The sequence below is a fragment of the Amblyomma maculatum genome, chromosome 6 (genome assembly GCF_055883805.1).
Source record: "Amblyomma maculatum isolate TAMU_Amacu chromosome 6, ASM5588380v1, whole genome shotgun sequence".
NCBI lineage: Eukaryota > Metazoa > Arthropoda > Arachnida > Ixodida > Ixodidae > Amblyomma > Amblyomma maculatum.
Window position 1 is genome coordinate 151652026 of NC_139349.1, and position 72089 is coordinate 151724114.

The 72089-nt window shown below is 44.1% G+C and overlaps 1 pseudogene; it reads right to left on the minus strand.

Moving 5' to 3' along the window:
* Window positions 1-21655: 21655 nt before the first annotated feature.
* Window positions 21656-27629, minus strand: LOC146187063 (uncharacterized; annotated as a pseudogene).
* Window positions 27630-72089: the final 44460 nt, after the last annotated feature.

A 72089-nucleotide genomic window follows, 5' to 3' on the forward strand; every position in this document is an offset into this window, starting at 1 on the left:
GCAGATTTTATATGAATCAGTGTAGAATACATAACTTTCGTTTGTGTAAGTTTGTACTGATTCTTATTTTTTTGCACTCATCGGTACTGATTGATTGGAACATTACCTAAATACCTATCGATGCAACTAATACTTGACTATCAGAAATAAAGAGCGAGCGCCCCCCCCCCCCCCCCCTCGCTCACAGTGGTGGCATCAAATCGAGTTTTTTAGATGAATGATTCGTTGCAGATACCGGTGTTGCCCACGTCGAATAATAATTAGATAAAATACAAGCATACGGCCGTGCTAGTCGTGTGAAGTCGTAAAGCGGTGTCTAAACGCGACGGCAGGTATTTGTTTCTTAGATATGTTTCATTGCTTCACCTTCGCAGACAGTGCATTATGTTTTGTGAATCAAAAGTGCCAGAAAAGTACCACATATGCTCGCTGTACCTAGCACTCACAGTAAGCGGGAAATCCGCCTGGATACTGAAATCACAAGACGACGTTTCATTTCGGCGTAAAATTACGACCAAAAGCCATCATGCAACGCCAAGATGCCGCTAGGAGCAACGGTAGGGCCATCTGTTGTTTGCAAAGAAATGTACCAGGACGAAAAAAGCGCCGTGGCAGCATTGCATGACTTGCAAGTCCCATGAAAAAAGAGATGGCTCTCAACCACCATCGTTTGGTGGTGATCAACCCAGGCTCCAGCGTTTGAAGTTTTCGGCTCCTGGATCTCGGCACAGGCGATTACGTGTTTGCATGTCGCAGCGCAACCGAAAAAAAAATGCACCACGACACTAAATAATCCACCAAGGCAATAGAAAATAATTCCCTCTCAAATGATGGCACTAAAATTCCAGTACGAGGCACACAATTACCGAAGTTAAATGACGGCGTTGTTTCATGCTACTGACTAAAGATCGATGATTGCGCATTAGCACAAAAACAACGCATTCCCAATTATGAAAACGGAGCTCTCCACATGCGATATCTGGCTTATCGATTAATTTCCTGCATGATAACGGTATATTTTTTCACGTGGCACTTGCATGCGTTTTTTTTTTTTGGCACCACACACTTTATAGCTGCTAGAAGATTTTTTGCTGTCCAACAACGTCTGCCTCCTGAATACAGGTAAACAAACATATTGCTCCCCAAACTCAGGAAAAATGAGCTGCTTAGATTTATCATTTTGTTCACCATCAATTTTCACCGATTTTAAATGGGACGTTCTCGACAACCCATATGGAAGTGATCATTTACCTGTCATAATAAGTCTAACATCCTCACCATCCATCACTCTAACCAAACCACGGCGATGGAAACTTCACCTGGCAGATTGGACACTTTTCCAGTCCAAAGCTGACCTCATAAAAGTATTTTCAGAAAATCTCAGCATAGATGAGCTGAATGAAGAGATTACGGCTTCTATTATTGCTGCAGCACACCTAGCTATTCCACAGTCCTCGGGAAATGTACAGCAAAACCATAAAGTGTGGTATACACAAGAGTGCAAACAGGCAAAAAGAAAACAAAATAAAGCTTGGGGAATATTCCGGAGATATCCCACACATGAGCACCTTATAACTTTTAAAAAGGCCAGGGCTAAAGCACGGTGCATTCGCCGCGAAGCTGAAAAAGCCTCGTGGCAAAATTATGTGTCATCTATAAATAGCTCAACCACATCTAAAAAAATGTGGGAGCAGGTTAATAAACTAGACGGCAAATACTATCCTTTCACGATTCCACTTTTAACAACTCCTGGTACACAAACGAGTGTAGAAGAACAAGCAAACATATTGGGGGAACATTTCGCTACAATCTCTAGTTCGGCACACTATACACATTCCTTTATAAAGTATAAAACAGCAGCTGAAAAACAAAGACTCCCAATAGCTGGAGGCACAAATGAACCATTTAACTGTTTAATTACACTTGAAGAAATAACTAGAGTATTAAATGCCGGCAAACAAACTGCACCAGGACCAGATGAAATACATTATGAAATGCTTGCTCATTTGACTCCATTGTCAGTAGATGTATTATTGAAATTTTTTAATAAAATATGGATATCTGGAACAATACCAGAAGCCTGGAAGACAGCCGTTATAGTACCTCCCTTAAAGCCTGGGAAGCCCCCGGACTCCCCAGGCAGTTATAGGCCAATAGCCCTGACGAGCTGCCTTGCAAAAGCTTTTGAAAGCATTGTAAATACAAGGCTCATGTTTGTTCTTGAATCCCGGAAACTTCTTGATACTCATCAGTGCGGCTACAAAAAAACATGTTCAACTATTGATCACCTTGTCCGACTGGAAAATACTATCCGAGAAGCCTTTATCCATAAACAGCATTGCCTTGCCGTATTTTTTGACCTCGAAAAAGCCTATGACACCACGTGGAGGTTTGGGATCCTGCGTGATTTGGGAGAGCTTGGCATTCGCGGCAGGATGCTAAAATGTATAAGCGACTTTCTCTCTCAACGCTCATTTAAAGTACATCTCGGTTCTATCCTTTCTAAAACCTTCATACAAGAAAATGGTGTACCTCAAGGATGTATTTTAAGTACTACTCTGTTTATAGTAAAAATTAACAGTATAGCAAAAATAATCCCAAAATCCGTTATGTACTCTGTCTACGTAGACGACCTTCAGATTGCATGTACATCCTCCAATGTGTCAACATGTGAGAGGCAAATACAGCTCACAGTAAACAGACTGGCAACGTGGGCAGACAGGAATGGCTTCAGGTTTTCTACTCAAAAGTCGGTAGTTGTTTTGTTCTCTCTCAGAAGAGGACTGCACATTGATCCCACCATCCACCTTAATGATGTTAAGCTACCTGTAAAGCACGAACATAAATTTCTAGGGCTAACTTTTGACAGAAAGCTTTCATTCCTTCCCCACATAAACAACCTAAAAAAGAAAGCTTCGAAATCTCTCAATATATTGAAAGTCCTTTCACATAAACACTGGGGATCTGACAGAACATGTCTTTTAAAAATTTACCGCTCTGTGGTTCGCTCATGTTTAGATTATGGCTGCATAATATATGGATCTGCAAGGCCGTCATATTTAAAACGACTGGACTCTGTACACAATTCAGGCTTGCGTATTTCAACTGGTGCATATAGGACATCCCCCATAAACAGCTTATATGTAGAAACCAATGAACCATCTCTTACAAGCCGAAGAAACATGCTCACATGCTCATACATTTTAAAGATCCGTTCACTGCCAAACCATATCTGTTACCCAATAGTTACAAAATGCCAGTCTCGAACACTGTTCATAAACAAACCTCAAAAAATAAAACCACTTCTGCTCCGCTTTGAAGAAAAATGTCAAGTTTTAGACTTAATAGACTCATTACCTAATATTACCCGAAAACCTGATCCACTTCCACCATGGTACTGCCTGCCGTCTGTATGTGACTTCACATTAAACCAATTCCAGAAAAACCAAACACCACATGAACACATTTTGCAGGAATTTTTAGCCCTAAGTGAAAAGTACAGAGAATATGTGGCATTCTATACAGATGGTTCAAAATCTGCACAATACGTCGGAAGCGCAGTGGTCCAAAACAATTGGAATAGAACAGTACGGCTACCACAGTGTGCATCCATTTTCACTGCCGAGTGTTATGCAGTCCTCATGGCCCTAGAAAAAATTAAAATTGAAAACATAGAGAATAGTGTCATTTACACTGATTCTTTGAGCATACTAACAGCATACAATCATAAAAATGCAGGCAAATCGCTTATTGGTGACATCATACACAGCATAAAAACAGCCACAACCCAGGGACATACTGTAAAGCTTTGTTGGGTTCCAAGTCACATAGGAATTGATGGAAATGAAAGCGCTGATATATGCGCTGCACAAGCTCGACATATAGAAATGAAGAAAGTGCACGTTCCCTACAAAGAAGCAGTCAAGTTAATGCAGTCTAAGCTAAGAGATAGATGGCAGTCTAAATGGAATAATGAAGAAAATAATAAGCTACACCTAGTAAAACCTGTCATATCTGAATGGAAGTCATGCACACACCAAGAACGATTCACTGAAGTCATTTTATGTCGCCTCCGTATTGGACATACACACCTTACACATGGTTATATTCTTAGAAAAGAGGAAATACCAACATGCGACCTTTGCGGAGAAACTATTACAATTAATTACATTTTATATTCCTGTACAAAGCTAGAAGAACTAAGAAAGAAGCATTTTCCAATATTTTATTCAGAATATACTCCTCTTCACCCTAGCTTACTCATAGGAGAAAATGCTCTTGTTAATATATCATGCGTTTTTATGTTCTTAAAAGATGCCAACCTTCTTAACAAATTATGAGTTTTAATTACCATATTACCATCTGCTGCATGGACAGCAGATCTCATCATGTGTTTGGCGCATGATAGCCTTAGATGCTTATGTGCCATAAAACACACACAAAAAAGAAAAAAAAACTTTATAGCTGCAGTTAGGTGAAAGCCATGGCATGGCCCATGTAACTCGGAATACAACATCAGCAGCTCAATTTAACTTGGCGGTTTCGCATTTCAGCTATAATATCCTGATGGTGTTGCATGAAACAGTGACAACAGCAGGGAGGAAATATTCATTACTGTCCATCTGAGAGCAGCTTTATGGTCACATGGGAATCCAGACAACTTTTTATTGAAATTCACAGTTGAAGAAAGATTTGTCCTTATCCTGGGTTCAAACTCGAGGCTGCCCTCTTTCTTTGCCAGGTTTTGTACCAACTGTGCTAACAGGGACAAATATGTTGTCATCTAGTGTAGGCAGACTTTACAAATGAGAAGTTTAAAGGAGAATAGAAGTGATAGCCAAACACTAACTATTATAACTGCCTTATTATTTTCAATGTCTGTATAGGGTTCAAGAAACAATGGACAATCCATACATATTATGCAAAAGCTCGCAGCAGGATCTCTATAACCGCACAGGTTTTACGGCTCGTTCGTACATCATAGGGGAATTATGGCTTTCTGCAACTTTCACACACAGTACCTGCGGTCTTTTCCAATGAAATACTCCTACTGTTGGTAGCACATGCAGAGTTCTCTATTTCTGTCATAAACCACAAGGCGACTATTTCTTTAAGCCATGCAGCATAAGGGCAAACATCAGGTTTACTTCATGGTATTACGTATTTAATATTTAACTTAAACCACCTATTGACGCTAGCCAAGCTAAATGGGCTAATACTAATCTCTTAAACATTTTTTACCATTAAACTGTATTCACATGCTCCAACAAAAACCTTTTGTACACTACACAAATTACTGCTGAGTCCAGTTGCCTGAATGAAGGTCAAAATTTAAACCTCTCATGCAAAGGCAGTAAAGATAAAAGCAGCCAAAGCTGAGTCAATTTATAATATTGGATCAGTTATTAAAAGCATGTCACCATGACAGCAATATGTCAGCACTATGAGGGGTGGCTCATTCAGATCACACTAATGCCCTGCATTCATGGCCACTCACTCTTGTCAATTTACTTACAGCTAGAAGATCAAATCAGTCGATATTGTCGACCATAAACCCTGACTGCTCATTGGAGGGTAAAATTATAGTTAAAGCTCGGTTACTTTGGTCACCTGATGAGAAGAGAAGAGTCGCTGGAGAAAGATTTGATGTTGGGAAAGGTTGAGGGTCGCCGGAGAAGGGGTAGGCAGCGAACGCGATGGTTAGATGGCATCCTCGAGGCACTGCAGATGAAGTTATGTGATGTTAGGAAGATAGTGAGAGACCGGAAAGCGTGGCGTGACATGGTCCATAGGGTCACGAAGAGTCGGACACGACTGAACGACTGAACTGAGACTGAGACTCATTCTTGTTAAACCACAACCAGTCACTCCCACTTACAACTCACACGCACTCACGATAAATCACATTCAAATTCATTCACTTACATCAAAAATGTGAGCTAGTGAGTGTATATAAGTGTATTCAAGATTTAGAGTGCTGACCTACGCATCAGAGTTATTAAACAAGATAAGTGTCGTTTACCTGCGCAAGCATCAAGCCCCTTAGAGTTGTCGCTTCTGCACTCAGTGTTCCTGGATTTCATCCAGGAAGAACATGTCTCAATGAAGGCTGTAGAAAAGCATGAATTGCGCATTGCCTGTGGTTAGCTGCTCACATGATATCGATAGACAGATAATGACACTGAGCTTCTAAAATACAAGGTATAATGTATCATTACAGCTGGAGCAGCTCCACAGATGTAGAACCTTTACGCATGATGAGCTTGCTAACCAAGCGGTTGGCCGTCCAGGCATGGATTCCAAGTCAAGCCTTATTTTCAACATATTTTGGCACTGATTTTCACTTGCGTTACTGCCAGTGGCCTGCTTGGCTAAAAGAAAACTGATTAGAAATAAGCACCCTCTCTACAACAATAAAATATTTATTGCCATATCTGCAAACATACAAACATGTATCATCAAAAGCTTTAGCAAAAATTGTTGTAAAATGTGTGGTTTATTTCTCAGGACCTTTTCTTATACTTGAAAATCAAACTTTACTATAAGTATAAATATAACCATAATTATAAATTTATACATAAAGCCTCGTTGACATGTTTTTTTTTAAGTTAAAGAAAACATATCCAAACTGCCTGGTTTTGGAAGAAATTAACTGCTGAACCAGGCACAAAGGCGTTAGAATTGAGACTGACTACATAAAAGTGTAGGTTCGCATATATAGATATCAAGTGCGAACAGTTCCTTTCTTTAGCTCTTACAGATTTTAATCCATATTTGCGTTGTCCTAAGAGTGGAAGAGATTTAGTAACAAATCCGGTTCGTAGAAGGCAAGCTAGAACCATTTCCTTGATTGCTTCCGGATGCTTCACGCTTTGACATCAATGACAAATGGAGAAGCCAATAAAACGGCGCGTTTTTGCTCATGCTGCATCACCCAAGCTCCGGCCCGCTCATAGCGAATGGAATAATTGTAGCTATCAAATCGTTCACGCCTGTACCCCTAAGGTACTGTAAGGAACCCACCGCCTTTCTCCGCATGAAGACGTGTTCCTGTGGGAACGGGGCCTCGTGTGTGTTGGCTTGTTGGCTTTCTTTCACGCTTTGCCCCTTTGCACCTAGGTAGTGCAGAAAAGCAACCATGGCGAGAGAGCGCCACTGTTCAGTTTTTCAGTGCTTGTTAGCACAATGCCTAGGTGATCGCAAAAACGTATTATAAGACCCCAATTCATCGCAATTTTGAGCGTAGTATCCAGGAAATCTAATCTGGGAACGTAATAACTTGGAGGAAAATAATGTAACAGTATGGTAGATTTTTTGCTGCCTGCGATTTTGCGAGCCACACCATATGCCTCATTGTGCGTTCCCAGCAATCACCTAAAATAAGATTTTGGTCCCGCTCTTTTCAGAAATCAGTCTTCCTAAAATGCTTAGCTGCTAGGCTCAAGTGCAGTCTCTTTGGGCTCTAAAACCTTTGACAAAGACTGTGCATTCATACCGTGCACAGCTACTGATGTGTGGTCACCCAGAGTGCAGTGAAAATAATCCTTATGTGCCCACAACCATGTGGCGATTAACATTGCCATGTGTTGGCAACAATGCCATGGCCATAATGAAGCAGACAGGCAAACTAGCACGACCCCACAGTTTTCTTGCAAAAGTGATTGCTCTCAATAATATTGAGCGCTGCATGATGCTTCATCTTTCACACGAGTGCACTAGCTGCTTCATCTTCATCCTTTTCTCAAAAATGGATTCATCGTCATCGCGTAGTGTGATTCGCTTCGATGTGTGACTTCAGGTCTCTAATAAATCTGGACTACCAAGCCCGTCCTCACAAATGTATATTTCACGTTTTGATTATTCTTACTTTGCAAGAGCTCTTTTCTAGTGAAGCTAGCAATTTGCAGTGGGAACACAATAGTCTAGTAATGCAAGCCAATTTCAATTTGTAGTTAGTGTCAGTGGCCAGGGCAGAAAGATGCAGTCACCCAGTCTGTTATTTCAGTCAGTCTGTGAATAACCCCTTTGGGCACAACTCATTTACCATCGTGTATAAAAATTCTACATGAATTCCTTACCTTTCGGGATTTTGCTCTGGTACAGCAATTTCAGGCCTCAACACTTGCTTTAAAAAATAGTGTTTGTATGCAATATTGTTCTGCCTCCTTTACGCGCAGAGAAACGAAATCTAAAACGACCTGGAAGTGTCCAGTGCGTTAAAAGGTGTTTTGCGGGAATGAACATTACTAAGGAGAGCAAAGCAGTGAGTGCGGTCTTCCAAAGCAATCACCGTGGCCACGACATTGAACTTCAGCACATTCTTTTGTCGAAGACTGAAAGGTATGCCATCGCTGGTAAGAAGCCACTTTTTCTAGCAATGACAGAGGCTGCGATTCCACGAAAGTCGCAGTAACCAAAGAGTGCAGATAAAATGCAAATCGTGTGCATATTTTAAAGATGCTTAGTCTTATAAATTTATATCCCACTGAACTTGTATCACTCATAATCATATCATCGAGATCGCATGGTAATTTGATGTCAGAAATGGATTGCATAAGGAACCTAGTATAAGTGATTTCCACTGGTCACTTGGACCTGAGCGCTTGAACCGGAATTTAGTGACCCAAACCGCTACAGGGCGAATCAGCCTTGTCGGCCAGAGGAACATGCACGCAGAGCACACCGCACAGGAAATTCTGATCCTGTTCGGGAAGTTTAAGTCGTGTCCTAGCAACAAAATATGTTGCGATTGGTATATAGATGAGAGTGCAGCCCTTGCAGTTTGCTTTCATACGCTTGTAATAAAACGCTGTAGATGTTTTTCGACAGACGTACTTTGCCATAAACGGTCAAAAAATCATCATCATCATCAGCCTGTGTCACGAAATCGGCGCCCATTTTTATCAAGCCGGTACGGCGCGAGGCCCGCACGGCGTCGCGTGGAAGGCATGGAGAGAAAAGCCCCTTCCCCGCGCGGGAGAGCGCGTAGCTTTGTACGCGTTGCCGTCACCCTCTTTCCCATTGCCCGGGGAGGACGGTGGTTCATCGGCCAGGAATGTGCCAGGCCCTTCGAGAACTTTCTATGAGACCTGGCCAATGACGACGCGCGGCTCAACGGGAGGAGAAGAGGGAGCTATAACCAGCGAAGCTATGTGTGTGTGCGCGCTAGCTTTGACGCGTGCTAACAAACAGACGCGGCGCGCCCTATTTAAAGAGACCGCGCCGTTTGATGAGTCAGTCATTCAGTTCGTCAGCGTTTTGCTACGTGATCGCCTGCGCTTCGGCTGGACTCCCGGGGATCACCCGCTGTTGGCAAGCACACGGACTTTCAAGGGAGCGGCGCTCGTCTCGTATGGCGGCCACATCGTGACTCTTGAGGCGTCGGACTGCAACAGTGCCCGGTGAACAATTTGGTGTTTGTTTATGTACTCTCTCGTGTTTCATCTGTTGTAAAGCCTCTACGTTATTGGATACCTGTGTAATTGCATGCTTAGCGTTTGTATTCTGTGAACCTCTCGTCTATGTATTTCAAGTGATCTTGTGTATTCCTTTGTATCGTCTCTTGCTGTGCATAAATTGTGTTTTGTTTGTTACTTCTGACTCCGATCCTTTCTCTGGTTTGAACCGGCGACCGCTGGGCACCAAACGACCACCCCCTTCTGTCACCACAAGGTAGTTGAATTCCGGCTGAGCTTGCCACGCAGGTCGAGGGCATCTCCTTTGCGACCGGAACAGCTACCCCCACTCACTCAAAGGGTGTCTGGGAGTGTACGCACCGTTAAGGGCGCATCGTTAATAATACCCCCTAATTATTAACGGGTGACAATTATTCTGGCGTCCGCGACAGGACGTTTGGTGCACTCAAGCTCAGAGGACGGAGAACGAGTTAGAAGAGTTTACGAAGAGGTCGTAAACTGTGTAGCAGCAGAGCGATAACGAGAGGTACCGCGCTGAAGCGGCTGTGTAAGGTCCATTGAGAGTGCTATGTGTTAGCATTAGGCAGTTCACATTGAAGATGAATCTCAAGGAGATCATTGCGTTGGGCCTAGAGAAAGGTTTAAAAGGAGCTGAACTGCGGGAATGGGTGGACCGAAAAGAAAGAGAGGTTCGAGAAGAGGCTGAGAAAGAAAGAGAGAGAGAATGGCAGAGGAAACAAGCAGAGGCAAAGAGACAAAAAGAAGAAAGAGAAAAAGAATGGCTCAGGAAACGAGCAGAAAGAGAGAAGGAATGGCTGCAGAAGCAGGCCGAAAAAGAGAGAGAATGGAACAAGCGTAGGCTTGAGAAAGAAAGAGAATACTTAAAAGAGAGAAATATCCTTCTGAAGAAGCTGGCTGAGGTTCGGCGTTTGAAAGGTATTACCGAGCCTCCGGAAGTTACCTTTCCTTATATTAGGATGCACAGGGATACAACCGATTCGTCGACAGCCACCGGTGCTGTAGAAAATAGCTCCAGCAGCCAGAATGAGGAGCTTTCAAATAGCAGTGAGCACGAAAGCTTGGATGAAGGTGACAGTGCAGATCCTAACCTTGAGGATTCAGAAATGGAAGAAAGCGAAGACTGCACTGGGATGAAAGAATTCAAAGAAAATTTTGAGGAACAAGAAGTAAAAAAATGTGAAGAGAAAGAACTCCCAGTTGAAAATGAGTCCTGCTTTGAGAAAGTACGACTGGAGGTCGTGAAGAAAAGAAAGAAAATGAAAAGGATTAAGGGAGAACAAAGTTCTCAAAAAGACGCTCCTTTCAGACAGCAATGTTCTGATTATGCGGGTAAAACCGGATCAAACGTTTCTCGGCCAATGGTGCGAATAAAAGTGAAAATGAAAAGAAACAACTTCAAAACTGCCAAGTCAGGTGAAATGGAGCCGGAAAAGTCAAGAAGAAAGAAAAGGAAGAAGTTACTGAAGGACTTGAAGCGCAAGGAGAACAGCTCAAACAGAGAAGAAACTGGGCGGCCGGCACGGAATAATATTAGGCCTGCAGGCAACATTTCTCTCCGCGAGCGCACTGTTGGGGGCCTCAGATACAAGGACCAAACTACTTCTGATCGGCAAACAGACAATATAAGGAAGATCAAAGCGCGAATGAGGAAGAAAAGCAGAACACGCGTAAGAAAGACGTACCAGTGCTTCGTAAGAAAGAGAACTGGCTCGCTAGGTAGTTTGAGAGGAGCTCACCTGTTCGAAGGAAGAGCCACAAGCCGTTTTTGGAAGTATAGGCGAAAGCATGCTGTTTGTGCGTTTCACATTTGAATAGCTGTGCGTTTCGGTGTTGTTGATTCCTATGTGTATCCGAGAACAGTGTGTTGACCACGGACCTGTTTTGGTCCGCGAACCAAGCGTCATGTGACGTCTTACTTCCGGTTTATGAGGTCCGCGTCAGGTCCGCGTCTCGGAGCGGGCAAAAATGGCCAGGCATTTTTCCCGGATCGCGTTGGAGGGGCTGAGTTGGCTCCCGATGAAAGCGTGTGAGCTAGCCCTTATTAACGTAAACTTTGCGCACGTTTTGAAGAGCCTCAAATAACATAGGCACTAGGCAGTGTGTAGAGTTGCATCCGACGGCATATTTACACAGCCTTCGCGAACCGCGCACCACGGTACGTGTAGCGCTGCGTACTGCTGTCCCGTCACGTCCCGGACGAGTCTTTTATAGCTGCGTGTTAAGTAAAAAGTGTCAAAAAACGTCGGGTCCCCGCTGCATCACGAAAGAGAAGTTCTCAAGTGAACACGTGCAACACCGAATGCCGCGAATTTGCTGGAGAAGTGCCGCCGCAAACGCGGTGGACGACGGCGCACTGGCCGTGTCCTACTACCTAGTCGTCACTAGGCCTAGATTCTTTTGCATCAAAACTACAGCGAACGGTGATTTCGATTTGACTGGCGCTGTTGTGAATGGCCTGCCCATTGAAAAACAAAAGGAAGAGGTCTACCGACTGTCTTGTAAAAAAAAAAAAGGATATGGCCATATCAGCGAGGCCTTAGCAGTGGAGATAGCATACAAGAAGGCCGGGTGAGCTGGTGCTGCACAAGCGGCAGCTGCTATGCAGAAACTTGCTTGTAAAACACTATACCAGTCACTGTCTATAAGTTAGTGATCCTCACCAAGTGGTCAGTTCTGATACGCCTTTATGCAGAATTATTATTCTAGGAAAGGACAGTTTCACTACACACAATGCCGCAAGGTATATCCGCTGCTTCCGTAGCGTGCCCGGACGCGGCGCTAGGGACAGTGCACAGGACGATGTTTAAGCGTGCTATTGCCGCCTAGAGCGAAGAGACTCCACGCATGGTGCTATAAATAAACACGATATTTGTAACTGCAACTTCGTTACGCTGATCGCCTAAAGGGTTACGGTTGCGAGCTGTGCAGCAGTGGAACTGCTGCTCAGTTAAGTTAGATCCATAGTTAAAACGTCTGCGTAATGTGGTCCTTATTACCTACATCTTTGCGTTTGGAATTAAATGGATTAAGTGGAACGCTGTCAACTTGGGTACGTTATCAGCGCCACACTTCGTCTAGGGGCGTCCGTGTTTATATGGAGCCAGCCTATAAACGAAGGCAAGTATACTGTACCTCAATATTGCCCAATGTACACCAAATTCGGCATTGTGAAATAATGTAAAACAATAATCTGAGGCAGTGTGCAACGAGCGCATCGCGAAACGGTGAGGGATATAGTGTATCCATTCGGCCCGCCCCATGATCCGGCTTGTCGGCTGCTATTTTGGCCTTTCATGTGGAAGCTGTTGCGGGCCAGACCGTGCGCGGTTGACACCACGTGACCGGTCCGCAGCCTTGTCTGTGGTCCGTCGTGTGAATACACCTTAATATGAATCTCATGGCATTGCAAATAAGTTTGTATCATCCAAAAATTTACATAATCAAGATAAATAATAATCATTGTGCAGAAACAAGGCAAAGGCATTCACGCAGATTTGTTTACAGCTCAGGAGATTTATTTACGGCTGCATGGCCACAGTCTGCCACTTGAGGCATGCAAAGTGCGACAGGAGATTGCGGCATTGGCAGTGCGCCCGTCATCAACTGCTTGCGGTTCAGTTTCACTGGCGATCGGGATGTTGGTGATCTGTGGGCTGCACAATACAGCAGACTTCTCGCAGCCTGTAGAGCGCAAGAAGAAATCACATTAGCTACGTGCACAGCACCAAAAACTGCTTGTTACAATTCCAGCAGAAAGGACTAATGTATGTTGAAAACCTCACTCAAAACCATTGCACCTGTAAGACCGTAATACATTCGCTTGTCATAACCTAAAAGGACTCCAAGATTACTCTAAGTTCAACAGCAACGTGTAGCTTAGTCAGCTGGACCTGCAGGCAAAGGTGAGTTAACTGCACTAAGCTAGAAAAACACATGGTGGAGGCAGATTGCATTCCATTTTGTGACCTGCAAAAGTATCTTGTTTATCATTGAATGCTAGGATATGTGGATAATGGTAAATTTCAATCCGTCCTTGGTGTGGTTCTGCACTAAAAAAAGCCATTATTTGAGTGGCACCCACATTAGCATCAAACTGAGAAGTCCTGCACCTGATCCCTTTTTTTGCACGTTTACTTTCCATAAGGGCTGCCACAGCATTACCTCTTAAATTGTTATAAGCCGCCTTTCAGTGCCCACATTATGCAACACACTAGGCATTTGCAGCCCATGGCCATTGAAGCCCAACGTTATTAAGAAGCTGCTCTTACCCAGTAGCTAATGGGCTTTGCATTTAAGCTCTCTCAAAGGATCAAAAAACAAAAAAGAACATTTACGAAAGCGCTGATCTCGGACATGAAGAAATGGATACCTGTGAATTTAGTTTGTAACTAAAATAAAACACAAAAGCAGAGGCTGTAAGGATGCAAACATCTACACAACCTTTACGTATTCATGATTTTACCGTGCAGCTGAAAGCAAACAGCTGTAAATAATTTACTAAAGCAATAACTGGTGAGACAGATGCAGTGTACTCACTTTGATGGTTTGTTTGCAGGTACTAAGAACCATCATGGAGGTGCCGAATAAAGAAGCACTCAGGACTTGCCAACTTTTCTGAATGGGGTAAACTACAAGAAAATCAAATGAGGGCTTGAAAAAATTCGTGCACTATTTCCAACAATATTACGCACAGCGACCAGAAGTATGGGCAGGTTGCTACCGAAAACTTGCTGGCATCAACACCATCATGTGCCTTGAGGCACTGCATAGAGTAATAAAGGTTATTTTCATAGAAAACAAACAGAAGTGTGGACAAACTAAGTTAGGTGCTGTTGAAATTGATGAGAAACAAAATTTTTGACAGATGGATTAAGTTTGTTAAGAATTCAGCAACAGAATTTGAAGAAGAAACATCAGAAAGGCACAACATTGGCATACACATCTGTAAAGAAGACATCAAGCCCACGGGCCATCAGGAATGGAGCATACAGTCGCAGTCATATCCGGGGACAATTTACACGGTAACATTTGAAAGCACGTGCCAAAATTGTAATTTTTCTTGCCTTATCTGCAAAGTCTGTGTACACACAGCAACATGCAGCTGCACTGGCAATGAACTGCGCAGAAACCTGTGCAAACACATTCATGCTGTATTTGCAAATTTGGCTATTGTTACCTCTGAAGAGAATACAAACAGTGAAGACCTCATGGCTACATAAAGGAGGCTATGTTACAGAACTGACAGGAGAGGTAAGCACACAGATTCATGGAAAACTAGGCATCTCTCCACCACCCTATGTGCAGTTTTCAGAAATGCATAGAGCTCGTAGTCATCATAATCACACTGTAGCACCATACTTCACGCATACTAAACTTTTAAAATTTTTTCCAAGTATGATGAATGCCCTGCCTGTATGAGTGATACCGGCTGTTGATTCTGACAATGCATTTTTTGAGCTATTTTAGATTATATATGTAAAACATTAGATAACTTTATTGCTCTCTTTGTTTTGCTATGCAGCTGCTACTGTATTGAGGGAATGCATTTTGCTGCCCTCTTTGCTTGGACCTAAATTATGCACTGCAGTATTGTGGAAATAATAATAATTTAGAAGCTGCGATATCTCGGGCACCCATGATACACTGATTAGGCTTAATAAGCTAGCTTGGCGGAATGGAATACATACTAACAATCTAAGTGGTCAATTCCTAAAGATAACCTAGGCCCACATTCATAGCTGTGTAACCGATATGTAAGCAAATAAATTTTTTTTTTCATTTTCACGTCGGGCAAGGTTATTGAGAGGCCTTAATACAAATAATCCAGTTTTGCATCTTGCTGTTTCTAGTAAAAGAATGAAAGGCAGCTTTCAGGTGATGCACTTTAAAATTTTGAGTATGAAATATACTTGTTTATCTTTTCAAAGAACAGAAATGTAGGCAGAACTCTCTTTCCAAGCGGTTACAAAACAAGCAGGTAATTCATGCAAGACTGTCAAACAAAATAAATAAAATTTTGGCAACACAAAATTTTAGAAAACGATACCAATCTACTCTACAAGCAAATATGACAATAAAAGAGGCGCAAAATGTAGCGTTTACATTTATGCTGCATGAAGTCTCTGCATACTAATAACAGCACTTGCACACTCGATCATTTTGCAAACGAGATGATGCATATTTAATGTTTAACATTGCAGTTTTTATACCAAAGCATGCCCTTCTGATACTTATCCACAGCCGTGAGGCTTGTGTGGCTGTGGGAGCATGAGATTAACTATCAAGAAATTTATCGATTTCTGTGCAAAACCTTGCCTTGAGATCACTCATCACAGTGCCCTGTATGACTTGCATAGCATATATCTATTTATTGCTTTTTACAGGGCACCAGTCACAAAGAAAAACGAATGAAATGGAAGCTGACACACTGGAGCATGCCACGGGGATTGCCCAGCAATGCTGCGAGCCCTATCCGGGCATCTACAAAATCCAGCAGCAGCGGAAAAGGCTGCCCCTTGGCTCAGGCCAGTGGTTGAAAGAGTGCTCGAAAAGCTCCAGAAAATGCCTGCAATTGCGAACAAGTTTCCTATACCTTCAATATCAGTGACCAAAAATATAAATAAACAGGTTTGTTTCAGTTCCAAGAAACGTTAATCTGCTCGCCCAAGGTGCGCACGAACAGCAAAGCCCAATGTCATTGAGCAGAAAGCTATACATGATATTCCATCAGCTGCCAGTGGTTCAGGCCAGCACACTACATTTGACCACATTTAATGTAACAGCAGCGCCACTAGAAAATAATGCACAAAGAAAGGCTAGCCTCAGCAGCCTTACACTTTACCATACTAAAGAATACTGCAGGCCATAACTGCTTTCTCTCTACAATAAGTACTGGCACACTTTAAACAATATAACAACGTAAGGGAACGGCATGACAGATCATTTAATGTACTAGTATGACTAGGTGTGGTATATTCGATTTTATGACCCAAAGCAACATGTGCTATGAAGAACGTTGTAGTTGAGGGCCCCTGATTAAATTTGACTGCCTCTAGTTCTTTAATGTAAACCGATATTGCACAGAAAACGTGCGTCTGGCTCTTTGACTTCATGAAAAGGTAACAAGGTAGCCACTGAGCCACAATAGGGGATATTCAAAAAGGCGCCTTATTTAGGATGAAAAACGCGAACTACTGCGCGCCTTATTGTCAGGGGTGTCTTTGGCTGCTCTATTGGCTCCACAGAGCTTGTATTAGCTCTATAATTGGCTCCATGCTGCAATAATTAAGATATAGGGGGAAACAAATGACCATGATAGCAACTGCTACCACACCGTTTACAAGGGTACGCACCTAGATTCCATTCATCCATTCAGGCTTCAGTGGAACGGTCTTAGCTTCCTCCATGGGTCGCAGTCACCCTCCCTCCCGCGAATGATGCCGTCCCACTGCTGTGCCCCCTTGTGTACGCAGCGAGGCTATAGGGATGAGTCAGGGAACAAGTTAGGAATTCTTTTTTTTTCACGCGCCACATTAAAAAAAACGCCGCCACCCATCCATTCAATGCTGTTTGCCAGTTGTTCGGCGTCATGTCAACCTTGATTTCTTTTGTTGCCGTCGTGCGTCACCGTGTCAAATATACGCTGTGTATTTGTAGTGTACGTACACTTGATTTTGTTCGACACAAACTGCTTCTTATGCGTGACGTTGCATGCCCGTGTGCACCACACTTGAATGGCACCATAAAGCGCCTGCGTAACGCTTCGCCTCGTCTCTAAAAATATTCCTACGAGTTAAGCTTGTAACAGGGAGGGAGAAGCCAGCAGCATATATTTCGTAAGTGAACTGCGTTCGTGTACATCGTGTTTATAGTGATGCGGTTTTCCCGCGAGAAAAACGCCATGCAAGCGAAAACGCTGGCAATTTCTACCGCAGCTCGTGCTCGTTCAGTTGTATTTTAGCTTTCTTCGTCCGGTGCTAAATTCGCGCTACAGGTTCGGGGCTTTCTTCTAGCCATCAGAGCAGCGCAATATTAGAATCGTGTCGATAATGTGCCTTTTCATCGCTGCTAAACCCTCTTGTACTTATTGTTCAGGTTTCTTACGAGAGATTTCGCGAGATGCTGCTCTCCGCAGAAGATGGATTATTGCCATAAAATGGGATGGAGGCCCTTTATTTCAGGTCACCATGCTTGCACAGGTATGCGCAAAACACTCTAAAAAATGATGTTATACCAGGAGTGGCAAATGGCAAAAGAATGCTTAGAGATGAAGGGGTTCGCAGCGTGTTCTTGTTAGCGCGCAAAAATAAAGAAAAGCTCCGAAAGCAAGCACACCTTTGCCGTCAAGAAAGACAAAGCCACAAGAGCAACAGACATTAAAGGTCGCATATTGCTCAAAATGGAAGCAAATGAGGTTTTTCCCAGGGCTGCCAAGGTTTCTCCAAGCTCTTTCACTGAGCCGATAACTTGGCAACTGTCATCACTTTGGCATTAGGCATCGAAACTTTCAGTCGCTTGGACACACTGCATCCACCATCATGCACCCGTTGCCAGTCAATAGTCTGCACACTGGCTGGTTTGAGTCCTGTTGGCCGAGGACGTCTTCACTGCTGGGGTAGCTCAGTGCAGGGTAGCGCAGGAGGCGCCTCTTTGTAGCCGCCTTTTTGAAGGGGGGTAAAGAGCAGCAGAAGAGCTAGCACATGGCTGCAGACTCCGTTTCCAGCCGGACACTCACAAGTGCTGTCAGTTATTTCATCTGTATCTCTTTAGTGTGAGTGTCACAGAGTAGGGCGCTCCAGTCTTCTTCTGGCTTCTGTAGCAGATGTCACGGGCAAGAACATCGGCGCGGCAGTAGAAAGTGAACGATGCAAGCAAATTAAAGATCAAGCATTATGTAAACCATTGTGCTGTTAACAAATGCAGTACAGTTCTCTTGGAATATTATCATAAGTGCTCAGCTGGACATCAAACAAATCTTTGCAACTATGTAAAAAAACTTGTAGAATGGAATATAAAAAGAAAATAGAGAACTGTTGTTTTACCTTCACGGGTGGATTTCACGAAAGCGCTGAGTATGTGATGCCTTCAGCAACACAATACAGGTTGTGGGCATAAGATATTAAAAGCATAGTGTTTGCCTGTCTAGTTATCGGCCGACATTCCACCAGTCCGCAGCAGGCGAGTAAACACAAAACGAAGGACGCGGCATCAATCGGAAAATATGAGAGCGTGTACGTCGTATCAGCGTGCCCAGATTATCCAAGGCGACTTCTGAAAAGCCAAGTATCATGCCCGAAGTTTCAATCTTCGTTACGGAACAGTTCAGAGGTATCTGAAGCTAACCAGGTCTTCAAGTTTCGCACAGCCTTGCTCTATGGGGCGTTTTGGCTTTACAGAAACTATGAGCGAACGACGGGACGGCTAGGAAAGCTCGTCCTGTAACTTTTCGCATAGGTCCAGTTGTTCGTGAGAGCAAATCCTTGAGTGCCTATTTGGTTCAAACGTTGACTTCCTTAGTGCTGTCAGCGGAGAGCTAAACAGCAGCACAACTCTGAAACTGAAGACTAGCAGCAAGCACTAAGCATTTGCTGTGGATGGCAAACAATCTATAAGTGGAGGCAATCATTTTGAAGTGCTTACCTCAGCTCTGGCGTGCACGTTGACACAGAAGATTCGGCGTACGCCTCAACGGCGAAATTGTATGCCTTCCGCTGCTGCCTGCCGGACGCAGCACTATGCGTGCAAAATGCTGTCAGGGGTACATCGATTAGCTTAGAAATCATACTGATGTCTGGTGATCATGTCGGAACTGACGCTGAAGGCGTATGCTGCATGGTGGAAAGCTAAAAGATCTTCCAAGGCGGCACCTGCTGAACCTTCCACACACAGTATCCAACGGCAAAAATCCGATCGCGCCCCTTATAACATGGCAGTCGCTACCAGTGTTGCCAGAACACCTAGCATTTTAAATATCTCCTATAGTTTGGTTTGGTTTGATTTTGGGGTTTAACGTCCCAAAGCGACTCAGGCTATGAGAGACGCTGTAGTGGAGGACTCCGGAAATTTCGACCACCTGGGGTTCTTTACGTACACTGACATCGCACAGCACATGGGCGCCTAGCCTTTCGCCTTCATCGAAAATCGGCTGCCGAGGCCGAGATTTGATCCTGCGTCCCTGGGCACAGTAGTCGAGCGCCCTAACCAATGCGCCACCCCGGCGGGGTGAATATCCCCTATGTGGGATGGTTAATATAGCAAGTGCTGAGTTGCATTTAGAAAACTATATGCTCAACTTCATAGGCAGCTTAAAGGTGCACTATCAGACCATAGGAAATGTGGCGTGACTTTTTGCCAAACAATATATAGGTTTGATTCGGTTGGCTAATGGGGTTTAACCCCTATAGATGCCGTAGTGGATGGCTCCAGAAATTTTCTGCACCTAGCATTTTTAACGGACACTAACATCGCCTGCGTACTTATTATTTCACCTCAAGTTATGTAATAGTTGCAGATGTAAATATATAGCACTCCCTCAATTCCATTCTGTGATGTACTGTAGCTGGTAATGAATGTCCAACAAGTTGTGACATGCATGCTAGGAATACTGTCCTTTTTCAGTTAAACCAATTTTCAAAAACTTGGCATACTTTAATCACTGTTTTCAGTTCGAGCCAAAAGTAACCAATGCTTAATTATGATAAACAATGCTTGATGAACAAGTACTACAGCCACTGGAAGCCTGCTTGCAAGTTGTGTTGTAGAAACGTTTCGACCTGCGTTAATGTATGATAGTGTTCTCACGCAACTTTGTCCTCCTCCTGTCTCCCTATGGATGTTCACTACTTCCTTGTCTGTTGTCAGTCATGATTATCAATTCCATTCCAAAGCAACACATGGGTAAGAGGGGTGCTGTAGTGAAGGGCTGTAGATGAATTGCAACTGCTGCGGTTTATTTGAATTGCAATTGAATTCGCATAGTGCACTCATAACAGCTATAAAACACTGCAGGCAGGGTGCCGAAGAAAAAATACTATTGTTTTCCTTGGACATCCTACGAAACGGAAAAGAGGGAGCGCTAGGTTCCAGCAGCACTCTTGCACATTATTTTGTATCCTCGATAGCTAAGCCCTTTTCAGTACCAATAAAAAGAAAGTAGTTTGCACTTCTGTACATTTATTTCTTGCAGTTAAAAACACAAAACCATCTCTGAAATCAAAATACATGCAGTAGAAAAATAGAACCAAACTGTTTCACAAGGACACGTGCTTCATAAGGACACGTGTTGGATTGTGCTAATAGTTTATTAAAGAAAACAAACAAAAAGAAGAGGAAAATAATGTCTGTCGCGGCAATTGCTGTGTAGTATCTGAAGCACCCGAACTGCGACCCGCGATAAAAAAAAAAGAATAGAGAGAGGATAGCGAGTAGAAATACAAGCATGAAATAAGAAGGTTAGCTTTGTACATTATTTAAAAACCTTAATGCCCTTGGATATTCATTTAATTAGTGCTTTCAGGATATAGCTAAAATAAATATCATCTAACTTTGGTAAATACTCAGCAAGAAACGCTTCGTTTTTTTCTGTGGTTACAGTTATGCTTCTTTGAGGACAATACACAAAGCAAAGCAGTTACAATTCTTAGGACATAGAGTGCGTGTTGTAAAAATGTGTTGTACGCAACTGTAATAGACCATTCACATAGCGGATGTATGGTAGGTGATTTTTTGGTCTGCGGCAACCAGGCACTTATTCCTCTGAGGACTCTTAATCTCAAACAGTTCAAACATGCTACCCGATTTCACAATGCTGTCTGCAGGAGGTAGGCGCGTCTTTAAGGCGCATTTACTTTTCAGAGTCACGTGTCGCAGGGCGGGAAGCGTGAAGAATGGGACGAAAGCAGTCACGCTGGAGAAGCAAGGCACTGAACAATCCCATTCACCATTTATTTTACCAATAAAAAGGGGGGGGAGGGAGGTGTAGTCAACCATGGTACTCTTAGGACACACTTCTTTCCTGGGTTATCTTGCAGTCTACCGGAAACATTCGCGAGTTTACATTGAAATAGGAACTCGCTCTTTTCGCTTCTTCAAATAATGCGAGCGTGCCCTCGGACAACGATACTGTTTGGTTGGGAGGAAAGGCTTGTGCGCCTGTATGCACATTTGTGCACCACGTGCACATTTGCACCTGTATGACCTCTTTAAACCATGATCATGGCTTAATCACGTTCAATAATGTTTGGGAATGTACAAACATAACATATGCCTTCAGTTCTAAATTCAACAAACAAATATGGCATTTCAATTTCAGAGGGCCTGAGCACAACACACATGGTAACAGGTGAGCGAACACACTGTCTGATATGTGCAGGAAATTCTATGGTGCCCTCATCAGCAGCCAACTTCTGACAAACGAAGAGAACTGTCCCAGGAGTTTCAGCATCTGCTTCGAGCACATGCAGAATGCGGCAAACAAACAAAAATCTACAGTTTGAAGCAAGTACAGCCGATGAGTCACTTTTTTTGCCAGTCGATATTGCTCACTGTGAATTATTGTCCCTTTGAAGCTGACTTTCTTAAATTCATTAATAATGTTGATCGGCATATTGAAAATGTTGTACACTGCATTCAATTCTTCTGGCATCAAGGATGCCCTTACTGGTACCCCAAATAGGCATTCATCCCCAACTCGATGTGCTTTTTTCGTTACCTCATTGCCCAACAAGTTGGAACAGAAAGACATCACATTATCTGGCATAGATAGCATCTGCAGTGCTAGCTGTAACTCCTGCTCCATGATGACTCTCTCTATGATTTGAGCTGGGGCCCTCGTGGCTGCATTCACCATTTTTGTCACTTTACCATTCCGACTTTCAAATGGAAAGGCTGAGTGTGCCCATAATGGCCCGAGGTTTCTGACACTAGAAGTAAGGTGCAAAACCTAATGGAGATTAAGTCATGAAGCGGGCTAAATAGAGTTCTTCTGCTTTCGTGACAAATGCTTTTAGTAGGCTTTCTGAAAAAGAAGATGCGCATACTAAAAAACATGAACAAACCAAGCATGCATGTTTTTGGGACATGCCTCTAGTGTGCAGTAAACAAACAGGTCTTCTTATAAACATTTCTATCCCGACCACGCAACCTATCTTCTCACATCAATATTAAAATGATGCAAAAAAGACACAAACTGAACAAGTACAACATGAACGCTGACTCACAGCAACTCATTGTTGAATTGGTGCATCTTGAAAAACTTTCAAGTGTCTTGTTGCTTTAGTATCTATGAGGCCAAACTATAATTTGTTAATGAGCCACATAGTTTACCGCAACGGCAAGAATCCAACACTCTCAGCTGCTTACATAGGAAACAGGATTTAAACGCCTTTCTCATTGACTTCATGCACACACAAAAAAAGGAAACAATAATCATGTTTCCCGTATGAAGTCAGTCAAAATTCTCTGCATGCTGAAGACGTGCAGATGAAATTTCTGCCAAGAGTAATGTGTAGATGCCTTCAATCAACAAATCTGCATGTTTCCAATACCGTGACTGTAACACTCCTAGAGGTACTGGAAGGCAGTAAAAAAGAAGCCAGTTTTTCCACTCGCTTGCCTTCCAGAAGCACCGGTCAGCCAAAGATCAGGGAATTCGTGTGAAGGAGTGAGGCGGTCGAATGCTCAGTAATCGCTTATCTAAGCTGGCTATAGTTGATGGAGCACCTGCAAAAAGAGCAATTATTACCGTTTATTCCATGTTATATTACAAGCGTTGATTTCTACAGCAGGCAAAATTCACCTTGAAACATGTCATAACACAAAGCATATGTTTATTTCAAGAAAAAAAAGGGCTTTAAAACTAAGGCTTGGGTCCAGACAAAATGCAGCTTCCCCTATAGAAGCCTGTTCACAAACTATGTGTTTACAGTGGCATAATTAAATGGTATATAAAGCAATCCATCCATACCTTCCCTTTTTACTATATCTTCATTATGGCATCTAAAGGTTTTACTTGACATGTATCGCAGAGTCCTAAAGCACTATTTGTAGCACTACTTTCGCTGTCAGGGGAGAAGCTACCAAGGTTGTATTTGCATTCTGAGAATGCAGCTACTGACCCAACATATTTTGTTTCATTATAAGTTTTTCTTCTGTGTCTGCTGTTGACCTCTCAGTGAGAGACGTGAGAGATGTAAATAGATGTGCCCATAGCATTTCCTCAAAAGACCAAGCATTTCAATGAACATTCCAAAATTTCTAGAAATTTAGAGAGACAGAAAGAGAAAAATAAATTCTTTTTAAACTCTTGGTGCCGTCATTTAGTGCAAACATGTTATAGCGAACTCTCAGAAAATAACATTTTAATCAACCAAGGTAGGGGTTTGGTGCAAAGCCGTGTGAAGTGTGAAGCTGTGGACAAGAAAATGCCACATCAGATTGAAATTAAGAAATACTTATCAGATAATGTGGCACTTTTTTAGGCTAAAATAATGACTACATGAGACACACAGGAAGCCTGAGAGAAAAGGCTTGTCTGCTGCTTACGTGTTGCGGGGAATACTGCACTAAAACCAGCTTTTTATGATGTGGCGTGCTCTCTGAGAATGTTTGTTCCATCACACTAAAATTTAATGACCACGGATCGGCATTAACGTTGGTTGGCATTAACTTTATCTTTCCTTGCACAAAGTGGCAATGCTAAACATTATTCTTATCACTTCAAACAGGTAACTTATCACTTACTAACTAAACTTACTTAGTAATCACTTGCCACGGGTGAAATACCTCATGATTGGATGAAAGCATGTGTGATTCCTGCTTACAAAAATGATGACTGCTTGTCTACCAAATTGTCATCCATTTTCAATTAACAATATGTGCTGTAAGCTCTTAGAGCATGTCATTGCCACCTACATCCGGGAATTCTTAGAAAGCCACAAACTGCTATCACAGTATCAGCACAGTTTCAAGAAGCACATGTCCACTGTTACCCAAATTGTTGGTACTGTTCATGAATTTGCACAAGTTCTTGACAACAATGGCCAGCTAGATGTGCTATTTTTGACTCCTCGAAGGTCTTCGATTAAGTGCCACATGGAAAGTTATTGTACAAACTGGATTGTGTTAGCCTTCCCTCCTGTATCTTGCAGTCAATTTATGCCTCTCTTTCAAATAGGCAGCAGTTTGCTGAAATTATGAATTGCTCATCAAAATTGCTGTCTGTAACTTCGGTTGTGCCCCAAGGCAGTGTCTTGGGGCCACTAGTGTTGTTGATCTATATCAATGACTTGCCTGATGTCATTTATGCAGACGTTTCTATGCGACTGTTCGCAGATGACTGTGGGGTTTTTTAAAAACATTACAGCACCTACTGATGGTACAATATTACAAGCAAACCTACAGGCTATTCATGAGTGATGTATACAATGGGGAATGCAACTTAATGCAGAGAAAACATTTATGTTGTGGGTTACCTGGAAGAGAACTATCCGCACCTTCTCCTATTTATTTTATTACAACAGAAATAGACATGATACTGCCTTGGTGTCACACTTACAAATAAGCTAACCTGGTCTCCTCACATATCCACAATTTGCTCTTCTGCTCTTAGTAAGCTGTGATACCTAAAGAGGAAACTAAAAGGTGCACCTGTTGAAGTTAAACATATAGCCTATAATGCCTACATCAGAAGCAAACTTGAATATGCCGCCAGTTTTTGAGATCAGAACAGTGAAAAGTATATACTGCAGCTCGAGCGAATCGAAATAAAAGCAATGCAGCATATTTTTAATAAATATAAAATAAGTGATTCTCCTTCCTTCCTAATGTGGTAGAAAAACATAGATTCTCTGGAGCCTTGCTGAAATTTTAGCCATCTCGCTTTTCTGCATAAGGGCAATTTACCAGCTTTCATAAAGTCACATTGCACCAGAAAGACTGGACACACATATCCTCAATCCTTGGCTCCAATTTTTGCAAGAACAAACACATTTAAGCAGTTTTTCCCCAGAGGTATCACTTACTGGAATTCCTTTCCCTTGCACATTTTTTCAGCCAGAGTTGGAGCATCAATTCTTGTGCTTTTGCACTTGCTCGTTACAAATTTCTTACTTGTATGTGATTTGTTTGCACAACCATATACTTGTTCTGTGTATATTTACATTTTTCATGGATGTCCCTCCTGCTTGGACAATGTACATATGTGGTCTGCAGTAGAATAAAGTAAAATAAATAAAGTAAAGCTTCAAGTTAGTGAGTAGAAATTAATACTCACCAATGCAGAAAAGCTCAAGTGAGTTTGCTGAATCCAGCCAATACTCTGTCATCTGCCTGGTGACTCCAAGTAAAATGCAATGCATGTATTCTACCACCAGGCCACTGACGATGTCAAAGTGACTGAGATTGACTAAGGGTGATGGTCCTTTCAATCCATTCACAGGTACGCCGTGCCTCAATGCCCTGTCCATATCACTGAGCACACTGACTGCTGCCCTTAAATCCTTCACGCTTGTGTCACGGTAACACCGAGCACCTGAAATCATCAACATGGCATTAGTTCTGGTGTCAAAATTAAAAAAAAAATGGGGAAGATTAAAAAATGCCCATCATGAATGTTGGCACTTCATGCAACTGTTGTACTATATGGTGATCACTCACTAGAAACAATGCATTTTTAATAATTAGTTACTTGTGTGTTACAGCATTGACAAAGCATGTGTAAATAGGTTATTGTGCGCATGCATTCCAGAGTTATTTTTACCTCCCAAGATAACTTCTTCCAAACAATTAACTTTATTTTCAGAGAATCTAAGTGAAACCTTGATGTGTTAACCTCTAGTTAGGTTTCACCGTGACCTATGCATCTTTGCATATGCCTCCATCCATTCATAAACAGCTGGACTGTCATGAGCAGCTGCACACTAAGTCTCTGACAATAATGTGAAGTATCATGCAAGAGAGATTTCATCAAAAAAGGAGGCTAGTAACTTGAACCATTTCTCCACATGTTTCACACCATGGGCAGCCAAACCTTCCATTGAACTGAGTTTGGTTGGTCACTGATGCACGAGCAGGGGCATCAAGGGAGCAGAAAATGACGTGAATAGTTGACCTTATCATTTCCTGCCCACATGTCCACACAAGTGTCCCGATGGCCTCTATCACTTCCACGAATTTCCCAATAAAGACATCCATGTTCGGGGGCTTTGGGCCAAACCAAAGTCCAGCAAGTATTGGAGCTTTCTGGCGAAGTTTTGGAGGCAGTTCATTGATTATAATTTGTATTGGCCGTACAGGCGTTTTTGAAGACTTGTAAAGTGGGCTTTCATCAGTATTGAAAGTTACGGTTAAGTCTCCAGAAGTGATGTGTCCCTGACGCCGGAGGTTTCGGTAGATGGCCCCACTAGTGATGTCCTGAATTTCGTCGCCAGAGGTTTGTTCAAACATCCTTATTTGCCGGAATAGCAGATCTTTGCATGTTTCGATCTTTAAAAGGAGCTGCTGTTTTAGGTTCATTATTGAAAAAAAACAACCTCACTCCTTTAACTGGGATGTCCTCTGGCTTCTCTGACACATATCACACTGCATTTCGTCTGCTGTGCTATTTCCAGTGTGCAAAACACTGCCGCAAACATCGCAATAGTAGTGATGTTGAACACTGCCTGTCACTTGGGGCGCCCACAGTTTTCTAAGCAACTATTTGCTTCGAGGTAGCGCATCATTTTTAAATCCAAACAGCCCATTGATAAGGCGCAGAAGGCCGTCAACTGTTTCCCAGGGCAGTCCGTGCGCAACCACGAACGCTAAAATCATCACGATCGCGGCCGCTTTTCTGGTTGAGGAGCCTGGTAGGGTGTCGTCGCCGTACTGATTGAAAGCAGCAGTGAGGGTTTCCTCGTAGTGCAAGCGTGTTCCCTGCTCGCTCAGAGGTATTTCACCCACGCCAGCGCCACCTGTGCTCTCGTCGTCTTCGAGCAATGATTGCACATCGTCTTCAGGGCTGCCTAAACCTGACGAGCATGTGGCGATCGCGGCAGCGACTACGCAAGCTCCGTTGCTGTGATCGTTCGTTGCAGCAGCAGTTCCGTTGTCGTCTGCTAGCCGCTGCCTGTAGCGGCGAGTCGATGGCGGCACAGCAAAATCTTGACTTTCGTGGAGGTATTGCTTCCGCTTCTTCCTAGCAGAGCGGTCGCTCATTGTGCTTCAGATATACTTTCACTTCAAAAGTCACAGTTCAAGTATTAAATAACGGTACCATTGACAACGCCCCTTTCTTCTATCGACGATCACTCAAAGGAGAAGGCGAATTCCAGTTTCCGCCAAAAAGCTGTTGATTGGGTCAGCGAAGAGAGATAGCGCGTGAAACGTGTCACAGTGAAAAGCAAGGTACCCCTAAGCGAGCACGGCTTCGCAGAAAAAGACTCGCGAGAGGCGTTGCGCGCATCAGGAAAATGTTTTTGCATATCCTGGGTGCGTAATCATGTGACACAAAGGTGACGTCACATACGCGTACTATGTGAATTTTTGTTTGTTTTCTTGAGAGACGCGTACATGATTTGGGCGTGCCATATTACCCTTTCTTTAAGCCCTCTCCCCCACCCCTGCATGGAAGATTGAGAAGCCGCCCTGCAGGACATTGCTGGCTCGCCGTGCTGTTACTGCATGCAGCCACGGCCAACGGGACCCTGGACTAAGCCCGCCCCCCCCCCCCCCCCTTCCCGCTGACTAAATAAATATAAATAAATAAAGATGTTTTGTCCTCCTCCTCAGTCCGCGGAGGTGTAGTGTGAGCACTGATACTGTGCGTTCGCAATTCTGTGTTTTACATATCAGATAGCAAGTACCTGTGCTGGCTAACATGTTTTCCTTCAGTTTTCATATCTAACAATAACTACATGCTACTACTTTTTCTTTTGGCTGTTTAAGCAGCTTCGTATAAGAAGCGACGCCGGGATTCGGACTCTTGAGTCGTGCGCTAGGGATAGAAATGAGGGGGGGGGGGGGCGTAAAGTTGGCCCGTATATTTACTCTGTCGCACCTCTCCCAGCATTTTTTATTAGTGCAGGGTGTTATGGGCCATGCAATTTTTTTTAAGATACTGGCGGCCAAGGACCCGTGATGTTGCTTTCCCCGAACTGCATGCTTACTTCGTTGTGAGAACCGAGAACCGTTGTGAGAATTGCGACGTACGTCGCGATCGTCATTTCAACTTTGCATCCATGGCGAAGCTTGTTTAGTTTTTAACCGCACAATCGTTTGCATTGGAAGGAGAAAAAACAAGCGGTTGAAAAACACGCACGGAAGGAAGAAAACGACAGAACAAGATCTAACTCATATGAGAGCGCATATTGTCTGTAATTTTCTTCCTCCCCTGTGCGTTTAAACACCTTTGCAACGAGCGCTTCCTAGGCGTCAGCATACTGATCGCTGGGCTGTTGTGTGCGCCTGACGTCAACACGGTAGAGGTGACAGCAGAACCCGTTCGCAACAGTCCAGAGAGGAGGCGTTTAGACAACCTCCTCGCCCGATGCAAAGGTCTTTAACAGTGAGCTTGTTATTACCTTTCCAAAGCTCTATGTATACCATCCAGCCCAAATACAAGTTTTCTCAATATTTTTATATGCTGCAATTTCATTGCATCAGAATAAATCTCTTACCGCCATTCCTCGCCATTGCTTGGCGTTTTGAAAGTGAGAATCGTGGGGGCTGCACTACGGTGAAAGTTGGCTTTGCCTAATGCAGAACCATGCGCACATCGCCTATGATCGTGATTTGCTCCTTCGCAGCGCGCTGCAGGGATTGTATGCTTGCTTTAAAGCAAACACACAACGAAAACATGCAAGAGTATACTGACCGTATGCGGGGTTGCAAAAATATAGTGAGTTCTTTTCATAGACGCGCGCCCGCACGCGTGCAATTTTGTAGTGTCCGAAAAGAGAACTGTACACTGAGCGCATATATCTTCTAAAGGGCGCGTAAATGTTTACGTTTGGAAATAAGCTGTTAAATTATACGAGATATGTTGTTTCACGCAAAGGCTGAACTTAATGCACAGACTAAGCAGCCGATTGACCGCAGTGCGCGGGCCCACAAGCAGTCAAATTCTTAATGGTCTCTCCGCTGCCGCTCAGACATCACTGCGTTTAAATGCACTGACACGTGAGAAATAAAATAAAAGTCAAGTTCAACTTTCTCTGAAAAGAAAAAGTTTCTTGGTGTTCAGTTCAGTTCAGTCGTTCAGTCGTGCCCGACTCTTCGTGACCCTACGGACCATGTCACTCCACGCTTTCCGGTCTCTCACTATCTTCCTAACATCACATAACTTCATCTGCAGTGCCCCGAGGATGCCATCTAACCATCGCGTTCGCTGCCTACCCCTTCTCCGGCGACCCTCAACCTTTCCCAAAATCAAATCTTTCTCCAGCGACTCCTTTCTTCTCATCAGATGACCAAAGTAGCTGAGCTTTGACTTCAGAATTTGACCCTCCAATGAGCAGTCAGGGTTTATGGTCGACAATATCGACTGATTTGATCTTATGGCAGTCCAAGGAACTCTCAAGAGTCTTCCCCAGCACCACAATTCAAACGCGGCAATTCTTCGGAGGTCAGCATTTTTTACAGTCCAACTCTCGCATCCATACATCACAACTGGAAAGACCATAGCACGAGTTATACGGATCTTGGTTGGGAGACTAATGTCTCTGCTCTTTACTAGGCGGTCAAGGCTAACCATTGCTCTCTTTCCCAGAAGCAGGCGTCTCCTAATTTCATGGCTGCAGTCTCCTTCCGAGGTAATCTTGGAGCCCTAGAAGAGAACAACTGTCACACCTTCCAATTCTTGTCCATTAATGCTCCAGGACATGATAGGGCAAGACGCCATGATCTTTGTCTTTTTAATGTTCAGTTTAAGCCCAAACTTCTCACTCTCTTCTTGTACGCGCATCAGAAGTCTCTTGAGTTCCACTTCACTTTCTGCCATTAAAGTGGTATCATCCGCATATCTAAGGTTGTTGATACGTTTTCCAGCAATCTTCACTCCAGCTGAAGACTCGTCCAGACCGGCCTTCCTCATGATGCACTCTGCATATAGGTTAAATAGGCAGGGCGACAGTATGCAGCCTTGCCTCACTCCTTTCTCAATCGGAAACAAATCAGTAAGACAATGCCCAGTTCTGACTGTTGCCTCTTCTCCTTCATACAGGTTCCTGAGGAGACAGATCAGATGAATTAGAACTGCCATCTCTTGGAGAGCTCGCCACAATCTGCTGTGATCTACGCAGTCAAACGCTTTCGCATAATCAATAAAGCAGAAACAGATTGGTTTCTGGAACTCTCTTGCTTTTTCCATGATCCTGCGAAGGTTGGCAATTTGGTCTCTAGTTCCTCTGCCCTTGCGAAACCCAGCTTGCACGTCCGGAAGCTCCCGATCCACATACTGCTACAGCCTTCCTTGGAGGATTTTCAACCTCACCTTGCTAGCCTGCGAAATAAGCGCGATCGTGCGGTAGTTGGAACAATCTTTGGCACTGCCTTTCTTTGGAACGGGGATGTAAACTGACCTCCTCCAATGCTGTGGCCACTGCAGGGTTGTCCAAATCTTCTGACATAATGTATGCGGAATGTTAACAGCGCCATGGTTGAGGTTTTGAAGCAACTCAGTTGGAATGCCATCAATTACGCTAGCTTTGTTCTTAGCACGGCTGGCTAAGGCCCATTCAACTTCACTCTTCCGGATGCCCGGCTCGAGATCAGTAATCACAACCGTCCTATGTTGGATTTGCAGATTCGAGTCCTACTTGTACAGTTCTTTTGTGTATTCCTGCCACCTATTCCTTATCTCTGAGGCTTCAGTGAGGTCCTTGCCTCGTTTGTCCTTTATCACGCCCAGCTTAGCACAGAAGCTTCCTTTGATATCTTTGATTGTCTTATACAGAGCTCTTGTGTTCCTTAATTGCCTGTTCTCAACTGCTTGGCACTGTATGTTCAGGAAGGCATTCTTATCTCTCCTTGCTATTTTCTGAAAATCCGCATTGAGAACCTTGTATCTTTCTCTTTCCCCCATAACTTTTGCCATCCTCCTTTCCTCAGCTATTTGCAAAACCTCTTCAGATAACCAGTTTTCTTTCTTGCATTTCGTTTGATTTGGAACTACCTTAGTAGCAACTTCTTGTATTATATCACGAACACCAGTACACATCTCTTCGGGCTCTCTGTCTTCTAGATCTAATTCATGAAATCGATTACTCACTTCCACAGCATATTCTAATGGAATTTGATCCAGATCATACCTGAAAGGCCTTCTATTTTTCTGCGTTTTCCTCAATCGAAGCTTAATTTTGGCAACAAGAAGCTGATGATCGGTGCCACAATCGGCCCCAGGTCTTGTTTTTACTGCTTGTATAGCGCTTCTCCATCTCGGCCGGCAAAGAATATAATCGATCTGATTCCTGTACAGACCGTCCGGTGAAGTCCATGTGTACAGGCGCCTCTTGTGCTGTTGAAAATGAGTATTCGCTATGGTCAGGTTGTTTTCTTGACAAAACTCTACTAGCCTCTGCCCAGCTTCATTTGGCTCGCCAAGACCGAACTTGCCTATAATTCTCGATATTTCTTCCCTCCCGACCTTAGCATTCCAGTCTTCTATGAGAAAAACGACGTCTGATGATGGGGTGCGGTCTAAAAGACATGGTAGGTCCGCATAAAATCTCTCAACGTCAGCTTCTTTAGCAGTAGTGGTCGGTGCATAGACTTGGATAACTGTTATGTTGAAAAGTTGACCTTGGATCCGAAGTGAAATCAATCGGTCGTTTTTGGGGTTGTACCCTTTGATGTGCTACATGCCCCCCAAATAAAACGGAGCACAGGCCTGTGGGAAAAGTGCTCTCCTTCGTCCGGGCTGCTGATGAGGCAAACACCATGAGGGACAAGCTGAATATCCTGGTATCCCACAAATACCTAAGCATCCGCTTGTAGGGCGCGTCGCGAAACGAGATATTTTGTTCCTTCGTCTGCTCCGTTTTATTCCGGGGCACTATGTATACATCAGCAGCTGCGTTCTTGTCCGTTGATTGTATAAAAGCTATACTTGGTTTACTACCTTGCAGGTTCAGTACTCTGCTACTGTTACGGTTTTATGTAGCATTCTAAACGAGACGTTCGAGCCTTGTTTTTTCTTATACGCGCGTCAGCACTTGAACTGATTTCCATGCATATTCTACCCTTTTTATTGTGCCACCTTTTTCGGTCACTTTGAATCGCTGATGAGTTTCGCTTACTTCTGCGTCGGCTGCCTTACTTGAATCTTTGAATCGTAAGTCAATGCATGCACAAAGCTGTGCGGCATCTCGCGCTCGCGCCCTAATGGTGATCCAGAATTAGAGTTGGACATCGCCCACTCATGAATTACCGCATTTTATCCTTCTCACAAGCTGCTGTTGTCATGAGTCTGCTTTGATGGTGCCGGACTTTGGTACGAAGACGACTAGCCGCTAACTGATGTTGGCTACCCTTCTTCGACAACGCAAGCGCGAGCCTTTCCGAAATTTGCGTAATTCATTGAAATGCGAGCTGCAATGTGCAGAATACTTTGCTTTTGTGCTTGGCTGCTATTTCTTTCTTCCAATTACCTTGACCCATCTTTCCTGGAACTAAAAGTCGGCAAGAAATTCATGGGAAACTGAGGGCTTCTTGTTTCAATGACCATGACGTGCAAGACGGAATGTTGTATCAATGCGGTTGCTCGCTTTTCGCTCCAGCAACTACAATATTGCAAGGGGAACTGGTTAAGCAGTTCAGAACTCACAATACAAGCTAAATTAAAGAATCAGCGCACTTAAAGTATCAGCGACTGCAACAGCAGTCGCAAAAAAACGCTGTGTTGTTTGCTGGAGGAATGTCTTGAGGATCACCATGTTACGGTGCTGCCACACGACGTATGCGCGCTCAATGCTGGACCGAAGCGCCTGACGGTTAAATACAGCGGAAGGAAAAAAAAACTTAACGATTAGAAATATGCGCGGGATTTATCTGATTGCTAGCTGGAATAATCAAGGCTATAATAAGTCGAAAATATATTACCAGTTTGTTGCTTAAGTGACGTGTGTCACCGCCAGCCAAGTAAGCTTATTAACAAAGAACACTTAAAGATAAAAAAAAAACGGGGGAGGGCTATACAAAAGACTGGCAAAGCTGCCCACTTCACTTTATTCAGCAACGTAGACCCGTAGACTTGTTGAAGCAGAGAGTTGTCAGTAATTATTTGTCTACATCTCTATACATTCAAGGCGTTTATTCATCCACCCGTGGCATGCACATTCGCAAGTCAAGTGCTATACTGTTCTAGAATTCTAGAACACTATGCAGGTGCTCAGGACGTCGTTCACTCCCCCATTTTTTCGCTTTCCGAGTTAGTTTTGATGCCGGTATGTATTAACGCGCGCGGCTACCCTGGTAGCCCTGGCGCGGGCGTGCGGCTGTCTGCTGTGGCGAGCATGGGTTACCCCGATGCTGCGCGCGCGGCCGACCCCATGCGGCGCCGATTCGCATGCGGGCGCGCAGCTGTAGTGGAAAATAACCGCACGCTGTCACGTGGTCTAATAAACGTGAATGCATCAACACTATTGTCTCGCGCTCCTTTCGCGCCTTTTTCTCCCCCCCCCCCCCTCTCCTCGCCTTTTTCTCCTCCGTGCTCGGGTCGGTTCGTCAAAATTCTTGCTGCGGTCGAGTCGGAGTCAAATTTTCTCGTGTTCCAGGAGGTTTACGATGGCATCGCCAAAGTACGCCTACGTAGAATATAAGGACGGCGGAAGAACCATTATCCCCGTCTCGATGGGGAAAGATTTCGCTCCGAAAGATGTTAGCGAAGTTCACAAAAACATCACGGCATACTGGCGGTCGGGCGATGGAGGCCACGAAGGAGATGAAGGGTTCTACGACGGTGATGTCGTGGTGCTAGGATGTAAGTACGCATTTCAAATGTCATTTCCTCTAGTGTCCTCAAAATTACTCTTGCAGCACTGCGAAATTCAGGGGCGGCCTGTTTGCCTGGCCATGTACACAATGAAAGCACGGCTACGCAAACATGCAAGGACTGAGACGAGACGACAAAGCGCTTATCGCCTCGTTGTCATCCTGTCATATCTGTTTCAGCTGTTTTTCACAGAATGTGGTATATTTTGACTTCATGATAATGTGTGTTCGTGAGATAATAGAGGCACACATTAAATTATTAGTAGCCAGGTGAGCAGGAAAGTGCATTTATGTGAGCAGTGATCCAGAAGGGGATCCAGCAAATGCGAGCCATTAGTATTGTCCCATCATATGCATAAAGGCAGAGATTAGGTGTCCCCCTGGTAGAATAGGTAGGTAGAATTGAAAACGACAAACCATTCCAAGGTGTGGATTACGCAGTGCTTCATACAGAGCAAGCGATCAGGCAGCCAAACAGACTTGTATATAGGACACACATGTGCGTAGTCACTGCTCAGCACAGCCTTGATGTGAACACTGCAGCACCTGGTGACCCAGAGGCAGCTTGAAACAGCACTGCATCATCTCACAAATTTTGTCATGACTGTACAAGCATGACGAAAATTCCAGCAAAAACTGCTAAGCAGTAATAAAGCAAATGAAGCTTTCGAGACTGAATATGGGTGTAAGACTCTTGCAGGGCAACATGCCATTTTATGACTGTGGGTCCTATGCTCTGGTGTTTTGATTGCACCGTAGTCATACTAAAAATTGCTCCATGTTTACCTTGTAAGTGCATTTAAAGGGCCACTGTCCAGGGGAGGCCCTTTTAAGAAAAGGAGCCCAGTGTTTCGATCAGGTACCGGAGATAGTGTGTGCAAAATTCTACAGCGACACGCGCGCCGCAAAGCATCGAAAATACAATTCAAAGCTTCCTCATGCTTTCCTTTGAGAAGCCAGCTTCACCGCTCCCTGCGCTGGCCCGACGGGCCCGATAATGACGTACGTATCGGGAACGACGTCCATTGGTCCGTCTAGCTGACTGACGGGAGAAGGATGGGTGTCTACCGTTCGCAGCACGCTTTTCCCTCGCCACGGCCAGACTGAATCCAGCGGCGCGCGCTCCCTCGACCGCTTTTTTTTTTTTCGCGCTCGCGGAGAGCCACGCCCCACCTCCCGCCAAACGCGGAGGAGGAAGGGGAATTTGTATTGCGGAGGCTAGACGACCTCGGGCAGGAGAGTGAAAAACCTTTGCGAGGGAACGGAAGGAGAGAGGCAGGATAGAATCGGGTGATTGCGGTGGCTGTAACTGCGTTAATAGTTACTCTTTTCAAAAACATTTTGCGGCCTTGCGTTCCAGGGGCGAAGTCTCACAGTCACCGGGGAAGAAAATATTTTCGACCGGAGGGTGGACAGTGGGCCATTAAGAGCTTAGCCAGCCTGGGAGGTTATCATTGCTGTCATCAATCGTGAAGACAAAAGAATCGATATTTTTAAGAGCAACTTGTCCATAATGTAACAGGTCTATGTACCTCAATAATTTTGCATTGCGGGTTGTACTATGGTGCAAATGAAATGTAAAAGTTTTTAAAAAGGGGAAGTAAGCATGTCATGCATTCTCTTTAGCCGTCACCTGCTTTCTGGTAGCCTTCTCCAAAAAACATACCGAAGCAGTAGTGCACTGGCTTCCTGGCTCTGCATCTTCTACCATAGCTTTTCTAACTGTTGCTTTAAAAGCACCTTTACATTGAAATGCAGATGACCAGTTGCATTTAAATAGATTGCTTGGGCACACTTTGTGAACCATAAACGAGGCAGCCACATATGAAAGCGAGCATGAAATGTTAAGGGTATTCAAAAATAAAGGCAATAAGTCATTAGTTCACTTTTAAGATTCTAGGTAATGATTCCATGACCTGCGCTATCTCATGGTACTGAATACATTGTCGGGGGGGGGGGTGCTAAGTTTCCAGTAGGAGGTGAGGAATTTCCTGCAGCAATTGTCATGGCTGCCACAGAATACACGACCTTCTTTTTTGTATACAAGAAAATAGTAGAATGTTCTGTTTCTGAATGAAATGCATCAATAAGGCATTTTTTCGCACAGCCCAACAAATATTGTGACAAAATTACTTTATTACAGTCAACATGGCAGACCTCATCGATAAACTGACGAAGAAAAGGAAGGCGGTTCCTCGAGCTGTAATTGAGGAAGCTGGATACCAGGGCCCCAGTCAACCCTTGGAGGTAGCCCTATTAGTCATGTGGAGCGTGTAGCATTTGAATCAACATGGTAGTGTAATTTTGTTTTCATTTTTGCTTTCCTTTACCAGGTGGACTTCACCACTAAAGAAAAAAAGAATACGAACAGCAAGAGCAAAACAAAATAACAATGAGGCGCATTGCAAAAAAGCGGGCACGAGCTGCTGAGTCAGAAAGTGACAGTGAAGATGAGCTCGTGCCCGAAAGACTGCTCCGCAGAGCTGAAAAGAGAGTAGCCTCTCTTGAAGAAAGGCTGAGATTATCTGAAAAGAGCCGGCTTGAGGAGGTGAGACTGAATCATCGGCTCCAGGACCTTCTGGACACCGCCATTAGTAAGTGGCTTTTACCGCACAAAAAAAGTCCTAGCGAAAAGAGTAAAACATTTGAATTAACTATTGAATGCTGTATCCGCTAGATAGCACAAAAAAGATTCACCAGATACATGCCAGCACAAGAACGTGCACTACGTAAGGTTTGGTGAAGCCGGGCCATGTCTCCAGTACTGTTTTACTACTTATTTAGTTGTTCAATGCTGTCTAGAAGTGCATCAGGAGGACATTAAAGCACCCTTTTGTAGTGCAGGGGGAACCGCCTGTGAAAGCTCTTGCTGCATGGGGTTCGTGGTGGTGGTGGTGGTAGTTATTTATATACAGAAGAAAGAAAAAGATGTTTGCCAGCACCGGTATCTGCTATCTGATATTTAAAGCACCCGAACTGGGGCAGCGGGAATAAAGGGTTAGTGAAAAAGTGGTAGAGGAAATTAAAGAGGTGAGCGATTGGGAGAAAGGAAAGGCTAGGTAAAAAAAAAGATATATATATATACACTATAGAACAACATACAGTAGTTTGTTTGAGGCCCACCCGCAAATGTCTTAGGTAACTGAGCACTCGGCACTTCGGGCGGGCCTCCGCACTAGCTCTGCGTCAGTGTAAGTGTTTAAGACGCCCGGAGCTACACACATCACAAAGCAATGACTGCCAACGTGGGGCGATCGACCGTTATAGTCCAGAATAGCACACGCGGAGCGTACGGTCACAGCGCACACTATCCGGCGCGGATCAGGGTGCTGCATCCGGAGGTAGTGGGGTTTGTGGCTGTTAGTGATTACACTATTTAACGTGGTTGTTGGATCGTGTCAGGACATCAAGATATGACAGGACATGGCTGAATTGGCCTGAGTTGCCAAATTGGCTCCTGCTTTTAGATGGGAGGATGAATCGAATCCTTTAGTACCCTTGTATCCAGAGTCGATACCCATACGCTACACAGGCACATTTTTAAGGCTTGGTTAAGTAGGGCTTTGGCTTTGTATGTACTTGCTTGCACATCATGTGGTAGCTTACAACTTTGTGTTAAACAGCATGTGTGAGATAGTAAAAGATAAAAATTGAGGCTTGCTAATGAACAGCTAACAAAGTCATCATCATCATCATCAGCCTGATTATACCCACTGCAGGGCGAAGGCCTCTCCCATATTTCTCCACTTAACCCGGTTCTGTGCTAGCTGCATCCACTTGACCCCTGCGAACTTCTTAATCTCGTCCGCCCACCTAACTTTCTGCCGCCCCTGCTACGCTTTCCTTCCCTTGGAATCCAGTTTGTTACCCTCAGCGACCATCGGTTATCCTCTCTTCGCACTACATGTCCTGCCCATGTCCATTTCTTCTTCTTAATTTCCAGCTTAATGTCGGTAACTTGAGTTATTTCTCTGACCCACTCTGCACGCTTTCTATCTCTTAATGTTACCCCTACCATTTTTCGTTCCATAGCCCTCTGGGTTGTCCTCAACGTAAGTAGAACTCTCTTGGTTAGCCTCCACGTTTCAGCCCCATAGGTGAGTACAGGCAAGATGCAACTGTTGTATACTTTCCTCTTGAGCGATACCGGTAAGCTGCTAGTCATAATCTGCGAGTGCTTGCCAAATGCGCTCCATCCCAATCGTATTCTTCTTGTTATTTCCTTTTCGTGGTCCAGATCTGCGGTTACTACCTGTCTTAAGTAGACATATTCGCCTACTACTTCCAGTATTTCGCTACCTAATGTAAACTGCTGTTCCTTCCCGAGGCTGTTGAACATTACCTTAGTCTTCTGCATATTGATTTTCAAGCCTACCTTTCTACTTTTCCTGTCTAGGTCATCAATCATTATTTGCAGTTCATCCCCCGAGTTGCTTAGCAAGGCAATGTCATCAGCAAATCGCAGATTACTGAGGTATTCTCCATCTACCCTTATCCCTAACTGCTCCCATTCCAAGTCTCTGAATACTTCCTCTAAACAAGCTGTGAATAGTAATGGGGAGATTGTGTCTCCTTGCCTAACACCTTTCTTTATGGGAATTTTGTTACTTTCTTTATGCCGAACTATGGTTGCTGTGCAGCCACTATATATATCTTCCAGCACTTTCACGTACGGCTCGTCTACCCCCTGATTTCGCAATGCCTGCATCACCGCCGAGGTTTCAACTGAGTCAAATGCTTTTTCGTAATCAATGAATGCTATGTATAAGGGCTGGTTATATTCCGAGCATTTTTCTATCACCTGATTGATGGTATGGATATGATCGATAGTAGAGTACCGTTTCCGAAACCCTGCTTGATCCTTTGCTTGATTGCAGTCTAAGGTTGTCCTGATTCTATTAACGATTACCTGTAGCAAACCAGTAGTTATCTGATCCTCTCCAGCTGATTTCCCCCTTTTCATAGTTTCTAGTGCTTTCTTGACCTCGTCCTTCGTCACTGGTGGAACGTCTGACTGTTTTTCCCTACCGCCAATCTCATTACCGTCCTGACTACTTTGGCTACTGTAGAGATCTGTATAGAACTCCTCGGCTACTTTGACTATCTTTTCCATATTAGTGATGACGTTCCCGCCTTGTCCCTTATCGCATACATCTGGTTTTTGCCTATGCCCAATTTCTTCTTTACCGCTTTAAGGCTTCCCCCATTCTTTACAGCATGCTCAATTTTCTCCATGTTATACTTCCTTATATCGGCCACCTTGCGCTTATTGATTAGCTTTGATATCTCGGCCAATTCGATCTGGTCTGTTGGATTGGAAGCTTTCAAACTCTGGCGTTTCTTAATCAAATCTTTCGTCTCCTTAGACAGCTTGCCGGTATCCTCTCTAACTATCCTACCGCCTATTTCTACCGTGCACTAAGTAATGATATCTCTGAAATTATTGTTCCTTGCCTCTAGAGTAACATTTTGAAGGTAGCGCGAAAAACGAGGACCAAGAGTAGAAGGACACAACACGAGCGCTTTTTCACAACTAAACTTTTTATTGAAAAACACGGAATAAATACCCATCTCGCGAAACTAAAACACAAGAAACAAAAGTGATAGCATCAAGTACAGGAAAAGTGTAGGGCATGATACAGCTGGTGGGGGTGCTTACTGGCTAAGATAAGATGTAAAAACAAAAGCACAAAAGCCTCATAGTCACGAAAGCAAACAGGACTTACCAAAAAAGATGAAGGAAGCGACGGGAGATATTAGTTCCATGTGTGGTCTAGATATGCGAGTTCTTTTTGTGTTAGAGTAATCGACGGTGCGGCTAACCAAGAGAGTTCTACTTAAGTTGAGGACAACCCAGAGGGCTATGGAACGAAAAATGGTAGGGGTAACATTAAGAGATAGAAAGCGTGCAGAGTGGGTCAGAGAAATAACTCAAGTTACCGACATTCTAGTAGAAATTAAGAAGAAGAAATGGACATGGGCAGGACATGTAGTGCGAAGAGAGGATAACCGATGGTCGCTGAGGGTAACAAACTGGATTCCAAGGGAAGGAAAGCGTAGCAGGGGGCGGCAGAAAGTTAGGTGGGCGGATGAGATTAAGAAGTTCGCAGGGGTCAAGTGGATGCAGCTAGCACAGAACCGGGTTAAGTGGAGAAATATGGGAGAGGCCTTCGCCCTGCAGTGGGTATAATCAGGCTGGTGATGATGATGATGATGATGATGAATCGACGGTGCGCTTATGCATGTACTCCCTTGTCTTGATATGTAAAAAGCCTCCGTGATTTCACGCTGAAGTCGTTCCTTATGAGTTGACAATATTTCTGCTTCCTCGTAAAGGGGCTCACATTTTTTCTTGCACAACGGCTTACACTCCGGCTTACAGTACGGCTTAAAATCTTGACATCCCTGGCAATGGTCAACCAAATGCGAGGACTTTGACCCTGATAGCGATTTTTCGTGTTCCTTTAGCCGTACATTTACACAACGTCCTGTCTGACCTATGTAGGTCTTTCCACAGGAAACTGGCAGCTCGTATACCACCCCCGTTTTGCAAGGAATGAACCCTGAAGCATGGCATACTTTAGATCTTTTCTTATTTTTGTTTTGTCCGTTCCGATTAGCCATCATTCTACCTACTAATCCACACACTTTCTTGAGCTTGTTTGGAGCGGAAAAGATTACCTTTACACCAAAGCGGTTGGCCACGTTGCTGAGATTGTGTGAAAGTCGATGCTTGTATGGTATCACCACCTTTTTCTTTTTTGTCATATCGTCAGATGACTTCTTTGGTGCGTTACCTTTTACCCAGCGGATAAGTTTATCACATGCGAACCTGATTGCGCTGTCCGGATAACCTGATGTCTTTATTCTATTCACCTGTTCATGAAAGCTTTTCACCATGTCGTGGATGCAAGATTTTACCAGGACTGAACGCAGACAAGAAAGAACAATTCCGTTTTTTACAACTTTCGAGTGGCCTGAGGCGTTATGTAGTAAGGGTTTGATTGATCTCGGATGATAGCGCCAGCAAACATGACTGTGGTTGAAGGATATCAGCAAATCTAAAAACTGCAATTTGTCTCCGGTTGGCAACTCAAAAGTAAAATCGAGACCTAGACCACACATGGAACTAATATCTCCCGTCGCTTCCTTCATCTTTTTTGGTAAGTCCTGTTTGCTTTCGTGACTATGAGGCTTTTGTGCTTTTGTTTTTACATCTTATCTTAGCCAGTAAGCACCCCCACCAGCTGTATCATGCCCTACACTTTTCCTGTACTTGATGCTATCACTTTTGTTTCTTGTGTTTTAGTTTCGCGAGATGGGTATTTATTCCGTGTTTTTCAATAAAAAGTTTAGTTGTGAAAAAGCGCTCGTGTTGTGTCCTTCTACTCTTGGTCCTCGTTTTTCGCGCTACCTTCAAAATGAACCAGATTCAACTCGCCCAACTTTCAACCTTACTACTCTAGGGTAATGTCGCCATCCTCAGTTAGAGCTGAAAACCTATTCTGTAGCGAGATCCTGAACTCTTCTGCCCTACCCCTCAACGCTAATTCGTTGATGGGTTTCTTTCTTACTAATTTGTTGCGTTCCTTCTTCAGATTTAGGCCAATTCGGGACCTCACCATCCTGTGGTCACTGCATCGCACTTTCCCGATTACCTCTACATCTTGCATAATGGCGGGGGTTGAACACATTATAAAGTCGATTTCATTTTTAGTCTCTCCGTTAGGACTTTTCCATGTCCATTTCCGGTTCTTCCGTTTGCTGAAGAGGGTATTCATGATTCGTAAGTTATTGCGCTCTGGAAAATCAACTAGTAACTCCCCCCTGCTATTCCTAGAACCAATGCCATAGTCACCTACTGCCTTGCCTCCTGCCTGTTTTTTCCCTACCTGGGCATTGAAATCGCCGATTAGTACAGTATACTGCGTCTTTACTTTTCGCATTGCCGATTCTACATCGTCATAGAAGCTTTCAACTGCCTGGTCATCATAACTACATATAGGTGCATAGGCCTGTACAACCTTCAGTTTATACCGCTTATTAAGCCTAATTACGATGCCTGAAACCCTCTCATTAATACTGTAGAATTCATCTATATTACCCGCTATATACTTATTGACAAGGAAACCTACTCCTAGTTGTCGCCTCTCTGGTAAGCCTCGATAACACAGTACATGCCCATCCTTCAGTAGAGTATATGCCTCATTCGGCCTCCTAACTTCACTAAGCCCTATGACATCCCACTTCATGCCTTCTAGTTCCTCTAACAGCACTGCTAAGCTAGCTTCACTAGCTAGGGTTCTAGCATTAAACGTTGCCAAGGTCAGTTTCCAATGGCGGCCTGCCCAGCGGAGCCAGGCTTTCTTAGCACCCCCTGCTGCGTCACAGGTCTGACCGCCGCCGTGGTCAGTTGTTCCGCAGTCGCTGGTGACTGAGGGCCGGGGTTTTATGGAGCTTATCATAGGAGGTTGCGGCCAATTACTGCACCAGGGTGGCCAACTCCTGTTCTGGTGAGGGAGTGCGTTGCCGGAGGTGTTCACCGGCATCAGGTCGCACCCCAAACCTGCTTATGCAATTCCATCGACACGCGGATTTTTTTTTTCATCCGGTGGAGAATTGAGCGGCACCGGGATTTGAACCCCGGTCCTCTTGCATGCGAGGCGGATGTTCTACCTCTACGCCATCGCTGCCATACCTTTAGAAAAAAACTGTATGGTGCAACACCATTAATAGCTCCTTCTGTGTTTCTCTTGCAAATCCTCATTTGCCTATGAGTACTTTGCTAGCTGTTCAATAACAAACCTCGATTTTTATCCCTTACTATCTCGCACATGCTGTTTAACACATAGTTGCAAGCTACCATATGATGTGCAAGCACTCAGTAGATCCAAAGCCCCAATTAACCAAGCTGTAAGTGACTCCCTAATTAAAACATGCACCATTTTCAATAGTTGCATATGCTTTGCACTCTGCAAGCCATATGCGGTTTATTTTTGTGCGAACCTCGGATTGATCTTATTCACATTACCGATAACAATGCTTAGAATACATTGGTCTATTTAAGTGTTCACTGTGGTGTGTCTGAGTTGTCGGTGCTTTGGCTGCTTGTGCAGGAAAAGTGGATGAAAACCTTTCGGTTGCCGTCGAGTGCATGAGCAAGTGCACAGAACCAAGGCAGCCATCAGAGGTATTCTTAATTTGTTTTCTTTTATAGCTGAAGATATAAGTTTGTAGTGAAAGCTATTGGAGGACATGTGTAGGGCATTTGAATTTTAAAGTACAATTTTTTTTCTTGTCATTTGTGAACCAGAAGGTGATTTCATAAAAGGGTGCAGAAAATCTTGCTTACTGTACCCAGTCGAAAAAAACTACAGAACTGTGTCAAAAATACTACAAAATATCCTGTAGTTCTGTCGTAACCATCAAATTTTTCTGTAGTTCTGTAGTACTTTTCTGTAGTTCTGTAGTTTTTCTGTAGTACATTTCTGTTATCTGTAGTTCTGTAGCACCTTTCTGTTGTAACTACAGGAATTTCTGATGCTACGACAGAATGTTGTGTTGTCAAAACAGGTTTCCCGACAAAAATCGCACAGAAATTCTGTCGTAACATCAGAAAATTTTCTGTAGTTTTTTCCGACTGTGGTTGAACAAAGCTGAAGGTGCTGCACGGGAATTGTTGGATGTCTTCCACGTGTTCTAGAGCAATATTCTCTCTTTTATTTTTTTCTGAGGCTAATTTTCAGAGTCAGACTTTAATAAAAAGGCAAGTTAAAAGTATGCTTTGGAATCTTCAGACCAAGACGAGGAGGCTTACCAAACTCTTTCTTCATGTGTACATCTTTCATATCTTTATCATACAGCACGGTGACATTGCATTCAAATAATTTTCATTTGCTTTTTGATGTGTGCAAGGCTTTCTGATACTGCTTTCAGGATGCTGATTATGGCAAGCTCATGCCAGGCAAGGACAGAGAAATGGCGAGGTCTTTGTCATTGTTTGAAGAGCCATGTGGAGGGAGCTATCTTCCGGAGGCCCCTGTCACACCTGGACCACAGACCCCTTCAGTGCCTCTTGCATGTGCAAGCAGAGCTGCAGGTGTAGCTACAGGGCAGCAAAATGCCACCTTGCCCTGCGTGCTGCCCTCCACAGATGGAAATGGCAGGCAGCATAGAAGTCAAGAACCTGAGGAGTACCACTCCCCACCCAAGACACAGACTGAAGTAAGCACTCCTGTTTTGAAACATCTATGGCTTGCTGTATTTTTCTAAGGCTGTTAAACACCTCATGATGGCATACCTATATATATATAATATATATATAAATATATTGATCAACATTTTACTAGAATTCCCATAGGTGCAGTAGATGTGTAATAGGGGTAATTACTTGAGCATCCACTTCAGAGCAGCTGTGCATGCCTCTGTAGAGGAAATAAAATGTATACAGCTAGCGTTCTCATGAAATTTGCAGTTGAAACATGAAATGATACCTCAAACCAGGACGAATTTTTAAACCGTAAAGTTTCCAAGGAAGCTGTATACTTGCCCTTTGTAATCGTATGACTGCTGTTGGGTGGATGACAATGAATAATTGCTCCCTTATTGCAATATATGTACCGTATTTTCCAGAATGAGCCTGCATGTTCATTCAGAAAAAGGCAGATGACATAACAGTGATGCTGTGTAGCCAGCTTGCCCACTTAGAGAAAAAACCTTCTTGACATGAAGCTGCGCCAGTGCTATCTTTTTTTATTTATAGATATCTTGCAATGGGGGGGGGGGTCAATAAATACCAAGGGCAAGCTGGCTGTTTTTGAGGAAAACAATGTTGTGTTAGCAGTTTACATTGCCAGCAGCCTGGTCCACCCTCTTACACTGTGATGCTATAAAGAAAACAAAAAAGCTCAGTGAGGGCTGTGGTAAGAAGTGAGGACAAAGTATCACGTGGCGTGCTTTGGAGACTGTTCGAAGCTTTTGGGCCAAGTGGGCAGTGCTCTAAAATTATGTTATTGTACAGTACTGTAGACAGGGTCGAGGCCATTTTCTTGGGGTTTGCAAAGGTCAAAGACCTTTTTGCTATGAAAACCAGACAGGTGTTAGATCTGTTTATCGCCACTATTAGCTGTTTCTGAATTGCACATGCTGCTTGGCTAGGTAATGTTTTCCTTTCCCAGGTGAAACTGACATGGATGCGCTATGCCCTGCAGTGCATATAAAACTGGGCATAGGCTTCGGTGCAGAGTCATGTTCGTAGAGCTGTGACGAGCTTTAGACCTCTTCCATTTATGTGAATATTCTATAATGTGCTGCATTTGGATGAAGTTAGCACAAAATAGTGCTACTGTACTAAGCTAACAAGGGTTCTGAAAAAGCTGCAAATAAAGAAGTTGGAAAGCACACATAGTTGTGGCCGCTTTTTAAATGCATTCCTAAATGCCATGTACTAAGTTGGAAGTTTGTTGCCCTAATTGATGATGCTCTTTCCTTATAAGAAAACCAAGACAAGAATTTCTTTGTATTAAACCTATACCAATCACCATCTATTGTGCCACCATTAATTTGCCATCTTTGATCACCCAATTAAATTTCATAGACATTTTGAACTTTAACTGAACGTATACCACCTAATGCAGCGGATGCAACTAGCACACAACTGGTTAATTGGAGAAATGTGGGAGAGGTTTTCGCCCTGCAGTGGGTATAGTCAGGCTGATGATGATGATACCTTCTACTCAGTACAGTAGTGAGAATTTTTTTGTGGCTGTTGAGAAACAATGGGAAAAGAGAAAACAGAAAAGGGGGCTGGCATTTCCACAAAAATAAAACAACATTGAGAAGTAATAAGGGGGGAATGAAAGCATAAGAATGTTCTGTGGTTAATACAGGTAAACCTCGATACAATGAAGTAGGTAAAATCCACAGTTTACTTTGTCAAATTGAAATTTTGCAGTCAAAAATTCTCTTGGCACATAGATCACCCTTTGGAAGGTTTCATAGAGTGTTCACAAGGAAACTTTTAATTGTGGGGGAAAAGGACATTATGTGCGTGTTAGGGTGATGAGTCTGTATTAGTTTTCGTTTCAACATCGCCGTCAGCCTTTTGAACTGTGTCTCTGATAATTTCGCCAATTCGTTAGCATTGCCAGTGCAGCCATGTAGGAAGGAGTCAGGGAAATGAAGGCCGGCAACAGTAGGTGATGCCTGCTTTCCTACCTCGCTTTATTCATGTCAAAAACATTGAGAACTGGCTACCATCACACTTGAAGCACTAAAACATGGTTCAGTGTGCACATCATCACTTTGCCGCAGGCATGAAAATGCTTGTGTTTGCTCATATGTCCATATATAGTCAGTGGGTCTACCTGGGGTAAACTGCTGGAACATGTTATTCATAAACATATTATTGAATGCTTAGCTAATGACATCCTTTCAAAGCATCAGCATAGTTTTCGTGCAGGGTTTTCTACTGTTACTCAGTTAATTGAATTCTCGTATAATATTGCCATTTCTCTTAACAATCGTGAGCAGGTCGATGCCATTTTCATTGGCTATTCTAAAGCTTTCGACAAGGTATGCCACCAAAAGCTTATCTCCATGCTTTCTTACAAGCTCTTACGGTGATAAGTTACTCGAATGAATTATAACACTTGCACATTTCCTCGGGTGTTCCACGGGGTTCCATTCTGGCTCCCCTTTATTCATAATACATACCAATGATGTCATTCAAATCGTTTCTAGCGCTCCTGTTATGCTTCGTTTGTACACTGATGGTTGTGTTCTGTATTCCAATGATCAGGCTCTACTAAATTATGATGATGACCTAGACAGGAAAAGTAGAAAGGTAGGCTTGAAAATCAATTTGCAGAAGACTAAGGTAATGTTCAACAGCCTCGGGAAGGAACAGCAGTTTACATTAGGTAGCGAAATACTGGAAGTAGTAGGCGAATATGTCTACTTAGGACATGTAGTAACCGCCGATCCGGACCACGAAAAGGCAATAACAAGAAGAATACGATTGGGATGGAGCGCATTTGGCAAGCACTCGCAGATTATGACTAGCAGCTTACCGGTATCGCTCAAGAGGAAAGTATACAACAGTTGCATCTTGCCTGTACTCACCTATGGGGCTGAAACGTGGAGGCTAACCAAGAGAGTTCTACTTAAGTTGAGGACAACCCAGAGGGCTATGGAACGAAAAACGGTAGGGGTAACTTTAAGAGATAGAAAGCGTGCAGAGTGGGTCAGAGAAATAACTCAAGTTACCTCGGCGGCAGCTTTTCGATGGAGGCGAAAAGCAAGGCGCCCGTGTGCTGTGCGATGTCAGTGCACGTTAAAGAACCCCAGGTGGTCGAAATTTCCGGAGTCCTTCACTACGGCGTCTCTCATAGCCTGAGTTGCTTTGGGACGTAAAACCCCACAAACCAACCAACCAACCGACATTCTAGTAGAAATTAAGAAGAAGAAATGGACATGGGCAGGACATGTAGTGCGAAGAGAGGATAACCGATGGTCGCTGAGGGTAACAAACTGGATTCCAAGGGAAGGAAAGCGTAGTAGGGGGCGGCAGAAAGTTAGGTGGGCGGATGAGATTAAGAAGTTCGCAGGGGTCAAGAGGATGCAGCTAGCACAGAACCGGGTTAAGTGGAGAAATATGGGAGAGGCCTTCGCCCTGCGGTGGGTATAATCAGGCTGATGATGATGATGACTAATATATGTGTTCTTTTCTTTTGACGACTGGAGTAAAACTTGGAAAATCGAGATTAAATATCAGAAATAGGTGACGATGGCCTTTACAAATAAAAGCAACAATTGCATTTCAAGTGCACCAATGCAGAACACACATTAGAAAGTGTCCACAAATTCAGGTACCTTGGCGTAGTATTCTTTCCGAACCTAAAATGGCATAAGCATAAGCTTTTCCACGAAAGGGTTACTGCTCTAAAAAATACACAGACAAAAGAAGTGGACAGGACGTGCACAGACTCACAACTGAGGCTTAATGGATGAAAGATGACATATATAAGTTGAACAAAAAGACATCATGCCGCCGGGAATCAAAACGCAAGATCAGCGCTGTTGTCACATGTTTGCATCCAAATATTTTACTTCAAAATCTGCAAGTGCTACCGAAGGATCACTAATACACCCACGTGCTCTCTTCTTAATAATGTACGCCTCGAAAAGGTCTCGTGTGCAGCGGTCCCACGACGGTACAAATCCCTTGTCTTCTCTAGAAGCAGAGGGTATACCTTCTTTGTCTTTTTGCAGGCCCTACAATGTTCTGCACGTTGGAATGCTCATCAGATCACCGGCTGTTAGAATGTTCCTGTAAACGCATATTAATATTTCCTGTGGGCGTGTATATGTTGGACAGACGGGACGTTGTGTTAATGTGCGTTTACAGGAACATTCTAACTACCAGTGATCTGATGAGCATTTCAACGTGACAAAACATTGCAGGACCTGCAAAAAAGAGACAAATAAGGTATACCCTCCGCTTTTAGTGAAGACAAGGGTTTTGTACCGTAGTGGGACCACCACACACGAGAGCTTATCAAAGCGTACACTATCAAGAATAGCATTAGGTTGTATTAGCTATCCTTCAGTCGCACTTGCAGATTGTTAAGTTGAATATTTGGACGCAAAAATGTGACAATAGCGCTGATTTTTTGTTTTGATTCCCGGCGGCATGATGTCTTTTTGTTCAATGTATATATGTCATCTTTCATTCATTAAAATTCAGTTATGAGTCTGTGCACATCCTGTCCACTTCTTTTGTCTGTGTATTTTTAAGAGCAGTAACCCTTTTGAGAAAAAGATAAACATTAACCAATCAGCCCAGCTTATCGCTCTATGGCATAAGCATGTTTATAATATATACGCAAAATCATTACAAAAATTAGGCTGCCTACAAAGAACTTTACAAGGTGCTACTAAAGATTGTAAACAGCTTATAAATCCCTGGTCAGGCCACTTCTTGAACGCGTGTCAGTCATGTGGTCACCTCACCTTGTGCATGACAAAGATAAACTTGAGTAGATACAGAAAAAAAGCAATTAGATATATTTTTAGCCGGTATCATCACAACTTTTTCCCTTCACAACATTACTATGTTTCATCATTGAATTTTCCCTTAAGCATCAACGAAAATGTGACCAGCTTGTAATGCTACACAAAATTTTGCACAAACCCGTTTCTTTAGCAGCCCCCATTTCATTCATTAGTCGTTCTGCACGTGTGACCAGCCGGACGGATCCCGATGAACATCACACCATTCAGATCTTTCCTCGATTGTCATAAATTTTTCTTTTTATTGCGAAAGCAATACTTCTCGAGGCTTCAAGCCTTTAGCGTAGCGCGACCGGTAGCCTTGTCTTACCCACATGACACTGTGACGTCACATCCCACATCACACTAGGGTGAGAGCTGGGCTACCAACTCAAGTGGTCAGCAGGAACTGCCAACTTGGGTCTCTCGTTCCACATGGGACGGTTATGTCAGAGTCATCCTGCTAGGACCCTGGCATTCACATTACCCCTATATGCCACTAAGGCACGTTCATAGGGCGTGGTTAAAGTGGGGCTTTATATGTGGGCTGAGGAAGCAGAAAAAGAGAAGAATGCTCGGTCATCCGCAGCTAATGCTTTTGCTCAGTAGTTGGTTTTCGAGTAATGAAAAGTTTGGCTTGTAGTTTTGTTTCCCATACATAGTTGGGATGTGGAATTCACTTGGTGGTGCGTTGCAGCAGCTTCCAGCGGAGCAATTTGTCAAACAAGTGCCTTTTCATGTGTTATGATTTCCTTTTTTTATATGTTGACCACTCCTGCTACGTCTGAAACATGAGACAGCAGTATCTGTAAATAAATAAATAAATAAATATTTGCATAGTGTCTGAGCGGAAAAGGTTGTCAGGCACACCCATATTACCCTTACAGTTCTTTTACTGAGCTTTATAGGAATAAATAAATGCAATAATTGCAGTGCGGTTTCTTTTGATCATAGGCAGCACACCACAACTGGCACCTATTTGTAGCGAGATTGCAGCACATTGAGAGAGCTGCTTCCAGTCTTGCCAGGTGCATGTTGCCAGATACTTGTGTTTAAAGTGACATCCTTGAAAGTTGGGCTTCCTGTTTCATATGTTCTGCATTATCTTCAACCCTGATAGAGGGTTTTGCGAAAGGCATATGAAGTACATTCATATTTGAAATCCAGAGCTCAGAATTTTATGTGTTCTTAGTGTCAGTCATGTTGACAAACCTTTCTAAATATAATTATTTGGCACAGGGTGCAGCTATTGTTTGCATTAAAATTGGTGTAATGTATTACAGACACCTCAACCCCAGCCAGCAGCTCCTGGAGATGCGGTGGTTAATGCGGCAGAAGCCCCACTCTTTGTGGCTGTTGATGGAAAGGCAAGTTCACTTTTATACTCCTTAGTAAAATGCTTTCTACATATTTCTGCTATGGGTGATGGTAAAAGCTCTAGGGTTGAAACAGATATCGATTTCATATTTTCTTCTTGGCGCATCATTATGTGCAAGAGAATACTATATATGCACATATGAAGGTGCACTGAACAAGGGCAGTTTGTAGTTCAAGCCACCGTTTCAACAAGTAGACTTGTCTTCATCTGGGCAAAGCGAACATCACTGGCGGTGGTTAAAATATGCTCTTGCATCCGAAGAAGAAAAACTGGGGAGGCGAAAAGTGAGTGGGAAGAAAGTAGGTCAAGGAGTGTGGAGGGGGCGATGGGTGAGAAGAAAGTAGGTCATGAAGGGAGAAAAAAAATGTTTCTTCAGTATATATTTCTCAGCCTGGAGCCAGGGATGCTGTGGCCTGGAAAAAAAAACTGCAGTACCAGGAAACACTACAAGCAGAGACACCTTGTTACAAAGAGGCAGGCTTTGCAAAGGGCCCTGAGAAGGAATATATCTAAGGGGAACAATTCTTAAAACATTCTGCAAAGGGGGGGGGGGGGGATAAAGAACCAGAGAGAGAGAGAGAGAAGGCAGAGAGGTTAACCAGGAAAGCTTCCGGTTTGCTACCCTGCACTGGGGAAGGGGAATGAGGAGTTTAAAGGAGAAAGAAGAGAATGATAGGAAAGGTAAGGCGGCGAAGAGCACAGTCACAGTTTCTCAATCAAGTTTGTGTCTCTCATAAAACACATAAGTGCTTTGAAGGCTTTGCCGTTAGACGCTTTCTGTGGCCATGGGCAGAGGATTTTCTCCTCTGTGAAAGGACGGCTGTCAAGATGGTCTAGAGCCGAACGCAGCGCATATCTTTCGCTTGAAAAAGCAGGGCACTCGCAAAGGAGATGCTGTGTGGTCTCTTCGCAGCCGCATCGTTCACAGTTGGGGCTATCCGCCATTCTCATCACATAAGCGTATTTTTTGGTGAATGCAACACCGAGCCACATACGGCACATCAGTGTTGTTTCGCGCCGCGTTTTGTTAGGGGGAACACGAAGGCGCAGCCCAGGGTCTAGTTCCCTGAGGCGTCGATTGGAAAATTCTCCTTTGTTCCAGGCTGAAAGCGTTAGCTCCGCTGCTAAGGAACGAAGTCGACAAGCTGCGTCAACTCTAGATATATGAATGTTCACTGTAGTTCCGTCGTTGTGTGCAGAACGGGCAACTTGGTCTGCCTGGTGGTTTCCCTCAATACCGCAATGTCCAGGTAGCCACTGGAAAATTATATCATGACCTTTTGATGTAGCGTCGTGGTATAGCACGCGGATCTCTGCAGTTAGTTGTTCATGTGATCCACGACGTAGCGCAGCTTCAACGCCTTGAAGCGCTGCTTTCGAGTCCGTCAAAATGGACCAGACACCTGGAAGTTCCTGGCCGATGTATTCAATAGCTGCACGTAAGGCAGCCAGTTCCGCACCAGTTGAAGAGGTGGGGTACGTCGTCTTGATCCTCAGCACGATGGACCTCGACGGTATCACTACGGACCCCGCGGAGCTTGTTGAAGCAACTGAGCCATCGGTGTAGACGTGTTCTCGATTATTGTACATAGAATACAGGTGACCCAACGTCATTTGCTTCAAGGCAGGCAATGGTACACCCGTTTTCTTTTTTACTCCAGGAATAGATAGGTAAACTTTCGGTTCATGTAGGCTCCATATGGAAGAACCAGAATAATAACCACACAGTGAACCACTACTGACATGCAAAAAAAAGTTCACGGCAAACTTAAGTAGCAAGTGATATGGAGGAAATGTGTTTGGAGAAACATGTGCACCTTTTGCTATTGCAGAGGGGAATAGAGTGTGCATGGGCTGTGAATAAACTACAATTTGGGATTGTTCTCCCGAATAGTTATGGTGCAGAGGGAATATACTTAAGGGATTCTAACATTCCTTTAGAGATATTTATTCCTGCTGTTTCCAATGTTCTAAATTGATGAATTAGATATGCCTCTCTATATCTTTTGTCCCTTGAAAATTTAAAGCCTGACTGGAGAATGCATAAATTAATTTCCTCAAACTTATGGTCTTTCTGATTGAAATACTGGGAAATGGCGGGAGGATTTCACCTGTGTCTGTCCGATAGCCATTAAGGTTTATGTTCACTGGTGGCCCTGTCTCTCCAATGTGCTGTTTATGGCAGAAGGAGCATTCTAGAACGCGAATTTAGTATATGAGATTCGAGAACTCCCATGAATATATTCGTGTAAGTCGGCATGAATAGAGTACCCATAATGGTTCCGAATACAGTTAAATCTCGTTACAAGACACTGTTACATGAGATACTCGGTTATAAGAGACATTTGAAAATGGTTTGGTTGGTTTTCCTGTCTGCCATGTTAACAACATTGCATACAACAGACATGGTTACAAGAGACACTCAGTTACTAAGGACAACTTTTTCAGGTCCGTGGAGTAAATTCTCCACTATTTAGAAGAGACACAACCCAAGTGTGCTCACGCAATGCAACTGAAGCGTACCAACTCATACATGGTGCACTTCAGATTCGCTTAGCTAAATTCTGTTCCATATCAGCGTCCTTTCTGTTGCGTATGTCAGGAACTGAGGAGCGCTTCCCCATGATTGGAAAGTCAAAGTGGCATCGCATTACTGTTACCTATGAAGCAAATCAAAATGCATGAATGACATCCAGCATTTTTAACTCCTCACTGTTAAAAATTGATCCCAAGGTGAAAGCTTAGAATCCTGATGTCTTTCTCTTTGTGAATCATCTGAGGGTGACGAACATGTAAGCATCTGAGGTTGACGAGCATGTAAGCGTGCCTCAAAGGTATTAGAGCAACAGGAAGGCTTGTAAAGTGAAGTGCTTTACCTCCAGAATTTGGGATGGAATACACTCTGCACTCAGAAAAATACATACTAGTATGAATAACTTGTTTAAGCTTTCCTGAACAATTTTCTGTTAATGCATGTGAATGCATTTATATACTGATGTGATGTAAAAGATCAACACAGTGATTTTAGAATTTTTGGTTACAAGAGACAAGTTTTTCGGGTCCCTTGAGTGTCTCTTGTAACGAGGTTTTACTATCTGCAAATAATAGGATGAATTAAACTCAAAATAACTTAACATTATATGCAGATTTTTGGAACCAGTATGGGTACTCCATTCGGGCCGACTTACGCGGGTATATTCATGGGAGTTCTAGTATCAAATATACTGCCGCGAAACCTTCAAAACTGTATTTGTTGTTTTTTAAGAACCGCCGGCATACAGGCTTAGATTCTGGACCGCGTATCAGTTCCGTAATCTTTGTTTGTTAATGCTCGATGTCGCGAGTCACACCTTTATCAGTTTCGTTGTAGCGCAAGATGCACCAAGATCTGTCTCGAAGGTTCTGGCCACTCGGGTGTCTTTCCACAATGTTCCAGCCCGTGCTGGTAGCTGTTTGCGACGTTATCTATATTGTTCGGTGCAGCCTTTAAAATGAGCGTTGACGAGTGTGACGAGCACTCTTTGTTCGACGATCGACGAGCACGTTTGTTTCTATCGCCGCCGCCGAGTTTCTCAGTTCTTTTGCGGGCGCAAGTCAGCCCAAATAAAGAGTTTCTTTAGTGCATTCATCGACCTTTCATTTGTGTCGTCGACCTCGTCACCACTACGTGACAATGCAGAAATTATTTCCATTAAAGCCACTTATATTGACGATATCTTCATGATAAGGCAGCATGGATCAGAATCACTCCAGTCGTTCGTCTCTCATCTTAATAATAATCACACTAGCATTAAATTCACTTGTCAGTCATGGTTAAAAGTTGACTTTCCCGACACTATGGTGTCAGTGGAAAATGGAAGACTTAAAACGTTTGTACAAAAAGCCAGTGGGTAGGCAACGATACCTAGATTTTACGAGTAATCATCCGAGACATTGTAAGTAAGAAATATTTGTAGGATAGGAGACACGGGTTAGAAGAATATGCAGAGATGATAATGACTACCTAAACGAACTACAATAATTGAAAGCAACACTAATCCAGAGGAACTATCGAAGTAACTTCCTTAATATGGCCCTCGAAAAAGCAAGCACATTAAACCACAACGATGTGCTCACGAAACGACCAAAGCCCAACACTGAACGCCAGCCTTCTTTTGTAACTAAATACTCCAGTGCCCTTCCAAACCTAAACAATTCCCAGCTGAGTTTAAATAATATCTTCTGCTTTTTTTAGGTACACATTGGCGATGGCTGTTTCGCCGACGAGGAAAGGTGGAAATGGATTTGTGCAGCAGCCACCGACTCACAGTTTACAAGAGAATTGATGCGGTACCTGTGCGACACGATGGCCCTCAAGAACCGCAGTGTTACTGGAAGGGCGTGCCAGTACAAGTTAAAAGAGGGCGCCCAAGCGAAGCCAGCTTTGACGCCAGAAAAGCTGAATGCAGTGCGGAGTGAGTACCCTTCCTGCTTGCAGAAAAGCTCAGATATTTTAGTACCTAATGAGTTTCGCAGAAGCTACTGATTTGTCACTCTGACACAGCTGGCTACAGCATAGTGGCCTGTGCTCATATGCCACTTTCCTCCAAAAAGGGACCAAAATTGGAGTATGCTCCTAGAAAATTTTGCTGTCTTATAATAAAGCGAAGTGAATGAAAATTGTAACTATAGTGCTTGATTTTCACTTTCCACATTTGTTTTTAGTGCGCTGTGCATGATTGACAACTGCTTGATGTTAGAGCACGCCATTTTGCTATACCATGAGAGCAGTACAAAATATGTTTTACGTTTGACCCTCTGCTGTGTACAGCTGAGCCACAGGTGCCAATCTCATTTATTAGCATGCAGGATATTGAGACCACTTTAATCTAGTGAATCATATTCAGTGGCTGGTGCCTAACACTTAAAATGTTTGAGTTAAAACTATCGCTAATTAAAAGCAACATATTTGCACAATTTCAGTTGTGCACACAGCTAGATTAGGTCTTCAAGCAGTTAAAGTAAGCACATGAAATGTGCACAAAAGCCTTGTTTGCGCTTGATAAGAAGTTGAAAAAAAAAACTATATTGAAAACTACTAAAAGATTCACTGCAACACCTCGGTTGTGGCAGTGAAAATACTCTTTTTGTTGTACCTTGTTGCTGATGTAAAGCAGCGAAGCCAGCATTGAGGAGAAAAGACACTGCTTCAACCAGTCCTAATTGTGGCTGACACAGTGACCTGACACATCATGGACACTGCTCCTCTCATACCTCATAGCTGCTTTGAATGCTTTCAGTGTGTTTTAATAATTTCATGACCATTTCCTATTCTTGATTTCTTCACATGTGAAAGAGGAACGATCAAGATTGTTCAATAGCAAAATTGATTTGCTTGCCATTTTTTGACATGCATGCCCCTTCTATTTTCTTTTAATTGCATGCGAATATTTCTTATCCTTCGATGTAACCTGACTAAAATTAGCTTTTTGTTTTGTATTTTTCATTTGCAGGGGCATATGGTGATTATGTACACAATCACCCAAGCAACAAGCGTCCGGAGGGAGACCGGCTGAAATCACTGAAGAAGCACCTAGCTTCTATGCTTAGAGATTTGGAATAAAGAGAAAGGATGCATCCAATGGAAGATTTGCAGTCTTTCAAGCTAAGCTTTAACACCACTATCTTTTACACACCTGTCATGCAACAGTACTATGATACATATTTTCGAAACATAATGATGCAAATCAAAAAGTGTAACGCTGACTGAAAGGGCCTCCAGACATACATTGTGTGACATTAAGTCCACTCTAGCTATGTATTAGGGTCACACTTGATTGACTAGGTCGAACTCATGACAAAAGGAAGCGCATCTTCCTAATTCAACCTGGAAAGGTGAAAGTCAGAAGAGGCGGTGATATAACTGATTAAACTTTGGCATGCAGCAGACCTCAAGAAGCAGAAGAAAATAGGACGGGAAACATCTGGCCCACAGACCAGTAGCAGCTCTTAACATACAGCTCTGCATATATACGCGTTTAGTTTTGTGATGGGATTACGCAGTCATGCATGTCATGTATGTCTCGTACACTTCACGTAGATTGTACGGCCACGTTGAGTGTACGTTCACCCAGGCTGTACGCAGCAATAATTGCGTACAGCAGTCTTGTACAAATCTCGTACAATTTTTCCAGTAGGGAAACCCTCGACTTCCTAGTAATTTGCGTCCAATCGCCCTGACTTCCCATCTCTGTAAACTCATCGAGCGCCTGCTGCATACCCCAATTAGTCACTACATGGAATACGTGTCCTGGATTTCATCCAGCTCAAGCCGGCTTCCTCCCTAACCTCGGAACGCATGACTGCCTTTGGCTTTTGCGAAGAGTTCTGAATAGAGCTCATCGTAAAGCGCTACCTGACTATCTCCTGGCTGTCGATATACACAAAGCCTTTGACAATGTTCGCCATGAGGTTATCCTGGAGGAACTCGCCATACGCTTTCCTAGTACTCTTGCCAAATCTGGATCCGCAATTTTTTGACATCTAGACCCATTCAGCAACATGGCAACGTTCCGAGATGGGTGCCCAACACCTATCAGTTGAATAGGGGTGTACCTCAGAACTCCATTCTCGGACCCATATTGTTCAACTTGGCCATGACACGCATCGCCTAGAATCTGGAAATCAGCACAAGCGCAAGATTCGCTATATACGCCGATGATGTTGTTACCTTGAAGATTTACAGTTGCAACGCTGTCCGCACAACTAACGTTGATGAGGGTACCGATTTCACAACACTCAGCGTCGTCGTCTTCTCGGAGTCTGTTGCACTTCTTCATCCTCATCACGAGCGGCGAATACAGCTAAGTAACACTACCCCCCCGCGGGAAAAGCACAGTCCCGGCGCGGTCTATGTTAGCGAAATAGAACGTTGATAATAGTGCTTTAGACGGGATACATGCACTATTTCGGAGGTTGGAGCTGTGGACGGGGACTTCGGAACCACAGATTCAACTTCGTAGGTGACGTCGGTCACGGGGCACAAAGCACGGTAAGGGCCGGTGTAACGGGGAAAAGTTTTCCCACAAGCCCCTTCGACGGCACGGGAGCCACAGCAAAACGAGAGATCCAGGAGTGTAGTGCACATCACGGTGGCGGCTGTCGTACCGGATCTTTTGGGAGTCTTGGGATGCAGAGAGCCTGGCATGAGCTATCCGGCGGGCATCATGAGCGCGGGTGACGGCGTCACTGGTGTAAGTACTGGTGGCGTCTGCTGCGGGTAGAGAGGTGTCGAAGGGTAGTAACGGGTGTCGGCCAAATAATAAATAAAACGGGGAGTATCCAGCGGTAGAATGGACAGATGAATTGTAGGCGAATGTGACACTGGGGAGATGAACGTCCCAATCTCGATGGTCGTCAGACACATACATGGCCAGCATATCTGTGAGGGCACGGTTTAGACGTTCCGTGAGACCGTTGGTCTGGGGGTGATATGCGGTGGTGAGTTTGTGGCGGACAGAACACGTACGGAGAATTTCGTCAACCACTCGCGACAGGAAACAGCGGCCAAGGTAAGTTAGCAGTTCACGAGGAGCACCATGATGAAGAATTACGTTTTCTAGAACGAAGTCAGCGACGTCTGTGGCGCAGCTGGTCGGGATGGCTCGGGTAATAGCGTACCGAGTGGCGTAATCGGTGGCGACGGCGATCCATTTGTTCCCCGAGGTGGAAACTGGAAAGGGGCCAAGGAGGTCAACGCCTATACGGGAAAACGGGTCAGTTGGTATGGGTATCGGCTGCATATGACCTGAAGGCAAAATTGTGGGCTTCTTCCGACGCTTACACAGTTCACATGCGGCAATGTACTGCTGGACAGAGCGGTAGAGCCCCGGCCAGTAGAAACGTCGGCGCAGGCTGTCGTATGTGCGAGAGACACCCAAGTGGCCAGCCGTGGGAGCATCATGGAACTGTTCAAGGATGGTGGAACGCAGGTGTTGGGGAACGACGAGCAAAAGGTCTGTGCCATCTGGTCGCATATTACGTCGGTATAGGGTGTTGTCGTGGAGCACAAATAAGGCGAGAGATGGGTCAGGGCGGTCGGAGGTAAGACGGAGGATAATGGAATGCAGAGAAGGATCTAAGTGCTGTTCCTTGGCAATGTTAGCAAAGGCGGAGACAGACAAGACACATACATCATCGTCAGAGTCTGTAGGACTAGGGGAGTCGACGGGATGACGTGACAAACAGTCAGCATCTTGGTGAAGCCGGCCGGACTTGTAGATAATGGAAAAGGTGTATTCTTGTAATCGTAGCGCCCAGCGCCCCAACCGGTGAGTAGGATCTTTGAGAGAGGAAAGCCAGCACAAGGCATGATGGTCTGTTATCAGAGTAAAATGGCGGCCAAAGAAATAAGGGCGGAATTTTCTAATAGCCCAGACAAGCGCCAGGCACTCTCGCTCTGTAATAGAATAATTTTGTTCGGGTGTTGAGAGGAGACGGCTGGCATACGCAATCACCCTTGTACGGCCGTTTGTCGCTGACTCCTATTCCATGGCCACTTGCGTCGGTACGGAGTTCAGTATTGGCGGAAGGGTTGAAGTGGGCCAAGACTGGTGGAGTAGTTAGAGCAGCAATGAGCTCTGAGAAAGCTGCAACTTGTTCAGGCCCCCAATAGAATGAAACGTCTTTCTTGAGGAGTTCGGTGAGCGGACGAGCAAGGACTGCGAAGTTCTTGACGAATCGTCGGAAATAGGAACATATGCCAATAAAGCTTCGGACATCGCTGGATGAACGCGGAGTGGGAAAATCTCTGACGGCACGTATCTTGTCAGGGTCAGGCTAAACATCATCATCAGCCTGATTATACCCACTGCAGGGCGAAGGCCTGTCCCACATTTCTCCACTTAACCCGGTTCTGTGCTAGCTGCATCCACTTGACCCCTGCGGACTTCTTAATCTCATCCGCCCACCTAACTTTCTGCCGCCCCCTGCTACGCCTTCTTTCCCTTGGAATCCAATTTGTTACTCTAAGCGACCATCAGTTATCCGAGAAGTCAGGGAGCTGTCAGGCTGCCTGCTCGTCTCTGCGAAATCTGTTTGATTTTCCATTTAATACTCGATATATATATCCTAAATAGCCTATATTGCAAGATCCTGACATGTTATCAGCGGCGGGTGCGGCTCCACCGGTGCCGCACCCTGGATCATCACCTGAGTGTTGTTCTGGCATCGCGTCAGGCCTACCTCAGCAGACTGTGCCAGCTCTGCAATCATCACCCGTCATCCCAACCTGTGTATCATGCGGTCACCTGTCATCACCAGGTACTTCAGGACTCTCCACCTCTGATGCTCATCTACAACACGCATCTGGTCCTTCCACCGCAAGCTGGGATCGGCTGATGCCTACAGGTCAGGATGATTTTCCTAATAGCTCAGATACTTCGTCTGCCATTACCTGTATAGATGCTGCGGCGAAGTCTGCTCAAGAGCCAGACAAATTTATTCAAGTGCCATCGAAGCGTCGCCGCAGCTCGAGGCGGTCGAATTTCAGTGTCGACGCAACTAACGCTTCTAAAGCGCCCAAGTGCAACCTCACAGTAATCATAAAACCAGTAGATATCGGATATCGTATTACTCTCTTTAATCCGCTGGCAATGAGGCAAGCATTTGAATCTCTGGGTCCAGATGCCGTCCTTCAAGTTCGCCCCAACGAGCGGCTTAATCTTCTGGCAGTTGACACCCGAACCGCGGTCGCTACTGAACGCCTTTTACAAATACGATCAATAGCAGGAATTGCAGTGCAAGCATACGAGCCCCGACCAAACAACTGTGGCGTAGGAGTAATCAAGGGTGTGCCCCTGGATCTTTCTCAAGAAGATATCTACTCGGCACTATTACAGAGAGTTCCAATAAAATCGGTGCGCCGTCTGGGAAATTCCGAAAACATCCGCATTGTGTTTGTGACAGAATCTGCGCCAGAATACGTTATTCTTGGATATACAAGATGCCGTGTGCATGAATACATCCAAAAACCAGGACAATGTGGTAGATGTCAGCGCTTCGGTCATGTGACTACAGCTTGCCGACTAGCCTTGCGCTGCCCACGCTGTGGGGGAAATCATGACCGTACCACGTGCCCAAGTGACATCCCCATTTGTCCCAACTGCGGAAAGCAGCATGAGGCAACGTTTTCCAGCTGCACTGCCTACCAAAAGGAGAAACTAATCTATAAGTACAAGATATCCAACAATACCGACTACAAGTCAGCAAAAGCTGCTTTAATTGACCAAAATCAAATCAGGAGTAGTCATCACAGAAAAAAACCATTGACGGGAAAGAAATCACAAGGACAGTCACAGAAAGATGATGCTGGTCATCCGAGAATTGATGACGTGGTTGAATTTCCTCCTCTTCCACAACAATCAGAGGTTCAACAACCATCTGTACCAAGCCCACAAAAAATTACTGTACAGCAGCCTCATTCGAGGAGTGCATCCCGGAACCGCTCATGCGAAACCTCTATTCGCAGAAACTCTGACATTTCTAGTTCCCAACTGTGCTCACTTGTTGAGGCTATTCGTGCTTTTCTTATACCACTCTCCTCGCCGGTGGCGAAAGCCATCCTTACAATTCTTGATTTCATATCTCCTCTCCTGGCACAATGGCGGTAGCAGACAAACAGTCGTCTGCTCCACCCAGCGTGCAAGCCATCCGAAATAAGGCCACCATCTTTCAATGGAATGCCTGCAGCCTCCGCCCCCGTCTCTCTGACTTTCGACACTTCGTCTTCAAGCATCGTTTCCCTATAATTGCTATATCAGAATCTCGGCTTAATACTACAATCCGTCTCTCAGGCTACACAGTACTGCAATCAACAACTGGCACAGACCTTAGTAAAGTTCTTCTGGCTATCCGGAAAGACGTCAACTTCATCCAGCATCCCATACCAACTGATCCACATAATGAGTACGTTGCAGCCACTTTAAAGTGCATGAACATGCAGTTTACAGTAATTGCTGCCTACATACCACCTCGTGCTAATTTAAATATTGAACGCCTACAAGATATCATGCGAAGTACCCCTGTGCCACACATTATAACGGGAGATTTCAACGCACATCATCCTGCTTGGGGAGGCATCAGATCGACAGCCAGAGGCCGGCAGCTATTCGACTTCGCACTTTCCAACAATTTATTATTTCTCAACGACGGCCAAGCAACTTACTATCAAGGAGCACGGTCCAGTGCTCTTGATATCTCCATGATCTCTGCTGATCTGTCAGCTTCAACAACCTGGTCTGTGGACATCGAGGCTCATGGCAGCGATCACCTACCTACATATATTGAGGTTTGTGGCTTTTCTCTCGCCTCTCAGCGGCATAAAGTTCGCTACACGAACTGGGACGCTTTCGCTGATGCCGTAGAAAAGCAGGATCTGTCGAACTTAAGTTATGACTCGTTCATTGCTGCAGTAGCACATGCTCAAACATTGCACACGAGAGTCCTCCACCTGCCAAAGGTGTACTCAGCTGTTGACGCCGAATATGAAAAACTTCGAGCAATACGTCGCAGAGCAGAAAGACGAGCGCGCAAGACACTTTCTAGAGACGATATCCGAACTTCTAGGCGAGCACAAAAACACGTTCAACGCCATTTGGACAAGCTAGAAAGAAGGAAATGGACATCTGTTTTGTGCAAAATTAGATCCTAGAAAGCCACTATCTAAAGTGTGGAGTATTGTACGAAGCTTAAGAAGTCAGCCTTCACAACTACATCCTTTCGAGTGCGTGGCTCTAAATGCCAATACTACTTGTCTTCATGTAGCAGAGACTTTCTGTTCAAAGATGATTGCTCCATTAGCAGCTCCTTCACTGCAAAATGTGCTCCCCACCTTTGTCCCGTCGCCCAACACTTCTTTCCTAGACGAACTGTTCACTACGGAAGAACTTCAAGCTGCGCTAGCAGTTACCAACAAAAGATCTTGCCCAGGGCCTGACCATGTTAGCTACACTTCGCTGTCGCGTCTTGGAAGAAAAGCCAAAACTCAGCTGCTTACCATCTATAAAAACTCTTGGATAGCTGGCAGCCTTGTAGAGAGCTGGAAGACTGCGCGCGTAATACCCGTTCTTAAACCTGGTAAGCCATCAATTGATCTAAACGCTTATCGTCCTATTGCACTGCTAAGCTGTGTTGGGAAATTGATGGAAAAAATGGTTCATTCACGCCTTACCTGGGACTTGACGAATAGGGGAATTTACCCTCCATCAATGTCTGGCTTCCGAAAAGGCCGAAGCAGTATTGATAATGTTATTGCTCTTGCCAACTGTGTCAGGCGCAGCAAAGCTGAGCGGTCTCTAATTATTGCTGTTTTTCTTGACGTTAAAGGAGCATTTGATAATGTCACGCACGAGGCGATTCATTCAGCCTTGCGTTCAACTGGCATTGCTGGACGAATGTATAACTGGCTTTCTGACTATCTTCGGGATAGGACCATTTACATGTCAACGGATAAAGGTGACACGTCCTTACATCATGTGTCTCGTGGCGTTCCTCAGGGAGGGATTTTAAGTCCAACCCTCTTCAATATATCTCTTCTTGGTTTGGACAGGTCCTTGCCACCTACTGTTCAAATCTCCCTCTACGCAGATGACATCTGCATATGGTGCTCCGGAAGAAACAGGCGCATTGTGCATGCTCGGCTACAAAAAGCAATAGTTGGCATTGCATTATATTTAAACAAGCGAGGTCTTGTTATATCTCCAGAAAAGTGCGCAGCAATTTCATTTTCACGACGTGATCTCTCCCGTTATGTACTGAAAGTTGCTGGCAGTCCTATACCGTATGTCAACCATCAAAAATTTCTAGGTGTGACCTTTGATAGGTCTCTTTCATGGTCACCACACGTTCAACAACTTAAGACCAAACTATCTTCATACGTATCTATATTCCGTATGCTCTCAACGACCAGAAGAGGCTGCTCTACCGATTCCTTATTACGGCTTTATGGAGCACTTTGTGAAGGTCTTCTGCGTTATAGCCTCCCTGTTCTTCAAGGCCTCTCGCAGTCAAGCATTAAACTACTTGAAGCCATGCAGGCAAAAGCTTTGAGAGTGTGCCTTGGTCTTCCAAAAAACACTTCCACAGTGGGCACTCTGGCGGAGAGCAGACGTCTATCTGTAACCGTGCTGATACCGCAGGAGCTGCTTCGCGCCCAGCTGCGCTTTGCACGTGAACCTACCCACCCGTTTTCAGAGCAAAGCTTGACATCACTCTCCAATCTACTGCCTGCGCAATATCAACGTGCAGTACTGTCATCTTTCCCACCATGGAGGTTTGCTTCATGGCAAATTTCGACAACTATACCTGGCATCAAAAGAAAAGCCCACACCCCAGGACCCGCACTTAAATACTTCGCCCTTGAGCACATCTGTGCACGCTACAGTCATCATTGCCACATCTATACTGATGGCTCTGTCACAGCTATTTCTTCATCCATCGGCGTGTGGATACCATCAATGCACACCACAATCTCGGCAACACTCAGTCATCGCACTTCAGCTGTGGCTACTGAGTTAGCAGCTCTGAGAGAAGCAATTATATATATTCTACAACAACGCCCTGCAGCATGGGTTATCTTCAGCGATTGTCGCGCTGCACTACAATTGCTTAAATCATCAAGAATTCAGGAAGAGCTCGTCATTGACATAAATGAGCTACACACAGAGGCCTATGACCTGAGTCACAGCATTGTGCTACAGTGGTTACCTGCTCACTGCGGCATCGCGGGCAACGACCTCGCAGACGCCGCTGCAAAAGAACTAAAAGATTCCACAAGGACAATTTCAATACCATTCTCACGAAGAGATGCAGCAAGACTTGTAGCAACTGAATCGTGGCGATTGCAACGCTCTCTGTGGTGTGACCCGAACCATCAATATCGACCTCTACACCGAATAGATCCCACTTGCGTCTTTCGAATTCCTCACAATTTGAACAGGTGGCATCGAAACTGTCTACACAGAATCCGCCTAAATGTGTCATACACAAACTACTTCCTACATAAAATAGGCATAGCGAACAGGCCTCTGTGCTCTACATGTGATGTGTGTGAAAATTTTGAACATTTGGTAACATCCTGTCAACGGTTTACTGCACATCGCAGGACACTGCGCAATAATTTAAGCTTACCTAAAGAAACAGCCTTGCGCCTTGAACATGTCCTGGGTCCTTGGTGCGACAGATCGTCTGCTGCGCGAGCTACCAAGGCCTTACTAACTTTTCTGAAGGACACAGGGTTGATTAATACCCTTTAAAACTCATCTGTGTGTGATTATGTGCGTATGAAAGTTAACTTTTCTTAAGGACACAGGGTTGATCAATACCCTTTAAAACTCATCTGTGTGTGCTTATGTGCGTGTGAAAGTGTGCGACACCGATTCTCTTTTTTTCTCATTTATTTCCCCTTCCCCTCCCACAATCTGTCACCCTCATCCCTCAACCCTCATCAGGAGTAGCATGCTAGGCTTACCACCAGGCAGACATCTCCTGTTGCCATTAAAATATCTCTCTCTCTCTCGTCAGTTATCCTTTCTTCGCACTACATGTCCTGCCCATGTCCATTTCTTCTTCATTTCCACTAGAATGTCGGTAACTTGAGTTATTTCTCTGACCCCCTCTGCACGCTTTCTGTCTCTTAATGTTACCCCTACCATTTTTCGTTCGATAGCCCTCTGGGTTGCCTCAACTTAAGTAGAACTCTTTTGGTTAGCCTCCACGTTTCAGCCCCATAGGTGAGTACACGCAAGATGCAACTGTTGTATACTTTCCTCTTGAGCGATACCGGTAAGCTGCTAGTCATAATCTACGAGTGCTTGCCAAATGCGCTCCATCCCAATCTTATTCTTCTTGTTATTTCCTTTTCATGGTCCGGATCTGCGGTTACTACCTGTCCTAAGTAGACTTCCAGTATTTCGCTACCTAATGTAAACTGCTGTTCATTCCCGAGGCTGTTGAAAATTACCTTAGTCTTCTGCATATTGATTTTCAAGCCTACCTTTCTACTTTTTCTGTCTAGGTCATTAATCATTATTTGCAGTTCCTCCCCCGAGTTGCTTAGCAAGGCAATGTCATCAGCAAATCGCAGATTACTAAAGCATTCTCTATCTACCCTTATCCCTATCTGCTCCCATTCCAAGTCTCTGAATACTTCCTCTGAACAAGCTGTGAATAGTACTGGGGAGATTGTGTCTCCTTGCCTAACACCTTTCTTTATGGTAATTTTGTTACTTTTTTTTATGCAGAACTCTGGTTGCTGTGCAGCCACTATATATATCTTCCAGCACTTTCACGTACGGCTCGTCTACCCCCTGATTTCGCAATGCCTGCATCACCGCCGATGCTTCAATTGAGACAAATCCTTTTTCGTAATCAATGAATGCACTGTATAAGGGCTGGTTATATTCCGAGCATTTTTCTATCAACTGATTGATGGTATGGATATGATCGATAGTAGAGTACCGTTTCCGAAACTCTGCTTGATCTTTTGCTTGATTGCAGTCTAAGGTTGTCCTGATTCTATTAGCCATTACCTTAGTAAATATCTTATACGTAACAAACAGTAAGGTGATTGGTCTGTAATTTTTAAGGTCCTTAGAGTCCCCTCTCTTGTGAATGAGGATAATGTTTGCATTCTTCCATGGTTCCGGTACCGTCGATGACACCAAGCACTTCGTATACAGGGTGGCCAGTTTTTCTAGCACGATATCCCCCCTTCCTTCAGCAAATCTGTAGTTATCTGATCCTCTCCAGCTGATTTCCCCCTTTTCATAGTTTCTAGTGCTTTCTTCACCTCGTGCTTCGTCACTGGTGGAACGTCTGACTGTTTCTCCCTTCCGCCAATCTCATTACGGTCCAGACTACTTTGGCTACTGTACAGATCTGTATAGAACTCCTCGGATACTTTGACTATCTTTTCCATATTAGTGATGACGTTGCCCGCCTTGTCCCTTATCGCATACATCTGGTTTTTGCCTATGCCCAATTTCTTCTTTACCGCTTTAAGGCTTCCCCCATTCTTTACAGCATGCTCAATTTTCTCCATGTTGTACTTCCTTATATCGGCCACCTTGCGCTTATTGATTAGCTTTGATATCTCGGCCAATTCGATCTGGTCTGTTGGATTGGAAGCTTTCATACTCTGGCGTTTCTTAATCAAATCTTTCCTCTCCTTAGACAGCTTGCGGTATCCTCTCTAACTATCCTACCGCCTACTTCTACCGCGCACTCAGTAATGATATCTCTGAAATTATTGTTCCTTGCCTCTAGGGTAATGTCGCCATCCTCAGTTAGAGCTGAAAACCTATTCTGTAGCGAGATCCTGAACTCTTCTGCCCTCCCCCTCACCGCTAATTCGTTGATGGGTTTCTTTCTTACTAATCTGTTGCGTTCCTTCTCCAGATTTAGGCTAATTCGGGACCTCACCATCCTGTGGTCCCTGCATCGCACTTTCCCGATTACCTCTACATCTTGAATAATGGCGGGGGTTGAACACATTATGAAGTCGATTTCATTTTTAGTCTCTCCGTTAGGACTCTTCCAAGTCCTTTTCCGGTTCTTCCGTTTGCTGAAGAAGGTATTCATGATTCGTAAGTTATTGCGCTCTGCAAACTCAACTAGTACCTCCCCCCTGCTATTCCTGGAACCAATGCCATAGTCACCTACTACCTTGTCTCCTGCCTGTTTTATCCCTACCTTGGCATTGAAGTCGCCCATTAGTACAGTATACTGCGTCTTTACTTTTCGCATTGCCGATTCTACGTCTTCGTAGAAGCTTTCAACTGTCTGGTCATCATAACTACATGTAGGTGCATAGGCCTGTACAACCTTCAGTTTATACCGCTTATTAGGCCTAATTACGATGACTGTCACCCTCTCATTAATAATATAGAATTCATCTATATTACCCGCTATATACTTATTGACAAGGAAACCTACTCCTAGTTGTCACCTCTCTGGTAATCCTCGATAACACAGTACATGCCCATCCTTCAGTACAGTATATGCCTCATGCGGCCTCCTAACCTCACTTAGCCCTATGACATCCCATTTCATGCCCTCTAGTTCCTCTAACAGCACTGCTAAAATAGCTTCACTAGCTAGGGTTCTAGCATTAAACGTTGCCAGGGTCAGTTTCCAGGCTGAACACCGGAAACATTAACCAAGGGACCAAGCACTTTGATTTCCCGATGGCCGAAACTGCATTTCTTTGAGTTGAGTTGAAGGCCGGCGCGGCGGAATAGCTCGAGAATGGTAGAAAGGCGAGAGAGATGGCTGTCAAAAGTGGACGAGAAAACAATGACGTCGTCTAAGTAACAATGCTAATCGTCCACTTGAAGCCGCGCAGCAATGATTCCATCATCCATTCGAAAGTTGCAGGGGCGTTACATAGGCCAAAAGGCGTGGCTTTGAATTGATAAAGGCCGTCAGGGGTGATGAACGCTGTTTTTTCACGGTCTCTCTCGTCGACAGAAATCTGCCAGTAGCCGGAACGAAGATCGATGGATGAAAAGTAGCTGGCTCCGTGCAAACTATCAAGCGCGTCGTCAATGCGCGGAAGAGGATATACATCTTTTTTGGTTATCTTATTCAAATGACAATAGTCAACGCAGAATCTCCAACTGTTATCCTTCTTGACCAACACGACAGGGGATGCCCAGGGGCTACTGGAAGGATCGATTTTGTCGTTCGCTAACATCTTTTCGACCTCCGTTTGATTTACGCGTCGCTGGGCAAGGGAAACACGATAGGGCCGCCTGTGAATAGGACTGGCGTCACCGATGTCAATGCCCCAGGCAGCACACCAACATCGTACTAACCCCGGCCTAACGTCTACAAAAATTGGTACCAACATTGGCGTAGCACTGGTTTTTGAGAAGTTACTACCTTTTAATATATTGGTCCGGCTTATATGCCAACATTGCACCTGTCTTGGCACTGCCAACATAGGCTATCAGCTGACCGTGCCTCTAGTGTCACGTATTGGCATACCACTAGTATTCATTGGCACATGTGACACTGGCAATAAACCGGCCGTGCCGCTAGTATCACAGATTGGTATTTATTGGCATGCAACAAGTATTCATCGGCACACGTGGCATTGGCACTGGCACTGTTAAGCCACCTTTAGCCATGCAGTTCTTTTACCCTTGCCCTTACTGCTGCCATTTGCTTAACTGTCACTCCGACAATTGTGGTTTTCTTATGCAGTCATTTCCCAATACCACATTGCATGTCATCTCCCTAAGAAGCCATAAAACCCATGCAATTAAATGAGGCAAGCAGAATAGTTTCCGAAAACATTTTATTGAGAGCTCATATACATGTGCATGCCACAAGGACATCAGAGGGCCAAAATGCAGTGCAGGAGGCGTTGGGTACAGGGTTAATATGGGAGAGGCTAGTAGGTGTAATTGGAAACAAGGAACTAAGCAGCACATGACCAGGTAGTGCAGGTAGATGTGATGGGGTGGAGTGTGCATTGGTCATGATGGAAGGGGCTGGACATGTTGAGCAGGGTTGATGCACTATAGCCTTGTAGTGCGAAAGGTGTTGCAGGAATAGGAGGCTGAGCATGGGTGCATTCCAGGGCAGTGTCCACCATGGATGGAAAATGGCAGTGGATTGTGTTGAGCAGGATAGTTGGCAGTGAAGGGTCAATGGATCAAGTGCAGAGGTTGAGGGGGCGGGGGAAGCGCATGGCCCAGGTAGTAAGCTGGGCACCCCGCAGGAAACAACCATTCAGGAACAGTTTGTTGAGGAGAATGGCCCGTGGGTCTTAAAAATGACATCTGCACAGAAGACAAGCATATATCACCATAAGATCTAAACGCACCTTCTCAACACTAATCCAAACACATATTTGAAGTGTGGGTGCTGTATACGATTGAGTACAAAATACAAAACCCCGCTAGATTAAAACCTCTGATATAGTAAACTGAAACTGAAGTCCCAGCTCATCTTCCATAGGCAACTGTACATTTTCCCCCTTTATAGTAAAGATGTTTTTGGTAAAAATCGGTTAAAGTGCGTCTGGCCATGGCGACGACTCCCGCGCACTACCTTGAGTCGCGAGGCCAAGACTTTTTGCATTTGAAAACAGAACAATAACCCCGAGTGTTCGTTTAGGTGGCTTTACTACTAGCCGTAGCAGCAGTCAGAATAAGCCTACTCTACAGAAGCCTTGGAGCCGTGAGGGAAAGCGCGCAGCGCGAAGAAAAAAAGTAAAGCTGTCTACAAACATAGCAAGGAGGCGGCGTGTTCCATTCTAAAAGTAAAGGAGCAAAAGTGCAGCAAGAAATAGGGAAGGGAAAGAAATGGGTCAACATTCACTGCAATGTGCAGTACAAATCATGAGGCGGCGGTGGCAGAAAGCGGAGGTGCAGCACGTAAGGTCTTACGGCACTTGAGTGCCATGCGAATTTATCATTTATTGCCTTTTAAAAGACAGAAAGAGCAAAAAGGGACACCATGTTCATGCAAGGCTTTAGTTTTTACATGAAATCGAACTTGGCTACATTTGTAACCACGTATTCATGCTTCATATGTACTTCCACAAGATGTAGAGAAATTTTATAATGAAAAAATCACACAAACAGATGATAAAAGCGAGGTGGAAGGTATTTAGGTTTTTTTTTGTTGCATTAAGCAACAAGGCGTGTTGAGCAAGTGCCTATTTAACTACTAGACAGCACTTTCAGGACCACGTCATCACATACCACTGATACAGTAAGCACCATGATATAGTAAATATTTTCACTGGCCTCAGTGGCTTTACTATAAAGGGGTTCTACTGTATATATTGAAGGCCTATTGCCACACATTCTTCTTTTAGAGCACTTTGCGACAGGTTTCTGGGCCTGCAAGGGCATGCACATCTTATGAAGTAGGGACGATAAACATATATGCAAAATAATATCCTTTCCAGATACAGAAGAAAGATATTTGGAAGGAAAAACCTGCTTCTGGCCAACCGATAACTTCAGGTGGATGCTTACTGTTCATACAGAATTACAGTTCCTGAAAATATGACGGTTCAGGCTCCAGAACTTTCAATTTTTAAAAAATTCCTAAACATTCCTGCAATAGACAGTATGGATTACTAAGCATGCAAAACTGGATGATATTAAAGAATATTTTTCTGCAGTACACCAGTTACAGGCACGCATACATTACTGCGGCCAGAATAAAGAAATAATTGCCCTGACAGAATCAATCAAGCTATCTTCAATCAGCTAACTAAGGGAGATTTGTACATCGGAGATATTCTCAAGGCTGTGTACGCATATAATATTCTCAAGATAACCGTACCATTTCAAGTTCCAGCTTTTCAATTTTCACAGCTTTATTGCTTGCTGCATTCTACTATAAACAATTGCTTTACTTGTAATGTACCAAGGAATAGTTTTCATACAGTGCTCTTTATAAATTAAATACACCAGAACAACATGCACACAAACAAGAAAAGAAGAACGGGACAGAGCGCCATTCACAACTGATTTATTGTGCAGAATAAAGTACATATATATCTCATTGTCGGCATATGCGCAAGGAACCCATTCAGCATCATGTAGTTTAAGATATGTTCAAGAAGCCCATGCCTCATACCACAGCCTCTTTCTCTGAGAAAGCATTTCTTGAACACAGCTTATCTTAAACTACGTGATGCTGAATGTGATGTAGCTGAATGTGTTCCTTGCGCATGTGCCGGCAGTGAGATATATATATATATATATATATATATATATATGTACTTTGTTCTGCAGAATAAATCAGTTGTGAGTGGAACTCTCTCCCGTTCTTTTCTTGTGTGCGTGCATTGTTTTCGCGCCTTCAGTTTCTAATACATAAACACGAACAAGCCCAACAAGAAGTTTAGTAATCATACAGTGCGTGCTTGTTCAGCTAAAATTATTTCAGTCAGCCTGCAATGAGCAATTGAACAAGTACTAGGAATTTACTTTGCATAGGCAGGAAAATGTTATGCTTGATCTGAGTACAATGATATCCGACTTCCTTGTCAGCTAGCAGCCTACCAGGTATGCATTTTCCCTCATCACAGCTAATCATATGGCCATACGATCGGCAACCTTCCACGTGCACGATTATATTCAGTTAGGCATACATGGGTGATTTTATGTCCAGGTACCAGATGTGGTGCTCGGGCATCTGATTTCTTCAAACCAATTCATAGTAATTGTTGGTATAGAGAATAGTAATCTGCCTGA